General features: G+C 27.4%; 5 protein-coding genes and 1 long non-coding RNA gene across 9 annotated transcripts; 4 read left to right on the top strand and 2 right to left on the bottom strand.

Moving 5' to 3' along the window:
* The first annotated feature begins 4,351 nt into the window (after positions 1 to 4,351).
* Positions 4,352 to 13,886, top strand: Crc (bZIP transcription factor crc). 2 transcript variants are annotated; one of them, XM_074247809.1, is made up of 3 exons: positions 4,352 to 4,505; positions 7,320 to 7,634; positions 12,113 to 13,886. In XM_074247809.1, exons 2-3 carry the CDS (start codon positions 7,421 to 7,423, stop codon positions 13,081 to 13,083), a joined length of 1,185 nt encoding a protein of 394 aa, XP_074103910.1. In that variant the 5' UTR covers positions 4,352 to 4,505; positions 7,320 to 7,420; the 3' UTR covers positions 13,084 to 13,886. The 2 variants fall into 2 exon arrangements, with proteins under 2 accessions (XP_074103910.1, XP_074103911.1); XM_074247810.1 differs by lacking the exons at positions 4,352 to 4,505; positions 7,320 to 7,634 and adding an exon at positions 9,529 to 10,531.
* Positions 13,887 to 18,024: 4,138 nt separating this feature from the next.
* LOC141530838 (uncharacterized) lies at positions 18,025 to 23,114 on the top strand. Of its 2 annotated transcripts, none has more exons than XM_074248194.1 (5): positions 18,025 to 18,166; positions 21,461 to 21,748; positions 21,971 to 22,293; positions 22,396 to 22,671; positions 22,756 to 23,114. In XM_074248194.1, exons 2-5 carry the CDS (start codon positions 21,593 to 21,595, stop codon positions 23,015 to 23,017), a joined length of 1,017 nt encoding a protein of 338 aa, XP_074104295.1. In that variant the 5' UTR covers positions 18,025 to 18,166; positions 21,461 to 21,592; the 3' UTR covers positions 23,018 to 23,114. The 2 variants fall into 2 exon arrangements, with proteins under 2 accessions (XP_074104295.1, XP_074104294.1); XM_074248193.1 differs by lacking the exon at positions 18,025 to 18,166 and adding an exon at positions 18,842 to 19,577.
* Positions 23,115 to 23,252: 138 nt separating this feature from the next.
* Positions 23,253 to 26,909, bottom strand: LOC141530837 (uncharacterized). Its single transcript, XM_074248192.1, has 6 exons — positions 26,651 to 26,909; positions 25,679 to 26,362; positions 25,437 to 25,558; positions 25,067 to 25,357; positions 24,407 to 24,777; positions 23,253 to 23,907 (listed from the first exon to the last, which is right to left on the bottom strand). The coding sequence occupies exons 1-6, from the start codon at positions 26,738 to 26,740 to the stop codon at positions 23,552 to 23,554; spliced, it is 1,914 nt and encodes a 637-aa protein (XP_074104293.1). The 5' UTR covers positions 26,741 to 26,909; the 3' UTR covers positions 23,253 to 23,551.
* A 798-nt stretch (positions 26,910 to 27,707) lies between these two features.
* Positions 27,708 to 34,985, top strand: Ndc80 (kinetochore protein Ndc80). Its single transcript, XM_074247534.1, is given in 6 exon segments — positions 27,708 to 28,087; positions 28,162 to 28,548; positions 28,551 to 30,388; positions 30,460 to 30,776; positions 30,849 to 30,990; positions 33,701 to 34,985. Coding segments are annotated over 3 exon segments (1,929 nt in total). The 5' UTR covers positions 27,708 to 27,861; the 3' UTR covers positions 29,867 to 30,388; positions 30,460 to 30,776; positions 30,849 to 30,990; positions 33,701 to 34,985.
* Fwd (phosphatidylinositol 4-kinase beta fwd) lies at positions 33,992 to 44,633 on the bottom strand. Of its 2 annotated transcripts, XM_074247532.1 has the most exons (11): positions 43,912 to 44,633; positions 41,548 to 41,804; positions 39,144 to 40,048; positions 38,882 to 38,999; positions 38,551 to 38,685; positions 38,146 to 38,324; positions 37,758 to 37,888; positions 37,383 to 37,613; positions 36,909 to 37,202; positions 35,966 to 36,815; positions 33,992 to 35,897 (listed from the first exon to the last, which is right to left on the bottom strand). In XM_074247532.1, the coding sequence occupies exons 2-11, from the start codon at positions 41,736 to 41,738 to the stop codon at positions 35,710 to 35,712; spliced, it is 3,222 nt and encodes a 1,073-aa protein (XP_074103633.1). In that variant the 5' UTR covers positions 41,739 to 41,804; positions 43,912 to 44,633; the 3' UTR covers positions 33,992 to 35,709. The 2 variants fall into 2 exon arrangements, with proteins under 2 accessions (XP_074103633.1, XP_074103634.1); XM_074247533.1 differs by lacking the exon at positions 41,548 to 41,804.
* A 33-nt stretch (positions 44,634 to 44,666) lies between these two features.
* LOC141530441 (uncharacterized) lies at positions 44,667 to 45,883 on the top strand. The gene is made up of 2 exons (XR_012479758.1): positions 44,667 to 44,798; positions 45,283 to 45,883. It is a non-coding gene; the product is annotated as an uncharacterized LOC141530441 (long non-coding RNA).
* The last annotated feature ends 12,893 nt before the right edge of the window (positions 45,884 to 58,776 follow it).

Genomic DNA, 58,776 nt, shown 5'->3' with positions numbered 1-58,776 from the left:
ATTGACATTCATTAAAATTATTATTTAAACCTGATAATATATTTTTTATTATCCATTTTAATTTGCTAAACGATTAATTATTTGCATAATGTAATGCAAACATATTTATATTCATATAGTTTTCTTTATTAATGAATTATATATGACTAGGTTATTTGAATGGTCAATATTGAGTAATTAACCACATGGTAGACTTGTGTGTTTGTTATGTCCAGAGTTAAGAGCAAGAAATAAATTAAATTTTTAGTGATATAAATGGCAATGAAATAAAATACGGCTGTTGAGCCACGGCGAATAAAAAATCAATTATGATTAATAATCAATTGGCATTTTTTAACTCTTTCAATATTTTTTTTTTTTGCTTATATATTCAGTAAAAATTAAAAAATCAAAATTTTATTCTATCATTTTCATCTATCATTTTTACATCTACAAATCATAAATATTAATAGTAATATGTTTTAGTTTATTTTCTGTAAAATTAATTTTCCGAAGCTGAGACGCTTCTCTATTGAACTGTGATATTTGCGTTACTGCATAGTGCATAAAACATAAATAATACTGTGCTCACAGATTATTTTTAATAATTATTGTTGCAGATAGTCATAAAATCAACGTACAACGTTGAGTCAGTCTAATTTACAATACGCTTCAAGAATTCACTAAAAACATACATAAGCCAATTCGTTTGAGAAGTCATTAATTACTCATATTTACGTATTTAACAATAACGTAAAATTTATTTTAAATAATTATTAAAAATAATAATACTAATACTTTTATTTAAGAATTATTTCATTCATTTTTTTAAAAAAATATTTTCATAAGGTTTATTTTTAGATACTTCTTTACTTTAAGCGAAAGTTTATCATGTCAGTAGCATTGTAGTCTCAGGGTTTCATATAAATGAACGAACAAATAAGTAAATAAATTTATAAATGAATAAACAAATAAATAACAACTATTAAATGTATAAGTATATATACTAATAAATAGTTACTAACTATGAAAATCGAATATGTTTGTATGAATTGATAAATAGATATAAATATTAAAAATAAATTGTACATTCTTTCATTAATCTTTTATTTTTGAAACAAAAAATCGTATTTATTTCATTCAACTACGTAATGTTATTAATTATTATATTTATGCAATTGCCACTACGTGTTCGATTTAGTTATTCTTCTATGACATTATTTTTACTTTATTTCTTCACAAACTACAGATAAAATTTTTATTTACTTTCATAATTATTTAAAAACGCTGATGATTACAAAAACTGTTTATTGAAATGAACTTCGTTAGTAGGCTAATTGAGACGTTAATTTTCAAAAAAAATTTTATTTGTAAAAAAAATAATTATATATTATTATAATAATAAAAGTCAGTTTTGTCTGCTTTTTGCCACTGTCTTGAAGTGTTCTTCGAATTATTTTCAGAAAATCTAAAAAATTTTACCCGTGATAATACAAGATCAAATTTATAGTGAAGTTGATAAAAAATTCTACAATAATTCTATATAATGAAAAACAAAAAAAAAACATAATCATAAGTCTCACTTCGGAAATAATAGTAGCGATTATTGAAATAAATAAATAATTATTGTTACAAAAAAATAAAGTAAAAAGGGTTAATGAATGATAAAGTAGTTGTACTATAATTATATTATAGGAATCGATGAGTAATTTTTATATACCCAGATTATAAAATGAAATGACAAACTAATATTTAAAAACAAGGAAAGGAACATGCAATTGATTCCAATGATTTACTTTAAGTAAAAATAAGTGAGAAAGAGGTGCATAATATATAATGATTGTACAGAAAAATTAAAATTTTGAATGTTCATTTGCACATTCTATGTACAATCATAATCAACGATATTTATTGCGCAAATGTCTTTAGAAAAAAAATTTGAGCAAATCATTAATGTGAGAAATAATAAAAAAAATACAAAATCAATGTTTATTGTTTTATTGACACTAATCATTTATTAATTACCAATTAATATTAATCATCAATTATCATAATGGTTGTAATGTTTTATTTGGACTATCTTATCTATTCTAATTGTTTTTATCACCAAAAAAGAAAAGGTACAAAACACATTTGTTATAATTTAAATCTAAAATCTTTCTAAAAAGTTCAAATTTATTTAAAAAAAAGCAGCATGTGGAAAAGTATGATTTAATTTCCCTTTCAATATAGAAAAACTTAATTTAAAAATGTCGTAACTGATAAAATTGGGAACATTAATTTTTCCACTGGACAGATTCATTATCTCACTTACATTTAAGTTTAGTCTTATTCAAACTTAAAAAAAAATTGTTTTATAAGAATTTTATGAATTCAAAGTATTTTTGAAATTGCTTTGTTAAATTTCATCATTATTAATTTTTATTATTTCTAGCATATTAATTTTTGTAAATACTGTTGTTACGACAAAATAAAGATTTTAATCAGATATGTATTCTTTCATCAATTTTAGGTAATGAAAAAAATTTTTTTCTAATCTATATACATATAGGAAACTTTCTATAGATATAGTCACTCATCACGATATCTCTGGAACTATAAGACCTAGAGACTTGAAATTTGGCAGGAATATTCCTCTCGCCGAATAGAGGTCAGCTAAGAACGGATTTTACAAAATTCCACCGACAAGGGGGGTTGCGGGGGCGTTAACTATGACAAATTCCCGTTTTTAAACTATAATTCTCATCGACTCGAAATTCAGTAGGAATCTTTTGAAAGAGATGTAGAAATAATTTATAAACGAATTTTGCGATATCTCACCCCACCGAGGGTTGCGGGGGTGGGTATTAACAATCAAAATTCTTAATTTTCAAGCCATAGCTCCTACAGACTCCAAATTTTGTAAGAATTTTCTGTAAGTGATGAAAAAATAATTTATGAACGAATTTTACGATATTTTACTCCAAAGAGGATTGCGGGGGCGTTAATAATAAAAAATTCCCGTTTTTGAACTATAGCTCCTATCAACTCTAAATTTGATAAGAATCTTCTGTAAAAGATGTAGAAAAAGTCTATGGGCAAATTTTACGATAGCTCATCCCACTGGGGTTTGCCAAGGTGGGTTTTAACATTACAAATTTTTAATTTTCAAGTTATAGCTCCTATAGACTCTAAATTCTCATTTCAAATTTTTTTCTTTGTGTCAATTATTATTCATTTTTGAAAAAGAGCCACGCAAACATTATAATGATTGCACATTGAAAGTTACAATGAATATTAGCTGGAATAATTACATGGACGAAAGGTATATGCTAATTCGATAAAATTTGGAATTTGTGAACGTCAAAACAATACTCTAATTAAATTTCAAGTTTAGATCTAAAAATACAATTCTATAAAATGCCCAGCGAAGCGGGCGGGTAACAGCTAGTATTCTATAAGCATACTATTAAAATGCAACAGGGAAAATTGAACAATTTATTTTATCCATACAAGCCAAAAACCAGTAAGATGATTTTTATAAAAAATTACTTTTAGAGTGGAATAGAAAAAAACTGTAGGTGAAAAATTTTCATGAATTTTTATGACTCTGAAATTAGCAGATGTCCGAAAATTTTTTATTTTTTTTATTAATAAAATTACAACTAAAAAGATATTTTTAAAAAATTACACTTATAGTTTTTCAAGTTTTTTACAGGTGAATTTTTTTTTAATTATTTAATTGAAATTTTTTTCAATAAAAAATTTCTAAAAAGTTTGAAATGTCGGCTAACTTCATTTTCATGAATTTTTAATTGCTTTTTTTAAATATTAAAAACTTTTCATAAGAGTGTCATAGTAGAAATATATAATACTGAAGTTAGCGGTCAGCTGTCAATTTTAAAAATTTTTTTAACAAATTAATTACAATAAAAAAATGCATCTAAAAATTTTCACTTGTAATTTTTATTAATATTCACATGTAAAATTTTTTAATTATTTAATTGCTATAAAATTCCAAAAAAATGTTTAATGTCTGTCAACTTCAGTGCTATAGAAATATTGCTAATTTCTAGAATCGAATTTTCCAAGTTAATGTATAATTTAAAATTTCTCGGTCAATCTTATGCTATATTCTCGTAGTCTCGTGTATATACTTACTTTATTTATTTTCATTAATTCTTTATTTTTCTAAAAGATAATTTAAATTTAATGATTACTAAATCAATATTATTAAAATAGAAAATATTTACATTAATTTAGAAAGTTTGAAATGTTTGATAATAGTACAAAAGTAATAAAAAAATTTGATGAGTAAGGATAAATTACGATATTTCAGAGTTTCGGAGAATGTCACGTGGCCCAGACATGCGTATTCACCGTCGAAGAACTCAAGTTCATTATTCTTTCTTATTCATCCTCCATGATCATTCGAAATCAGACGTATTTAAAAATTTTTCCTCGTTCTAAAGACTGTGAAGATGAATAACTAGTCGGATTCCGGCTTGCACGCGCAAGTGTGCCTTTTCAACAAAAGTAATCATGGTGTAAGTACAGTAATAATACATTAATTAACAAAAACTAACAAAATTTGTTACTGAAAATTCTTGTGCTCGGGTTTAAAGTTCGATCATGTGTCCGCCATTTTGTGTTCGTGAATCATCGCCTCGTGTTAAAATAAACGAAATACATGCATTGAATACATATGTAATTAATAATACATATATTTATTGAGCCACTGTTTTAGCTTATCAGTAATCACTTGTCATTACTACACTGATAAGTCATTTGATGGAAATATGCATTAAATACGATTTTTTTAAAACTAAATGTTTGGAAAACCTGTGCCATTTAATGATTGCATCATTTTTTACAACATTTTTAAATATAAATAAACACATGTACATGATACGTGTAAATAAATTTGAGGGATGTTAAAATATAAATAAAAACTTATGATTGTTTTTATTATTCAAAGTATGTACTTTTACAAATTAGAAAGTTGTGTCGCGATATGTCGACACACTTGCTGCGCAACGATTGAAGTAATGACCTGCAGCTTTAAAAAAAAAAAAAAAAAATCATATAATATTTACGCTACAGACATTTGGAATTTTTAGATTTTTAAAAACAAGTTAAAAAAATTTTTTTAGAACATGCGCTTAGTTTTATTTTTTTATAATGAAAATTGTTTTATACACTGAGAAACAAAAATACTTTTACTCAATTAACAATTTTTTGGTTCAAGAATCTCGATGAGGATCAAATATTCTATTGTTATTAATTATTAATTTCTGAAGAGAAGAGCATCAATATTTATCTTTGGATAATAGATAGACAAGAGAATAACTCTATTTAAATTAAGTAAAAATTATTTCAATCAATTTAACGAGTTTTCGAGCTAAGAAAATATATTCTTAAAAATTTTCAAGAACATAAATTCTTATATTAAGAAAATTTTTTTAATATTTTTTTTTTTTTTTCAGTGTAAAAATTAAAATTTTAGAAAAAAATTCTCACATATATGTATCAGATCTTTTTTATTTTCAATGGCAAGAATAGTATATTGTGCCACGAGGGACGAAAGTACTACATTCTGTCCCGCGTGTGTGATTGGCAAATACGCCGGTGAGGATGTAGTACTTTCGTCCCGTGTCACACATACTATTTTTTCTCCTGCCAAGCCGAAAATTCGCGAATCTTTTAATGCAATAGCATCGTAGGTAATCATGGAAGGGGTCCAGGGGCGAAGCCCCGGCGGGGGGTTGGGGGGTGGGTCCCCCCAGTCAAGAAAAAATACAATTTAAAATCATTATTTAAGTAAAGATATTAAAAAAAATAATTAGTGTTATGAATATAACAGAATAATTTTTATTATAACTTTAAATAATCATTGATAAATATTAATAGTAATTATAAGCATTCATTTAATAATAATTATGGATAATCTTAATGATAATATTAGATGATAATTTTAATATAAGAATAATTCTAGTGACTTGGTGATTTAACATATTTTATGTAAATCAACCTTTTTTTGGTACAATATGATAATTTTTGAAATTTTCAAACTATAGCATTATCATATCACAGTTATAGCATTATATTACTCTTATAACATACTATTATCACTCTAATATTATTTAGTGTAATTTATTGGTTATGTTTTAGGCTTCTCCCTCGATATCTCTACCAGCCTCGTCGTTAGTGTCACTTGAGTAGGGACTATCTGTAGAACTCATGTTTTACGACGAATTTTTTTTATTTAAAATCAAATCACTAAATTACATTATTTTTATTATAATTATAATGCACTAATATATTGCACTAATGACGCAACATCAAGTGCTGACGGAGAAATTATGTGTTAGAGAGAGAACGTACAATGCGTGAGAGCCGATGTAGGCACTATTGCGCGTGCGCGTTCATTTATTCCGAGGATAGAAACTGCTGCTTTATTCCGGCTGCAAGCGGAAGGAATTTGAATTTTCGGCTTAGGCAGGAGAAAAAAAAATTTTTCTTTTGTTTCTTCTTCATTTAACGATTAAAATAATATTTTTTAGGTTTGTTATTTTAAAAACTATTTTCATTAATAAATTAGAGTACTCCGAAATTTCTTCAATGTTTATTTTAGATGAAATAAAAAAAAAAACATTAGATAAAAGACAAAAACAAACAAGAATATGTGTTTATGATGGATGTGTGTTTATAGAATAACCAGTTTGAGAGAAAAAAATTTGAGCAAAAGAATTAAAAATTTTTGGTAAATAATATTTGTTCCATATTTTAATTTTATATAATTAACAATTTATGATGCTGAAATTAGCAGACATCGGATCATTTTTGAGTTTTTTTTACAAAATAAATTAGTCCTGAAAAAAATGTTTTAAAAAAATTGCAATTATAGTTATCTACAATTTTTACCAGTGGTTTTTTCTTTTAAAATGATCAATTATTAAATTAAAATATAAAATATCAATAGATGGCTGTTAATTTCAACCTTTTAACAAATTATATTTTACTTCCATTGAATTATCAATAGTAAAAAATCTATCAAATTTCAAATGAAATGATGAGATAAAAGTTTAAAAAATATTTTTAAAATGTCTTATGAAGTAATCAGGACAGACGTCAAACGATTGATAAGCCGTGTTGAAATTGATTTTAATTGTCAAAACTATTAAATATCTATTATAACTTATAATGTAACTAAAAAATACCTAATTAAACTTTATAATACATGATCCATAAACTGATTAACAATACACAGAAATATTCACCATCTCGTAATAATAATTATTAATAATAATAGTAGAAATTTTTGTCAATAAATTAACTGTATAAATTTAAATCTTTTACAGAGCCACAATGGCGTTTTTTTCGAGTTACGTCCTCGCGACGCGACAAATTTATTTTTCTCAATTATCGATACATATAGAAGAGACTTGCAATCATACCCGCAATGTCATTACACGAGAACTGGATATGGAAGGCGGAGCCGGATTCCCCTAGTGGGGCTTCAATAGGTGAAGCCGAAGACGATTGGATCTATATCGACGATCAATCCTCAATATTAGTAAACGATGTCCTTGAACCTGAATTATACGACGAAAATCCAACGCGTGCACAAGTTGCTAGCAAACTTTTAGAGCAATTGGATGAATTAGTTAAAGAAGGTAAAAATTTAATTAACCTACCTTATGCTTTCTCAAAATATTTATTTATTTTATTTTATATTTTTTTTTTTTCTTTTTTATAAATAAATTTTATCAAAATTTTTCATTACATTATGTACATATCTTATCAAGCATTGAGTAATCTTGTCACTGTTCAAAAATTTTCAACGTTATTAAAAATTTTTAGTTCATGATTTTTTTAATTACTTTATACGTTGAACTGTCATTAATCATACAAATGAATTTTTTTTTTATGTAATTATTATTTTAAAGTAAACTTGAATATTTTTTTCTATCAATGAAAATAATGAACAATATTATTTAAACTTTATCAATATGCTATATTACTTAAGAAGTATACAAAAATATTCTTTACAAAATAATCTTTCAATTTATTTCAAAATAGCGCTGAAGTTGCCCTAAAAAAATGGACCTTGGTTTAGTTTTGACTCTTTCACTCATATATAAAAAAAATCCGAAAGAAATTTTTAATGATTATGAGTATAGTTATCTGTGGAACTAAAATAAAATTTTTAAAAATGTCAAAATGGCGCGTTGCCGAAATTTACATTCTGAAAATTTACGTTTTTTAAATTATTTTTTGTATTTAAAAGTAGGAAATATTCAACGTAAAAACTTCTTTCTAGTTCCACAAATAGACCATGTTATTACACTGAATAACATTGAGTAAAATTCAACACGAATCAGCCGAACAGTTTTTTTTTGCTCGACGGGCAGAAAGCGTCAATTTTCGGCCCGCTGCGCTAAACGAAGTTGCCACTTTCTGCCTTTGTCGAGCAAAAAAATAGCATACACTCCTCGGGAAGTAAATAAGAAAGCCTCAGATCACATGTTTGTTAACCTCGGCTTCGCCTCGGCTAACAATTACATGTGATCTGAGACATTTCTTACTTTACTTCCCTCGGTGTGTAATATACTATTTTTTTACCTCAGACCACGCAAGAAAAAAGTAGTTTCGAAATAAATGAGTTTAAAGTTTCAAATAATTATACTTATCCTTGTATCTGCTTCAGCGCTGACCTGCTAAATAAGCTGTAAAACTTGAATATCGTCAATATCATTACAAAATTTCAACATTATATTTTTACTAAACCATACTTTCGAAATATTAAAAAAAAAATCGAGTTTTTGAAAATTCAAGACTATTAGATCCCTTTAGCAACTGAATTAGATTTTTAAAATTAAATTTAAAAAACCCAATGACAATAAAGCTTAAAAAAAAATCGAGCAAAAAAAGAAATACAATTTTAAATAATCGAAAAACTACTGGTAAACAAAGTCAAATATATACAATCAATTTAAAGAGACTTAATACGTTGAGCCAATTTAAATGCTAACAGTGTTTATAAATAGTTAAACTACTTGTAGCTTTATTACAGTGATTTTAAAATTCATAAGATATTGAAGAGTGGGACAAACTGGTTAGCCTTTAGGGAACAAGTTAAGTTCCAAGGTATCGCATCGTATCGAGCGGTAATGGGAAATATATATGATTACAAGTTGGGAGAAATCGGTATAACAAAGTTAAAACGGAACGGAATATACGAGCCAATCCAAACTGAAGTTATGGAATAAAATCTTTTAATAATCTTTTGCGTATGTATTTGTATATGAGACACAAGTGTGAAGGGAAAGTCCAACGATAAGTAGGAGTCAGCGACGGTAGTCTGTTAACGTTCGGGTCAACTACACACAGTCTTCTGATGATTGCAGTATACTTATTTATTTCATTCGTTCTCTTTTTATGATTCCCCTACTACTATACTTAACTTAATCACTTCGACAGCTCGTTGTCACCAAGTCAGTTATTTTAAGTCGTCATTGCTACTCACATACCTCGAGAATATTTTCTGCCTATAAAACATCAATTATTATTATTATTATTATTATTATTATTGTCGTCATTATAATAAAAATAAAACAAAATAACCATAATAATAATAGTTATTATAGTAATATTAATAATACCAACAATAAAATAAATATACATACATATTTAATAATAGTAACTTAACACTTAAACAACTAGTTGTCACGTGTCATCAGTTGCCTTTCCGCAATACATGCCTTCAAGTTTCTGCGTAAAAGACCAATCGTTTTATCAGTGTGTTCTATTTATTTGACGCTGCCTACCTAGTGTGCTGCTAGATTAATAACTCGAGTGTTTACACATTATTACCTGCGTCAATTATTTATCCAACTTAAATTTTAATTACACTTGGATGGAATAATACACATCAATTTATTTTGAATAAATATATTTTTATCTTTAACAAAGAAAAAAAAATTTTAAAAAACAGTGTTATAATTTCGTCGGTGTAATCTTTAAAAAATAAAAAAAAAAATTTAATTAACTCACTTATAAGTACTCATAATTTCTGGTTCATATGTACGACTATCAATAGTTAATCTGGTGATACTGGCATCTTCAAAAGTGATACGTGTATTTAATAAACCATCTAAATGTTGCAGTGTATTTATGTTAAACATTAGCATGCAGTTCGCGTATCTATACACGTGGAACCGGGAAATAATTGTAAATTCTCAAAAATTAGTGAAAAGACGTTGATAATATCAATATTTTCATTATTACTTTTCCAAGTTGACAAATTTTCTCGTATCACTGCCTTATTGTTATTATTATTATTATTGTTTATACTATTATTGTTATTACTATTAAAATTAGTTTTATTTTTAATCTTGGATAACTTATTGAAAACTCAACAAACGTTTGACATAAAATTACTGAAACTACTGCTGCCGCTGCTACTGCTGTTGCTAATTAATTTTTCGAACTCTTTAATATTTACACAAATTCTATTCGAAAAACTACAAAAAAAAATTAGCAAATATGATGGCTACTATGTGTTATAGTGGTATGTCTTATTCTTTTATTTTATATAATGTAATATAATATACTGTTTTTATTTTCATAATGCAAAGATAAATCGAAAGTTGTATTTATAACTCATTCCAATTCAGAAGAATCTTTAATCGCAAAATGAAGAATTTCGTACATCACTTTCTCTCCTTTAGTCAAATTTCACTTAAAATACTCAGTAGGTTATCGATTTACAACACTTAAAATTTCAAATTTAATATAAAAATACTATTTATTATTTGACGTAAAAGCACCTTAAAAAACAATATTTTTTCTACTTATTAATGAAACAATACTATTCCAACTTACCAAAATACTAAACAGCTCTGAGCTATTGTGAATTGACATTAATTTTACAGTTTAAAAACTAGAAGACTAATTTTTAATCATGTAGATTAAATGTTGCAATATAATCTATTCAATGATTATTAAAATAAAAACCTGACTCATAAATTATCACAAACGTTAATTAATATACTTGAAAAAATAAATCGAATCATTAATAAAATTAGACATTCGATATTTTTTTTTTTTTTTTTTTTTTTTTAAATTACATAACAGTAAAATATGCATTTTTTTACCTTATTTTTATAAACATTGAATTAAAGCTTATTTGTTACTTTTAAATAGAGCCTAAAAGTTTTGACATAATTAACTAGGTTAAAAGTGATAGATATTAATTGCGTGATTATTATTGCACAAGGGGTTGCGATCTTAGTTGATAATTAGATCGATGATACATAAATATAAACAAAAACAATAAATATTAAAACTACTATTTAATCGATATTTAATAATTATAATAACAGTCATTGGCCTAGATTTTATTTTATTGTTTATTCACAAATGATAATATGATAATTATTCACTAACCCTTGCAGACAATAAAGAAATAAGTAAAATTTTCCATTATAATAATATAGTAAATTAAAAATAAAGTTTTAATATCTGTATTAGCATATATTGATAAATTATTATACAGCTTTTTATATTTTTATTGTTACTAATGCGAGAACATTTTAACATTTATTTAACTTCTTGTAACCTTGGTACACATAGCTTTTTTTTTTTGATTAACTAGTTAATCACAACTACAATATAATTGATGTCTGTACCTTACTTTATCTATTAATTTTAGTAAGCTAGATAAACAGAATCTCTGTCAGTTTTGAATTTCACAGCTTTAGCACAAATATAATAAAAAAAATAATGGCTCAAAGAAATATAAATTATTGATAATAGTGTTATCTAATTAATATAAGCTTGATATACTTGAAGTCTCATGGACGTTGATAGTTACTTTTATTTGAATTTTTTTTTTTTAATTTTCTCGTTTTCCTCGATTTAAAACTAGACGTATTAATAACAACATTATTTACTTTTATGTTAATTTTATAGTAGCCATGCCACTCCCACTAATTGTCTAAGTAATAATTTTTATGATCTATCACATTTTTTACTAACACTCAAGAATATAAATTACTTTACTACAAATTATTTAATTAATAAAAAGTTAATAAATATTTATATTATTCTTGGTAATAATTGATTTCATTATTTTATTATTATTTTACAGAGCCCTTACCTGGTTGGTTTGAAGATCGACCAGAATCATTGTTTGATGAATTATCAACATCAGAATGTATTCAAAACAAGCCAGTGGTTTATTCTCAACCACAAGCGCCAGTACCAGAATCATTTTTACAAGAATGGGAAACTGTTTTTGGGGGTGTAGAATCATCATGCCAAATGATTTACCCCTCAAGCAGTTCAGCTTTGACTCCGCCGCAGTCACCACCGTACATACATTCTGACTCATTGTCATTTGATTCTCAGCAGATTCTTGTTAATTTAGATCCAACAGCTTTGTCTAATATTCAATTTATATATCCATCTATTGCTCATAATGCTGTAATTCCCCCTTCGATTAATCTAATTAATCAACAAGAACAACATCACCAACAGCAGCAGCAACAGCAAGTGATTGAAGAAGAATCTGTTGATAAAAGTGATACCTCATATCTTGGTCAAATATCTGGCGAATGGAATGCTGAAAATGTGTCATTGTTACCACTAGCAGGTGATGTGGCAAGTGAATTAGCAGTTGTTGATGAATATGTTAGATCATGTGTCGAATCAATGTCACCAACAAGTCCGATAAATAGCACCGTCAGCAGCTATTTGTCCTCCGAAGATTCAGTTGATGATCCTGATTGGACTCTAGATTCATCTACCAGCAGTAGCAAGGCTAGCAGTAGGAACAACAATTATGGCAAACGTAATCAGAAAACAACCCGAACTCGCAATAAGCCCTATGCACGTTCGATCGATGATAAAAAGAATCGTAAGAAGGAACAAAATAAGAATGCAGCCACGCGTTATCGTATGAAAAAGAAGCTTGAAGTTAAAGAGATCGTTAGCGAACAAGATGAGTTAGAAGAAATCAATGGTAAACTCAAGGATCAAGTTTGTGAGTTGAAGCGAGAGATCGGATACTTGAAAGGGCTTATGCGCGATTTATTTAAGGCTAAGGGTTTAATCAATTAATTCAATTGTATAATATATTTTATTTTTATTTTTTTTAATCTTTAATTTTAAAACCATGTCATCTCTTGTTTACGTTGCTGAATGTCTTTGGATGTTGAAATAATAATACCTTGGTTAACATCTTGAGCTGGAAAAGCTTCTTGATTTAATTGATAATACAGTACATTGATAAGAGATTGATGCGATAATATATACTAAATTTTAAATTTGGTAATAAATATATATTTTTAATCTTTGAGTGCATGAAAAATAATTAGTTTCACAAATCTTCAAAATCTACTTTCATTTATAGAAATGTTCAAATTAACATTATTAACATGAAATGAAAAAAATTAAATTGTAATTCACAATAACAGCAAATAATGTAGTGTATTCAAAGATTTAGATTGTAGAAAATTAATAATTGTAATCAACTTGCACGCATTCGTGTTTTCGTCGTACCTTAAAGGAGAATGTTGAGACTGTCGTCGAGTATAATGTTAATCGCAACAAGCACGATTTAATATTCGAATTGAATTGGAAAAAAAAAAAAAATAAAATAATAAATAAATAAAAAAATTAAAAAATAAAGAAACAATCTCTTCGGCTTAACCCACATATTGTGTTCATCAGTATCAAACGTTTTGACTACTCACCGTGATGAACGTTGATACTTTCTGCAATATAATCATCCCGCCTCGATTACGAGTCTCTTCATTCCAAATTATGATTTTTATTCTTTTCAAAATAATTTTTTTCTCTCTTTTTTTCTAATTATATTATTGTATTACAAAACAATAAAGCAATGAGTTGTTAATGTAAAATTATTCATTTTTTTTATTTCTACACTTATTATTACTTCACATTAAGTTTTAAAAATCTAGTTGTATGGGAGAAATAAATTTTATCAGGTACAATCAACTATATGAGTACGGGTGAGTCATAAACCAAATGGATAAAAAAATAGATTATACTTATTAACATTAAGAATAAAAAATTACTGACTAAAGAAATCATTTGAGTTAATTTATCTCGAAATAAATTTTTTTTTTTTATAATCTCAAGGTGACAATATCCGTTTTGTTTTTTTACATTTATTTCAAAAATATAAATCACTGTTGGGTGATTATTTATTTGTTAAAAAAGAAATTAAATTAATTATTTTACATACTGTTTAAATAATTTCTGCAAATTGTAAAAATGATAAGATATATTTTATAATTGAAAGTTTTTGACGTAGAAAAAAAATTTTTTATTTAAATATTTGATACAGCTGATAGTTATTCATAAAATATCTTTTAAATGAATTGTTTTTATCCATTTAACTTGATTTGAATATTAAAATTGAAAGTTTTGGCTATGAGTATTAATAAGTTACATTTTATCGGTAGTTTTCTAAATTATTCAAAGATAATAAATGTATTTTCGTTGTAAAAACTTTTAATGATATGGAGTTGAATCTCTGAAATTTTCCGCTTTATTTGATTTCAAAACGCTCGAGAATTTTCGTATAAAGGAATCATTCCGGTTTGTAACTTTTGAAAAAATTAATTTTCTTTTTTAAAATTTTCTGAAAGTACATATATCTGCAAGTATTGTGTTAAAATTGGCAAGCGATCGGACCACTGTAATTATATTATTTTACGAGGTTTATGAGGATTTTCGAGTGAAAGAAAATCAAATTTTTAAACAGCTTGAAGGGATTTTGTACACTGAGAAAAAAGAGTACTACTCTTAAGTAAATTTTCTTGTCACAAGAATATATATTCTTGATAATTTTCAAGACTGTATTTTCTTGTCTCAAGAATTGATCAAATTAATTGAATTATTTTTTGTTTAATTCAAGTGAACCTATTCATTTGTTAATTTATCAAAATTAATGCCAATGTTTTATTATCATGATAGATATAGATATTCTTTTATCAAAAAATCAAAATTTATTTTAAACGATTTTTGAGCCAAACATTGTTTTCTGGACAAAAAAAATTTTTTTTTCTCAGTGTATGGTGCCGACATCGGTGATTGACTTTAGGTAAGATTTTTTTTATTGAACAAACTTTAAACGCGTCAATCTCAGAACTATGCTTTTCTGGTTTACGTATTTGATATTACGTATCTCAAAAACCATTAACCCAATCTCAATGAAATTTAAACCACGTGTTCTACATAGTAGCTATGGCCCGAACTACAACCAAATCAAAATTATGATTTTTACTATTTTTTCAGGACTAAAAACTGAGAAAAAATAGCTTCTTTTTTCTGTTTTTTTTTTTTTTTTTTTTTTTTTTTTAATCTCAATAGTTATTTTGTTATTTATCAATAAATATCAATTTTCGTAATTCCTGCCATAACTACTTGTATATTGAAGGTAAATAATTTTGGTTTTTGTGTTTTAGGTAAGACGTTATTAAGTTAACAGTTACGTCAACGACATACAAACTTTTGGAGAAGCTCCGTTCATCCGTTGTTTATTTATATAAAAAAATACAAAAATAAATAGGAAAACGGTTAACCCTGGAGTGGAGGCCATCCCTGCAATTTCCCGATACATCCATACCTAGGCACTTAAAATTGCACTGATGATGTTTTTGAGCTCTTCAAGCTCTAAAATACAATTTATGTGTTATTTTGAGCTCTCCGAGCTCAAAGAAATAGCTTTTTTATGCTTTTGAGCTCTTTGATCAAAGTTTCATAAAACACTATTTTTGGAATTTTCAAATCGCAATAACTCTTGAATGAATCAACCGATTTTCACGTGGTTGGCGGCATTCGACGCAGTTTTTTCAGTCTCATAGTAAATCTTTGAATTTGAATTGATCAAACTAGGAATTTCAGAGTAACTCCGAAAAAACAATTTTTTCAGTTTTCTTTTGTTCACAATATCTCTTGTACAAATCGACCGATTTTGACTGGCTTGGCGACGATCGACGTGGTTTTTTTATGTTAAAAGCTGATTAGTTTTTGGAATTGATCGGTACAGCCGTTTAAAAGTTATTCCAAAAAATGTCTCAGTTATGTTAAAAGAACACTTGTTTCCAAATATTTCGTCGACGATATCGCGAACCAATCAATCGATTTTCACGTTATTGGCAGCGATCGACGCGGATTTTTAAGCTCTAATGATTATTCTATTTCATGAAAAACGATCCGAAAAAAAATGTCGAAGTTATGTAAGAAAAACACTTTTTTCGGTTTTCCTTCGTTCACGATGTCTCCCGAGCGAATCAACTGATTTTGACCGGATATCTGATGAAAATTCAATTTTTGCAAAACGAGCTGAAAACAATAACTTCCCGATTTTTGAAAATTTTTGATTTTTTTAAAAAACATAACTAATATTTGCTTTTTTCGAGTACCGGAACCAGAATGATCAGAAAAATCCCTTAATTAATTTCTAAAGAGCTCAAAAATCTGAGAACTGATTCAGATAACTTTTTTTAGTTTACAAATAGCAATATCTTTTGAATACGCTCAGTTTATAATTGCTTAACGGCATTCGATGCAGTTTTTTAAACACATAAATGTTTAGAAGACTTAGCGTCGATTAGCCAAAGAATTTTTCATATAATTAAGAAAAACTAAAGAAATTTTTTTATTATTTGAATATTTTGGTAATGACTTGACTGATTGACTTCAAAATCTAACTTAATCTAAGTCTCAATGAACTCTTTAGAACGCTACATCGCTCATCTCAATTAATTGATTCGTTTTAAAAATGTCGTGCGACAAAATTTTATCCATACTTATACACACACTCACGGCCGAACGTCCAGCCCGAAATAATTGGAACGGTTTCCTAGGACCTCAAAACGATGAGATATGATGAAAACTCGCATTCTCAAAATCAGACCGAAATCAGTAACTTATTATTTTTGAAAAGTTTTAATTTTCAAAGCGGGATGTTAATAATTAATGGTCTGTCACTAACTGAAGAAAAACCATATACAAGTATATATAATCACAAAATAATTTCACTTATAAAGACTATAATTTTTTCAAACAATATTTTCTCTTTTTAAAATAAAGATTTATTTATACTAACGTAGATCTGCTTCAAAACTAACGGACAGGTAGAAGAAGTATAATGAATAGAATATCAATGAGTATTACCGATGATGTTAATACTCAACTTTGAAATTTTATGTAAATAAAAAAAATAAAAAAGTACAGCTCCATCAAACAGTATAATTTTATTTTATCGTTCTACCTGTCGGTTTTATACTGGGAATGATGTATACTACTGCCAAAAAAGGAAAATGAAAAAGTTGTTTCTGTATACTAGACAGTGGATTTATCGACCCACTGTAGACAATTTTTTATAGGCTTTGTACTTTTCAAAATTCGGTATAGACCAGATCTGAGGTATACACCTAAGAGTATTTAGTAAATATGTATTCGTTATTTTCAAAAGATCTTTCAGGCAGTGAGAGGAATGATCTCTTAATTAACCAATTACTTATTTTTTATAAATAAAGTAGGTCAGTTTCTTCTCTTTGATTGACTATTAACATTGAAGTACGAGTTAACTTCATTTATACTTATATGCTGATCGTTAGATTTTTTTAAAAAATACAATCTACCTTGTTATAATGTTCACTAGCATGTAATTCTACTTGGATTTTAAGGAAATTCAAAATAATTGGTCTATGTTCAAATCTTCGACGAGATTAAAATATGATACAAGACTGTCAATTAGTTTGAGAGTTGTAATTATTAGGAAATCGCTTAAATATGATTGATATAAAAATTTGCTGTCTTGAACGTAAATAATTTCATAGTTATAAACAGTAATTTTGATAAATATTCAAATTTGTGCCAGCAGTATATTTTAATTTATCTTCTTTTTATGACTTTTTTTTTTCTTGTGTTCTAATTTTGAAAATCCAGATAAATAAACTTATCCCTTATTCCATACAGTAGAACTTTTTAAATTTACAACAAAACTTTTATGATGATTTTTTTAAATGACATTTTAGAAAATACTCAGAACTTAACTTGACTAATTGATTTAAACCGACTCATTGTATTAAAATGAAGAATTTACTTTTCCATTTCAGGTGAGGCCGGATGGTCCTTTTTTACAACGTAAAGAAAGTAGTAAAAAGTGAGTTGATACTTACAATTCGATTGTCTAGTATTATTTTGTTTTCGAATTTTTTATAATTAAATTTCTCTAATAATACAAATATTTTAAATAATTGTCCAAATTCTTTAATTAATTGACACATTTAAAATTTTTCATGGGTTTAGTTTTAAAAAAAATTAGAAGAAAACATGCTTTCAAATTTCGTTAATTAGATCTATACCAACCAATGCAATGAAAACAAAAAATAATATATGACATTAAAGTTAGCTGTCACTTGACAATTTAAAAAAAATTTTTTAACAAATAAATTTGCTCCAAAAAATTATTTTAAAAAAATTGCATTTGTAGCTTTTTAAAATTTCTAAATGTCAATTTTTTTTGCCATAATTTATTTGTTACAAAAATTCTTAAAATTATCAATTATCTGCTAAGTTAATTTTCATAAATAATATTTATAATTTAATTTCTTTTAGAATAAATTTTAAAAAATAATACTAAAGTTAGCGGTCAGCTGTCAATTAAAAAATTTTTTTTAACAAATCAATTACAATAAAAAAATGCCTCTAAAGATTTTCACTTGTAATTTTTATTAATTTTCACATGTGAAACTTTTTAATAAAATTTTTTTTTAATAATTTAATTGCTACAAAATTCTAAAAAAATTTTTAATGTCTGTCAACTTCAGTGTTATTTTAAAAAACCTTAAGAGAATTTTTTTTTTATCCTAAGAATTGAAATTCCTTTTTCACTCGAACAATATTTATAAAATAAAAAACGATATTTACAAAGAAATTCAAACAATTAATTTTTTATGAAAATTGTCATAAATATCAATAATTAATCAGATAAAAATAATAGTGACAACAAAATGGCTGCTTGAAAAACTTGTGGGTTAAATCACAGCTTATTTAGCACCAAATACTATCAACATCAACAAGTATAGAGATCGAAGTGCGAATTAAGACTCCCCCACTTTAATGAGCTCTTGTATCGCATAGAAGGTTTGGCCGCGGTACAGGTTGTAGCGAGGAGGTAAGGCCGTAAGGTGGAAGAGGCATAAATATAGTAGTGTCTCATGGGCACCTTTCCCCGCAATGAGAATGAGAATGCTTTAATGCTACACTAGTTGCTGCTCGCTGCTGCTAGTATGCCAGTATTCCGCGACGGTTACACTCACTCGCGTTATTTATTATTTTTACTATATTTATTCATGACAAACAAATGTCTCTGTGTCTATATTAGTATTTAAAATAAAAAAAAAACCTGTTAATATTTTATTTTTCGGTGGGTACTTTTGATGAATCTTGTTTTTCACCAACTGGACCATGATTTTCATCAACATCATGAATATCCATTTCATACAACTGGATCGCCGACGTCACTGACTTAAATCACACTTACATTCTACAGTTCAAAAATATCAAGCGCTGTGAGTGTTTCAATCTTTAATATCATTTATTATTAATTTATTTAAGTTATTAATATAAATAACGAGTTACCTTTCTGTGTGATGAATTTAAAGTTACCAAATATTTATAAATATATATTCTTTCAGCGTGTCACTTTGATTTAATGGTATTCAGCCTATTGTTTTGTTTTCTTCGCGCGCTAATACATAAATCATTTGGTACCACCCGACTCCTTCTCTTCTTCTTCTTCTTCTTCTTCTTCTTCTTCTCCTTTGTTATCATTCTCTTCTTCTACTTCAACCTCTATATACTTCTTTGGTATCAGATGATTAACACCAACAATATGATGTGTATTTATACAATCAATAAAACATAAATCCAAGAATACTTGAGACATGTAAAAAAAATTTTTAAATTAATATTTAAATAAAAGAAATCGAAATTACTTAACAGTGGATACTTACATACATATACATATTTAAAAATAATGAATTTAATTATATGTGTGATTATATAACGGAAAAAACAACGCAGTAATCGGGGAAACGAAAAAGAGAAATTTTTATTCGGTATAATTTAAGCAACAAACTTACAAACCCGATAAAATAATTAAAATTGTTGTGTGAATATTGAATAATAGCTAAATTAAATAGTTTAATGATAAAATAGTAATTGGAAAGGCAAATAATTCTGTATGGTGACAACAGACGTTCCATTAGTTGATACAACACAAGCAGTCATAATACTATTTTTGGAGCATTACGTAGTTGTGTATTTAAAATAAAAAATAATCTAAAAAATTAAAATCTGGTTAGAGCACACACAAGGTGAAAACGAAGAAAAAGAATAAAGATAAAAAATAAAGTACGCTGGGTAGGTAGCGATTTATCCATTTCCGGTTCTGAAGCGTGCAATAGTCCAAGCATCGAGCTCTCCGATTTGCAATACAGCCAGAGTCTAGAGATGCCGACTGCACATCCACTTCTAAATCCCATTTATTTTCACGTCCTTGACCTGAAATAAAAATGCGTTCACTCCATAAAAAATTAAATACTTGTTAAAAAACAATAACAACAATAATCTTCATTATCACTGTATATCTCTCAACCAGTGATTGATTATATTAGTAATGGTAATGAGTAATAAATAATAAGTTATGATGAATTATATTATGGGAAATAATATAGACGGTAACGATTAAGAAAAAAAAAAAAAAAATAAAAAATAAAAGTGTTGATATTTATGTCATAATAGCAAGTGTGTTTATACAACGCTCTTCTATTATTGTTGGTCAATTACATACTTAACGTATGGATTGTTCCGGCGACGAGCTGTGAACGCATTTTAACTTTCGAGGATGACTCAACCTGAGTATACCAACTAGAACTAGAGAGAAAGTATCTGGAGGAAATATACTTATACAGGCTAAAACAAAAAAAGAGCAATAAGTTGTAGAAGTTATTATTATTATTATTTTTGTTGTTATTGATTTTATTGCAAGACGAGTTTGTGTGGGCAGATATGCTAGCTAATGGTAGTATCTGGTGAATGTACCACAAAATTACCTGATTTAATAGAAAATCTTAAATCATCATGACGAGATTAAAAATTGTAGCTATAAAAATAATATTATTATAAAAAATAAAAAAAAAAAAAGATGCTTATGATAAAAAAATAATAATACGGATTAAAAATCTGAACAAGAAGAGCAGCAGTGCAATTTATGCTCAAGTGGATTTTAACTTGATTTGGTTTTATTGGGAATCGGTTGGGATCGAGAACAAGGCTCCTCGCAGGCGTGTCTCTCTTGACCTTGCGCCCACACTTGTCCCCTTACCTCTCTTAAATAAACAAAAGATTGTACTTAATATTTATCTGTATTAACATTGGTTTATGCCTACAGATTACCAAGTGTGGCATCGGCAACGGCAACGCTGACGGTGATCAATCTGCCCTGCCGTGTAAGTTGAAAACCTCAGTTGGAAGCCTGAAAGCATTGAAAATACAGTAAAAGCTTAAAAGAGCTTTTATAATAATGCGACACGGTAATAGCAATAACAGCAACGGGTACCTGGTGCACAATGGCGGTGATGCACAACATAGTTACTCAACTGATGGTGAGGAGAGTCATCATGCTACCTCCGTAAGAACTTCATCAGAATATGCTATCGCCCACAAGCCCAGCTCTGTGGTAATAATTCTTATTATTATTATATATATATATATATATACATTATTATTTCAGATTTTTTTTTCTTACCTTTATTTCTATCTCACGCGTCACACATCAGTAAGATAAACCTCGCCTTTCTCGGTCAACAACTGGTTTTCGTCCAGAAAATAACTCTGTTTCACTGAAAATACTTCCTGCATTTATTATTATATTATTTATAATAATTTATTTTCATTACAGATTAAAATCGTGGTACCTTCTCAACAGAAAAGTCGCCGGTCGACTAATGAAAGGGATAACGATAAACGTGTACATGTATCACGGAATGGACGTACTGGTTCTGATTTATCAAGAGACTCTCCGCCAAATAATAATAATAATAATAATAATAATAATAATAATAATAATAATAATAATAATAATAATAATAATAATAATAATAATTTTAGCAATAATAATGATAATATTCACAACAATCGGCATAATCAGTCAAACAATGGTTCAGAAACAAATATACCAATTTTTATTACCAACAGTAATTACCGAACAACATCAGATATTAGGTAAATGCAGCTCCGTTGTAGTAATAAATAATAATTTTTATGGTAATAGCTATAAAGCATTTGTAAAGATGATATCAATGAAACATTATTGTTGATTTATAGCCGCGGATCACGTCACAGTCCGGTGCCCAGTTCAAGAATAGATGACAGGGCGCCCAGTCATTATAGCTGTGGATCTGCGAGATCTGGTGGATCGACCGTAAAGACTAAAACCTCCCGGCATGGCGGTATCATTATTGAAACAATGTCCACTCCCAATCCTTTTTGTCCGAACACCAAGGGAATGTGTTGTCTCATGTTGCTATTAAACCTCAGTCTTATCCTTGTCACACTTGGCTTCGTCATAGTTACTCAAATATTCCAGCCGGTTATTGTCTGGTAAATAATTTTTACAATTATAATAATATTGACTATTATTTTGATTTTTTTATACTTATTATTTTATTTTGTTTTGTTTATTAGGATCTTAGGCATTGTCTTTGTCATTTTTGGATTCTTAACACTCTTGGGCAGTATGGTATATTGTATACATGTATGCAAAAATTCCAAAAATCCTGGTGAAATAGATCCAGAAGACTTTTATTGGACGCGTTATTGGCAAGGTCATGTTGGCTCAGCCCCAGAAATTCATTACAAGGCTGAAGGAAAGTATCAAGATGACGGAGGAAGTGACCGAAGTAAATATTCGGTTAATTATTCAGAACGTCGCAGTCAACGATATTAAATTTAAATCAATTTTTATTTATTAAATAAAACATTTTATTACAAAGACAAGAAACTTTCCTATTAAAAAAAAAAAAAAAACAGAAACAAAAACTTTTGTTATAAATATATATTTTAAATTAAACACACCAAATCGGATACTCGACTTTTTATGTCTGGTATCTAGTTTTTATTTTTTATAAACGCAAGTCAAATTATTTTTTTCACAATGGCTTGGTATAACAAATAGACTGGTATAATGTGCCGTAACAAATAGTTTTTATTTTTTTTAACAAATATTGAATTGTTTTACAGTAAATCAACTTCTTTTATTTTTAATAACTCATCAATTATTTATTTATTTTTTTTTTAATTGAATTAATATTCATTCAATAGTTTTTATTTACAAATTGTTACCAACATCTTTTTAAAAGCTAATAAATTAAAAAATGCGATTAAAAAACTATTTAATTTAAATTTAATTTGTTAACATAGTAATAAAAGAATTATTGAGTTTAATAAATTAAAACATGACTTTTTATTTTATTTTTTATTTTTAAGCAGAGGTCGACTCTGATATACTCATAGTAGGCAATGTACTGTCACTCCAATCAGGATTAGGAAAATTACGCGGTGGGCTTGGTACGTTGACAGGAATGCGGGTTTTTTGTCTCATATTTTCAAACATCATTTGAATTTCTTTTTTCATATCTTTGTCTATAAAATTTTTGGAAGACATATTACTATGACGATAACCGATATTATTTTCTGTTTGAATTTGTATACTATTACTGCGTGCTTTAGATTTATTTTTACTTCTTGTGTTATTCGACTTTGAATTCATTTTTTTCTGTTTATCAGGTGATTTATCTTGGTTTTTACTTGTATCAACTTCATCAATACTTTTTAAATCTATAAAACAATTAAATAATATTATTGTAATAATAAAAAATTTCAAATGAGATATAATATGTAATAAGGATTAGGTGAAAAGACCATCAATAAATTCTATCACAATTCGTTATACGACGTTTCGTCGGTTTTATTCCGACATCCTCAGGTATCTCGAATATTCTGTCAAAACATAGTCATACCAATAATCATTATAAAAAAATTCTGAAGTACTACAATACATATGTACAAAATTCTCAACGTCAACTAGTTTATAAATAAATAATAGTAAATAATACAGCTCCAAATGTTTACAATTTATAATACTATCAATAATTTAAAGGTTATTGACATAAATAAATAATCTAAAACATTCTGTAGTCACAAATAATTCTCAACTGAGAATTCTCGTATAACGAATAATTGTATTAGAATTTATTGATGGTCTTTTCACCTGATCCTTATTACATATTATTGTAATAGTTAATATTTTTTGTTTTTCTAAAAATATCGTGATTACCTTCTGATAATGATGATGATGATAATGACGACGATGAATCTAAACATTCTTCGCCAGCGAGGCTTATAAATTCCAAATGAGATTTTTCTTGAAATTTATCGTTGTTAGTATCATTATTTGTATTGGATAAAGGTATTTGTTGGTGAGCAGCAGGTGCATTTGAATCTAATGCATCGATTGTAGAGTCTGATAAGTCAGATGCATTTCGCCATGCTTGTGGTTCAGGTAATTTGTGTAACGTTGGTGATGGAGTTGAACCAATAACTTTACCGGGAATCATTGTGGAATGATGTTCCGGAAACATCACTCCGTTATCCATTGGGAATTCCCTCAGATCTACCAACTGATCAGCAATATTATTTTGTAACTCTCTGTAATAATTCGAATTCAATTATTTAATGATTTAAGAGCATATCTTATAAATTCACCTGCTATTTTAGGCATAAAAATATTTAAAAAGTAATATAAAACTGATTCTATATCTCAATTGCAGAATATTTTTTTCTACAACAAAAAAATTTTAATAATTATAATAGTAAATTAATAATATTGTTTAACAATTCTAATTCTAGGAAGAAATTCAATTTTTAATAAATTTTTCTGTTGATTAAAAATAAAAAAAAAAAAGTAACTAATGTACAAAATTAAAAATAAACATACTTGATAGCATTACGAAGTTTTATAAATTCAGCATCTTTGTAAGAAGACATAATTGTTAGTTTTTCTTTTTCTAGTTTTAAATAATGCGTCAACTCCGTTTCTTCTTTTAATTCTTTTTTGAGCACATCAATTTGTCTATTTTCTTCTCGTAATTCATTAATAAGTTTTCGATTCGCTAGGTCATTTTTTAATGCTTCATTTAAATCAGTACGTAATCGTCTCATTTCACATTCTAATTCACACTCTTGTTGTTTCGTTTGTTTCAGTAATCCTGATAGTTCTTGAATACGCCTGAATAAAAAAAAATATACTTGTAATATTAATAAATAAATAAGATTGCAAATAAAATTTGATTCTAAACAAATGTTACTGTTGAAGTATGTTGTTCTCTTTCCGAACAGATTTGTATCCCTCCTCCATTGACTTACAAGTTGATTCTAATTTAGCTATATTTGCTTCTAATTTAGCTTTGGCAGCTATCGTTTCTAAGTCCTGTTATTTTAACAAAATTGTAATAAATCAATGTGAATAATTGAATATGAAGTAACTAAATAATAAAAGTTTATTACTAAAAAATATGTGTTTATAAAATAAATAATAAAAGTAATTTACCATATGAGATGGTTGTCCCGATTCAACAGGAATTCGTAAAAGAGCTTCTTCCATTTCAGTTAAAATTTCACCAGCTCTGCCACCACCGATAATACTCTCCAGTTCTTTCATCAAAAATGCTAAAGTTCTAACAGGATTTAATTTACGAAAATTTTCATTAGTACCATCATAAATTCCACCACATTGGACACCTCGATCAACGACTAAAACTGATTCGGTATTGTTAATTGTTGACTGGGACGGCATACCTCCACCATAAAAAAATTTGTTATCATGAGTCATTTTTTTGGGTGTCATTTGTTTTGATGAATTATCATCTATTAACATATCATAATTATTATTATGCCTTAATTTATTTTGATTATACAATTTTTTAGCTTCTCTCTCTGAAATATTTTCAGATGATCGCTCCCTAGGTGTCGAGTGAAATTCGTGCTGAGATTTAATTGAATTTGGGCGATAATTTTGTTTAAGTGTTGATACATTTTGCTCGCGTAATATTCTACCCCAACGATAATTATCAAACACGCAAGATTGTTTTTTATCGCTGTTTAATTTATCATTGCTTATTCCAGCTTTATCAACATTTGAACTCTTCTTTGATTTTTTCTTGACAGTTACTTCAACAGTAGTAGTTTCATTATCGAGAACAACTATACCACTGGAACTCGATTTTGGCAAATTCTGGAAAAAACAAAAAAATTGATGACACTGAAGTTGACAGAAATAAATATTTTTTTAGATATTTATAGCAATTAAATTATTATAAAAAAAATTAAATTAAAAAGTTTCACATGTAAAAATTAATAAAAATTACAAGTGAAAATTTTTAGAAGCATTTTTTTATTATAATTGTTTTATTAAAAAAATTTTTAAAATTAACAGCTTACTGCTAATTTCAGTATTATAAAAATTCGATTATTATTCATGATAAAAAAAAAGTCAAAGAACTAATTATTAAAAAAAACTTACGGCTGTACTTTTGGCTTTGATAACCTCATTCGCACATCTTACATTTTTTACTGGTGGTACTTTATTTGAATCATTAGTCCTACGATTCATTTTCAAAAAACAAACTAACAATCACTTTAAATATACATTAATAAATAAATAACTTCATAGATTTTATAATTTTTATATTTAAACGCGGCTAATGTAAATATTTGGGTGCTAGTTCAACAGTTTTTTTTTAAGCTGAACTGAACAAGTTGTCTGTCGTTGCTTGTCGCTTAATAGAAGCACGTCATACTGTCAATGACAATAATGATAATAATCGGTCATGCAAATGAAAATTAACTTAGCAGATAGTTGGTAATCTTAGGAATTTTTGTAACAAATAAATTATGGCAAAAAAAAAATTTACAAAAAAAAATTGACATCTAGAAATTTAAAAAAACTACAAATGCAATTTTTTAAAAATATTTTTTTGGAGCAAATTGATTTGTTAAAAAAAATAAAAAAATTGTCAAGTGACAGCTAACTTTAATGCCATGTCATGCAATCGTATGTACATTTTTATATATTTGAATTGCACGTTTTTTAAAACTGTAAAATTTACGAGAAATTCAAAACTTGCCCAAAATTGTTACAGGAAGTATTAATAATAATTTATTAGTTCATAATGACATTAAATTTAATTGTCACTTCATAATTGTTTTAATTTTTTTTTTACGAATAAATTATAGCAAAAAAAATTATTAAAAAAATAGACTTGTAGAAATTTTAATAAATTAAAAATGCAATTTTTTTAAAATAATTTTTTAGAACAAATTTTTTTGTTAAAGAAAATTAAAAAATTGTCGAGTGACAGCTAACTTTAATGTCATTAGTTAATAAGATTACTGCAAATTAGTTATGCATCCTTCATATTTGTAATACGCGCCACTAGATACTTACATCAGCGACCTCTTTTAATAATTCTTTGAGGAAAAAGCGCCATCTAAAGTATTATATTATTAATTAATTTTAAATTTACAATTGAAGTTTATCTCTCATGATAAATTGTTTGGCATTTGATTATTTACCGTTGAAAGTTTGAATTATTTTGAATGTTTACAAGTGGTTAGAACTACAACAACAAACGTTTTCAATACTTTGTAAATAAATAGTGTTGAAATAAAAAAGTTAGTGTTGAGATTTATAAAATTATTCTTTAGTTAATAGTTCTTAAACTATAAATAATCATGAGGAAAACTTCGAATGGTCGTAAATCTTCTCTGAATCCTGTCAGAGTATCGATGCTGGATCGAGATGATAAAGTTAGATCTGAGCCCAGGGTATCAAATATTGGTAAATCAAAAGCACTCTCAGGTACTGATAACTCTCAAATACCTAGACCTCGGATCCGGAGTGCTTCATCTGATCGAGGGAGTATCAGGCGTTCCAATTTAAAACCACCGACTGTTTTAGGTTAATAAAATTTTATTAAATATTTATTGCTTATAAATTATTCGGATTTATTAATTTAGTAAAATTATTCATAGGTAAAGCATCTCTTGGTTCGCATAATCAGTTGACTACTCCAATAACACCACGAGTAAGTTCGAATAAACCATTTCTGGACTTACCAACAGGACCTAGAGGAAGATCGCCATCAGCTGAACGTGCCAGTGGGTTAAATAGCAATAATTCATCAAAAAAAGATACAAGACCTCTTAATGACAAGAATTTTCAATCGCAAATGCTTAATAGAATTGATACTTTCTTCAATGACGCCCACCAGTCATCAATGCTCAATGCAAATGGTAGTTTAAGACCGGTGTCTTTAAAAATTTTTGTATCAGCATCAGATTATTTATTGAAACTTCTTCATGTTAAACAAGAGCTTAATTCAAATAATTATATGGAAGAATTACCAAAAATTGCTAAAAAATTCATTATCCTGGTACGATGGCCAAGTCTTGGTTGAAAACAGCAAACACAATGCACTCTTGGCCGCATGTACTCGGTTGGTTATCATGGCTTGTCGAAATTTGCGAAGCTAAAGTTGTGGCTTTCGAAAAATTTCAATTACACAGTATACCATTTGTTGACGATGAAGAAGGTGAAATAATAAATCGTAATAAATTTACAAAGTTATTGGAGCTTTACATCGCTTGGAATGATGGACAGTTTGAGGAAGAGGAAAATTTAATTAAAAAATATGCACAAAATATTGCTGATAATCTCGGTTGTACTGATGAAAATAAACTTCGTGTCGAAGAAGAAGTTTTAGAAACTCAAAAAAAGTATGATGAACTTGATAAACAGTATGAACAAATGATAAATAAATTTCACGAGTCGAAAGACCAAATGAGATTGTTAGAAGAGGATGAAATGAAACAAGAAACTTATGAAAATGCTCAAATACAAACGTCAAAAGATGAACAACTTAGAATTCAAAAGTTAGAAAATGATACTGATAATTTAAACAAAGAAAAAGAAAGATTATTGAAGAAAAACAATGAACTTAATGAGTGTATAAAGACCCAGTCGATGACTGTTGAAGAGCGCGATGAAATACTGAAAAAGTGTGCCGAATTAAGTAAATATTCTAAAACATTCGATGATCATTTAGAAGAATTGAGGAGAGAAGTTTGGACTCTTGATATGAGATATTCAAGTATGCTTGATAAATTGAATTCCGCTGTCTTAGCCTACAATAAAGATATTGTTATTAATATTACGGAAAATTCGGATCTATACACTTTACCATGTAGTTCGTTGAATGATTTTAAGATAATGAATGATCTCAAACCTAGGGTTGATGCTATTAAGCACTTAAATGACAACATGAAAAAGCAATATAATAATTTTATATCAATTATTAATTCGCATATGAATCAGCTGGAGTCTTTGCAAGATAAAAAAAAGTTAATGGAACAAGAAAAAGATGAAAGGTTGTCGAAAAATGATGAAAAAAAACTTTTGATTAAAAATATTAAATTGCGCGCTAAACAGGATGAAACCAAACTGCGTGATTTAAATAAAAAGTTAGAAGATGAAATTAAAAGTCTTAGAGAATCACTTCCAGATATCCAAGTAGAAGTTAATGAATTACTTGAAGCTCAGGAAAAATTAGATGCAGTAGAAAGGCGTAGAATATATTTAGAAAATTCTGCTGAAAAATTTTTCCACAGGTTTTATGAATTGTTAACTAATGAAAAAATAGAATTTTCAAAAAACTTTGATAAAATACTGGAGATTTGAGCTGTGTAATTACTGTCATAATTAATTCTAATTTTTTAATTATTGGGCATGATTTTTTTTTTACTTTTATATTATAGAAATAGAGTATGTTTTAAATAAAATTAAATTCTGCATAGTGAACGCCATCTTATTTTTTACCGGCTCACTTAAAAATTGCGACTTGATTTGTATAGTTATTTGACTAATATTAAATTCATTATTATTTATTATTTTGATAAAAATTTATTAACTTTGATATTATTTAATTGTTCATATTAAATTAATTAATATTGATCAGTTATTAAAAATGGGTTCTTGGGTTTTAATAAATGTTCAAAAGAGATTTAGGGGTTAACTTTCGAATTATTTAACCTTTGAAACTGTAAAAAAAAATAATAAAATTATATAAACAATAAAAATTAGATTAAAAATGTCACAAATTTTGATTAAATTATTTTTACAAACAAAATTACCTTTATATATTAATAATGTTAAACATAATATTAAATATTTTCAAACATTACAGACCACTTACAAATTGAGGTATTTATATTTTTATAAACAACAATCAAAAAGTTATGTTAATTATTTACGTTCATATTGTTTCTTTTCAGGAACACTGAATTGCTGTATAAATATAGAATATTGAAACCCAGAGCAACGATAAATATTTTTCAAATAAGGAATAATTTAGGCAGTATATTAGAAGTTGATACACATGTCCTAAACAATGTGATGCTTTATAAATATGAAAAACCTAATTATTTCAAATACATGACAGTGTTTTCAGTTATGCAATTTTGCTTATTTACTGTTATAACTTACTTTTTAATTGAGTGGCTGCCAGAGTTCAAAGCTGATGAATCTTTATTTACTTATCTGAAAAAAAACATTTTATATCTTTCTACATTTCTACTGCCATTTATTGGAGGTGATGAAAACTGATTATAAGTAACTAATTATAATTCAATTTATCTTTATTAATAGAAATAAAATTTTGCAGGACTTGGATCATCAGCTGTAATCTGGTTGTTTACAATACGTTCAGTAAAATATATAATTTTGCTTAAAGGTGGCAAAAAGTAACCATTGTCACTTATCATCCATGGAAAAAAAATTTTCAATTCACTGTTCCTGTTGAAAAGGTATTGCTCACATTCATTAGAATTAAATTATATCATGTTACAGATGCCATAAGGGCGTATAAAAATTATACCCAGAAACCACAAGGGCGTATAATAAAAATTCTGTTCTTTTTCTAAGTCCAAAAAAATTTTTAGTTTGAAAAAAAAAATTTTTTTTGCATTTATGCACGTTTCATACAAAAATAAGTAATTCCCGAAAAAAAATTTTTTTTTTTACGCCTTTATGGAGGAACACCACTGTGACGATAAAAAAAAAAAGAGGTAATTTTCGGGAATTTTTTTGACCGGGAAAATAAAAGAATTTGGGGATCGGATTTTTTTTTATTTTATTAAAGGTACATTAAAGATTATTATCCTAAATTTTTATTTAAAAAAATGTAATTATTACAAAGTTATCAACAGTCTCGTAGAGCACTATAAAAAATTTCCCTCTCCATGGTCGGTTCGATCACTCAAAAACGGATCATCTGAAAATAAAAACCCAAATTGCTTTTTAATCAGTCAAGATGTTGATTTAATCAGTCAAGGGGAAATTTTGAAAATTTTCATTTTTAAAAAATGACGACTGATTTAAAATTTTCTCACTATTTTTACTGTTTTTAGTAGATTTCATAGAAATCTAACTATTGCATTGGTCCTCATGACGGAACTTTTGAAAAATTGTGCTATATTTCGACTATACTCGTCGAGCTGAGTCGGAAAATGCATCTGGTTCAAAAGTTTATATATGTAAGGTTGTATATATATATATATATATATATATATATATATATATATATATATATATATATATATATATAATCAGATATAATGCGGCTTGTCACGACGATAGCGTCGCCAATTTACGTCGGATCTTTACCAAACTCAACATAATTATTCTACAGATAGATACCGAAGTCAAGTTCGTAGATGAGCTTAATCGGTCAAGTAATTTAGAAATGCCAGGATTTTGAAATTTTCAAAATCATAAAAATTTATATTTCTTCACTTTCTTGCTCGAATAACTCTTGAATGGAATAACTTGTCGAAATTCTGTTAATTGCATCTGAAAGCTTTTCAAATAAGTTTTAATTTGAGTACCATTTCATATGTGTAGACTTGAAATTATTCAGAAATGCTAGGATTATAGGATTATAAAATTTTCAAAATTATAAAAATTTATGATATATCCTTCGCAAAAAACTGAGAATTTTGAGAGACAATTAAAAAATATAAGCAAAAAAATAGTGTTAATAAATATATTCAAGAAAATAATTCAAATATATGTCATGTATAATTTATAAATACTGGAAATATAACAATAATAATTTTAAAATTATATGAAAATAAATTATTTTTCCCTGATTAATAAAAAGAATTAAAAAGTATTGAAAATCAAGAAATTTAAATTCTTTTGAATACTTCTGAATACTCTTAATACTTTTGAATTTTCTACTCTTATAGAGATTTAATGTTGTCAATTCTTTTGATAATCTTTTTTAACCAGGGTGAAATGATGGCGGCTGTTAATAAAAGTTTTTAAAAAATTAAATAAGTATTGTTATTCTGATTATACTTTAAAATCTCTATGTATTTATATTTGTTAGCTTAAAATCAAGATAAAAAATTCGTATACACAGCTCTGAAATATATGTATGTCGTTTTTTTTTTTTATTATTTATTTTCTTGTAGATATCTTCTCTAGTACCAAGACAATATAGTTAAAATTCAATTAATTAATTAATTAACTAACGCTTAATTAATATTATTTTTCATTGAATACTTTAAATTTCTAAGTATGCTGGTACACAAAAAAAGACTTATGATCCTAAGGTGGAAATTGAACAATAAAGCTCATCTTAGAACATGACCTTCGTATTTATCTGTAGAATAAGTACGTTAAGTTTAAAAATGATCCATAATGAGTTAGAAATGATAATTTCGTATTCAATCCAAGTAATTTTTAGATTTTTACATTCATTTTCATGAAATCAACTTCCATTTCGGCTGCCGAATGGCCTTTTTTTTTTGTTTTAACCCGGCTAAAAAAATCTTTAAAATAAAAATTTTTTAAATTCCATACATGCGACGATAACTACATCCTTACTCATTAAAAAGCGATTTGGGTTATTATGTTCAGATAATCCGTTTTTGAGTTATGGAACCGATCATGGAAAGGGGAAATTTTTTCTAGTGCTCTACGAGATTGTTAATAACTTTGTAATAATTAAATATTTTTTAACAAAAATTTAGGGTAATAATCTTTAATTTGCCCTTAATAAAATAAAAAAAAATCCGATCCCTAAATTCCTTTATTTTCCGTGTCAAAAAAATTCCCGAAAATCACCTCTTTTTTTCGATCATCATAGTGGTGTTCCTCCGTAAGGGCGTAAAAATAAAAATTTTTTTTTTTGGGAACCGACGTATTTTTGTATGAAACGTGTAGAAATGCAAAAAAAAATTTCTTCAAACTAAAAATTTTTTTGGACTTAAAAAAAAAACAGAATTTTTATTATACGCCCTTATGGCATCTGGAACGCGATAGATAGTCAATCAGGTCTTTATTATTTTGATTAACACAAATGAAGATTTAATATTAATTTCAAATTATTAATTAATAAAAACTTAAAAATACAACGAGTAATTTATTAGAATTAAACCGTAATCATTTTAATTAACATTTTTACCATCAGCTATTATAATATTTAATAGTTTATTATTTAAATTTCAGATATATGTTAAAAAACACCGACAAGAATTAAATAGGATCATGACACTAGGAATCAAAGATAAACCGTTTTACTTTATGCTTAATAATGATGGAACATTTGTTAACCCAGATCTCTATGATCATGCAATTGGATATTACAAAAAGGAAAAATAAAAAATTTTGCTATATTTATTCATAGTCTTTTTACTTTGTTATCGGAATTATCGAATTAAATACGTTATAATAATTTAAAAAAGTTTTTTTTATTTAATTAGGTATATAACAAGGTAAGGATTGAATTGAAATATACAATTTTTTAAGGACAAAAATGCATGTTTATTATTTAATATACTTTTTTCAATAAGCTCGGAAAATAACGATATTTATTTTTAGATAGAGCAGCCACACACTTCAATAAAATTATTATAAAATGTAGATTAGATGTAAAAAAATAATTATTTTATTTATGTCAATACATATTTAATAAGTAAAAAATAAATGATAATAAATTGCATATTTACGTAACTACCAAAGTCAGCTAATCATTTAAATAAAATAAATAAATAGTTATTAATGATGAGAGTGAAAAATTAAAACTATTTATATCAATAATAATAATTAACAAATAAAAATGAATAATGTGTATCTGCTTATCCGCATGAAATTTGATTTACTTCATACATATAATTATTTCTTAAACAATATTAAAATTTTGTCAATGCTTTAGTTTATATACATACAATATTTTTCTTATTATTATAATTTAATAGCTTAAATAAAGATATAACGGTGAAATTTAATTTTTTATTAAATAATTTGTTTGATCATTTTTTAAGATATTTTTTCTTTGCATTATAACGAAGAAACGATGCAATAATAAGAACATGTAAAAACTTTCAATTGTGATTCTTTTTAAGATAAACTATTTTTAATCAATATGTTTATCTATAATTATTTATTCATTTATCTAGACTTATTTAATTGTTTAATTAATTGTAAATAATATTTATATAAAGTAAGAAATTTTCATTTTTTTTTTTTTTTTTTTTTAATAGTTTGAGTATTTGTCTTTCACCCAAAGATAACTATGTTCACAGACATCTAAAAGTTTTTTTTTTTTTTTTTCCATTTATCCATTAAATTATTAATAATTCATATTTTCTTTATTTTTAATTTTCATATTTTATTTCTCTAGATCACATAAAAACTAAACATTCAGCATGTCATTCTCTAGTGATACATTAATTAGTATTTAATTGTTTGTTTTAGCCAATAAAAATTGTCGATTATTAGAAAAAAAAAAAAACGACAATTCAATCAATGTGTTTGTTTATTTACAGCGTTTACAGATTAATCATTGCTTGCAACATTCATGTGTGTTCGATACAACGATACAACATTCATGCTTAGAATTAGCATCATTTGGCTGTATCATTACCTACAAATAAGGCACCATCGACAAATTATTCAGTTACTTATTAATTTAATTTAAGCTAAAAATGATCTAGCAACTTATAATTAGTTATTTTTTAATCTTCAGTCAATCACCATATTAGTCTGCACCGATGATACGTTAATATGTAATAGTTATCCGAAGCGTAATTATGATATTTACTCATGTACATTTATCAATTGAAAATAAAATTGTTAAAAAAAAAAAAAAAATGAACAATTATTAACGAAATCCGTAAAAAATTGTATTTTTTTTTTTTTTTAATTTGAATGATTACCTTAAAAATCTACTGATTAAATTATTGAATTGTTTTTGTAAATTTAATATTAGCAAATTTCTAACGCATTTATATTAGAATTGAGTCAATGTGAAATAAAAAATTGTTTAAAATCGAAATTACAAATTGGAAATTAGAAAAAAAAAAAAAGGAAGCTTTGTATTAAATTATTTCACTTTCATTCTCGTTCAAATTTAATTTTTGATGTTTTTTTTTTTTTTTATGAAGAAAATTGAAATTAATTTTGGGAAGCAAACTTTAAATAAAATGCAATAAACAAATTAATTTTACCGACAATAATTATAGTGTACCGTTGGCAAAGTACTGATATCGATCATATAATTTGGTTGACCACGAATGAATGCTGCCTTCAACGAGGTCCTCAACATGCTGTCGTAGTTGATCCTCTGTTAACGTTAAGTGAAATCGATTTTTGAGTCCTTGAACAGTTGCTGCACCGCCAGTGCGAAAGCACGGTAGTTGTGAGCCTGTAAAATAAAATAATATGTAAGTTGAATAAATTTAAAAAAAATAAGAAAATCAAAATAAAACAAACCTGACAGCATTATTTCTACAAGATTAACAACTTTCTCCATGTGTTTTCGTGCTGCAACAAGTCCTTGTAAAATAAGATTTTTAAAATGGTGGAACATTTTAGATTGACTACCACCCATAACTTCAACAAATTCAGGTGTTAGTTTAAACGGGCTCGTTTCAAATCCTAAATTTCTTGGTGATGTTGATAATATAAAACCAAAATCAATATGAATAATGTGTCCATCACTATGCAATAATATATTTCCATTATGTCTATCTTTAACTTGAATAAGATAACTAACAAGACAATAAGCCGCACAACTTTGGACGAAATTATTTTGAGCTTGAGCAAATTCCTCGGAATCAGTAGGACCAAATTCACGCTCAAAATATTGTAACAATGTTAATTGACAGTGTTTTTTAATTTGATGCAATGATACGGTATTTAAAATTGGTTCAATCAATCCACTGTCATTAGATAAACATAAAATTTTGTATGGTCTTACCCACAGAGGTAAACCTTCATCTTGCCATATTTTTTGTAACATTGACAATAATTGTGAAGCAAGTAATTCTTGCCGTAAATCATCACCACATTTAACAATAACAGCTAATAATCGCCATGAAGCTAAATGACCATATGGACTAGATGATCTTATACGACGCTGTTTCAATTCCCAAGGTTCTTTCAGTACGGCTGCCGATGGATCCTCTGGATCGTGATTAAATGTCGCATTAGGGGTCGCGGCAAGTTCACTCAATCTTCTTTTAATATCACCAGGTACAAAGACTGGTTCACGGCTATCTGAACTATCTTGACTCAGTTGTGATATCGTATCTCTGTCTCGAGGCTTCCGAAGTTGTAAATACTGCGTAATAAATTAAAAAAAAAATAATCCATACAAATGTTTAACTGCGGTTATTTTTAATATTTAAGTAGAATAATACATCAATAAACAAACCTGTTGTGTAATTTCATCATCCTCTTGGCTCCAACAATCTGCAGGGTCATCATCAAGATAATTAAATGCACCATCTCCGTTTTTATTAACTATACTTTTATTCGGAGTTTGTCGAATTGATTGTTGCTGTGCTGCTCCATTTGAATTATTCGTTGAATCTGAAGATTGCTCATTACCCGTTAAATTTTCTTCAGACTTAGTATGTCTTAATGAGCTTCCCATTACTTTGGTGGGAACTGGTGAGGTATATAAATCCTCTACTTCTAGAACTTCCACGTAAATAATATATGGAGCCTATTAATTAATAAAAATATATATTAATTTATCAGTAATAATAATATATCAATTATAAATTGCTAATGATTCTCTCCTTCTCTCTCATTTTTATTTCGAAAGTTATGAAAGTTTATATATGTTTATAACAGACACATATGTATCATGTTAAAAAGAGAAATCATGAACAAAATTACTTACCTTATCTTTACTATTGAGGACTGCAGCATATTGCGGTGGTACTCTTACGATATGATGTGGAATTGTACTATGTAACGGAAGCCACACTCTTGCTGGTAAATTTAAGTTGAGTGTATTCAACTCAGCTACTAGTTGAACGGTTTTACTCTCTTTTGTAGGAATAGTTCCAAGCAATTTACCAATTGATATCAGTGCCTGAATAAACTCAAGCTCTGGAGCAAGCCGCGGGGCCTAAAAAATTACAATAAAAATAGTTTTTCATTAGTATTATTGTCTATCTAATAATCGTCAATGATGATGAATGTGATGAATTGATAAAATTATTTAGTGTATTTAGTATTAATTATTGAAACTAGAAGTTTTTTTTTTCCTTACATTACAGAAGCAATCAGTCTTCTGACCTCGTAAATCATTAACGACACCTTGGCAGGAATCAAAACAGGTACATCCATTGTCGAATGCTCGACCAGAACTCAAGTCCCCAAGACTTACTTTGTTTACTACACCTAAATAATTATTATAATTATAAATTTATTTAAGGAAAAGTATTTATGATAATTAATGTTATTTATTAAGTTATCAAATAGTCATTAAAATTAATTAAATCAATCAATTGAGTGAAAACGATTAAATGAATTAAAAAATATAAAGTTGAAAGTATTATTTTCATTAAACGTAATCAAGTAAACTCAAGCAATATGATTGCTATTGAATTATTTTCAGATTACATACTTGAATGGTAAAATAAAATTTAATATTTTACCGGAATGGCTTCGACGTAATGATTGAAAAAGACCCGTAGCATCAGACTGTGATCTTTGGTGGGTTTTTTTATTGGGCGATGCCACCATTTGAGCAGTAGGCAAGGGTGGTGGCGCGTGTACTTGTATTCCGCTAAGTTTTTGTTTCCTCGTTATTTCACTTCCCTTTGGCCTGTTTTTTCTATTCAAAGAAAAGATATTTTAATTAGTTAAAAAAGAAAAAAATATGTCTAGTATGATTTCCCAAAAAATAAATAATTATTTAAGTTCTAAATCAGTGTCTATTTAAAAAAAATTTTACTGTCACTAATATTTCTAGTTAATTCGGTCCCTTGTATGTCGAATCATAAAATAATTGTAATTAAATAAAAAAAAAAAAAAAAAAAATATAAATAAATAAGACGTACCTCAATTCGTCAGATAAAATAAGATTTTTGAGCTTGGTCCCGTGAGACTTCTTTTTAGATGGTAAATGAGCATCTGAGCTGTACGCATCTAACAGCCAAGCGCACTTTAACGAGAAGTCTGCGGCTTGCCTACATCTGTAATATGTATAAAGATAATTACCAACTTGATACTCATTAGAAAGTTTTCATAAACATATACATTTGAAACAAATTTTATAATAAATTTATTTAGTTCGTTTTTTTATTTTTGTTTCTAAAACACTTGTCTTAAAAAAAAAAGAAAAAAAAAATGCAATTAATGAAGTAAATCAAATTAAATAATACTTCTTACCTATGAACGAGATACGGATAAAGAACCTCTGTGACGTCATGTAATTGTATGTACATCAAGATCAATTGCGGTAAATAAAAGTCCACATCGTTATCTGAGAAGCTAAATAACTTGTTGCCTACAAAAAATCATAATTAAATTAAAAATACAAAAAACAAATTTAAAGTATTGCAACAGAGATTAACTGTTATACTTTTTATGATATCATAAGGTTATAAGAATTAATAAAATCAACAACAAAAGAAACATTGTTTCAACTGACCGAGATAACTCTGAACGCCAGGTTCTTTAGAATTGAAGAGATAAGAAATAGCCATAGACATATCGAAAATTTGGCTTTCAAATAACCTAAGGAGACAACTCTCAGTAGGTTTTGGTTGAGCTGTTTCTTGTCTTCGTATCTCAAGTGGTTTTTTAGAGGTATCATCATCCGGTTGTGTAGCACCACAACACAAAGTCATCGCAGCACCAGCCAATTCACTTTGCATTGTAACTTCAAGTGTATTGTGATAACCATTATTACCACAGCTTGGTTTTTCATCGCGTAATTCATTCGTGTAATCACTGTTTACATTAATCTTCTGAGGTTCTCGCATCGAAGTTCGTTCGCTATTTACGAATGTCTGTTTTTCATTAGCAACAATATACTGATATTGATGCTGTTGCTGTTTTTGTTGCTGTTCTACACTATCAAGGCATTTTTCTGGTATATTAATACACTGTTGAATATCCTTTGATTGAGATTCCATAACGTCCAGTGACACTGAGCCGGTATCATCACCATCAACAGCATCAACACAATCCATGTCACCGGCCTGTGATAACGACGAGTCTAAGCTTTCACGACTGTGTAAATGGTCAACACTAGATTCTCGAGTTGTTGCAGTAGCAGCATCACTGGAACCACTATCTGACCCGCAGAGTATACCCGAATCATCCGAACCAAGACTCGCCAAGTCTTCACGTTCACGGCTACGTGATTTTATAATTGATGATGGACTCGATACTTTTATTACTGAATCTGGTGCTGTTTCACATTCTGGACTTGGTGTTACATCTACTTCTGGAATACGTTGTAGCGCTGAATCAAGACTTCGATTTCTGTGATGCAGCGTCAGTATTGTAACAGTTGCTTGCGGTACCGGAGGAAGTAGGATACCCATCGACCTGAAACATTAACATTATACAACTATTGTTTTTTTTTTTCTTCAATTTATCGTTACTGTTTCATCTTGTTATATTATTACTTAAATGCTGGCTTTTAACTTGGTGTATTTTTTTATGCAATACTTAAAATTTGTTAGATATTAATCATGTATTAGATAAACTTTTCATGTACGATTAATGTCATAAGAAATAATGTGTTCTACAGCTTGTCGTAATACACTGCAGTGATTTAATTTAATTAATTACAATCTCACAAGGGATGTATCATTATATGAAGCTTTGCGATATCAGATAAATTTTTTTAAGTGGAATTCGCTCAATTTTGGTAATAAAATATAAAAAAAAAACATTTAAAAATTTTTTTTTCTTCAAACTATTTTATTTTATAATACCTACCACGAAAATGTTCAAAAATATATTATTCAATGTTTCCGTATTCTACACGTAAAAACAAATAATTTAAAAATGGTTTCCATTTTTTTTCGCTTCTTAGACTTGCCGAGGGAAACCGTACTATCTTTGTCGCATTTACAACAGCAAAGCTATTGCTTATTAATGAATTTTCCTTAAAAAAATAGAAAAAGATTTCGATAACTTTTTTGCCTTCAAAAATTGGAAAAATTTTTGGCTCTCATGTTTTTGGATAAAATTTCTACTCTATTTTTTTTTTTTTAAAGTACATAAAAAACAAACAATTAAATTAAAAAAAGAAAGTTGAGTATCACAGTTTTAACAAATTTTCTAAAAAATTAATAAATTTTTTCGAAAATTGTGATATCCAATATTTTTTTTTTAATTGTTCGTTATTTTATGTACTTGTCAAAAAAAATATATCAATAAAATCAAATAGAAATTTCGTTCAAAAAAATGAAAATTAAAATGGGGACTCCCTTGTAAATATTTACCATTTTTATTAGTTTAGGACAAATTTATGAATCTGTAACATCTGGGAACGCCTCTTTAAAAAAAATTCCAAAAATGTCAATTTTTCAAATGATTTATTCAACAATTTTTTGAAGCGAAAAATTTTCATCTTTGAATTTTTTTTCATATTATTCTATTTTTGATGAAATTTTAGGAAAGCATTATTTTTGGAAGTTGAAATATTGTAAATCGTAGTTCCAAATACCTAATGTTGAAACCCGAAACAAGATTTTTAAACTCACAAATAGTATTTTAAAGAAATTGATAAAAATAAGTTTTTTTTTTAAAAACTAGCTTAAGACATTTATTCAGTAACTGATAAGCTTCCTCGAAATTGAAATATAAAAATACAAGCTGCTTAGGGAAGCACTGTCCATGAATTACGGCCGAGATTTCATAAGCTGTACACAACTAAACATCTAAATGAGTTAAATAAAACAAAAGAGATGTTACTTGTAAGTTAGAATCAAAATAAATAATAATGAATAACAATGCGTAGATAAAAAAATTAGTGAAAAAAGTAAAAGAAAAAAATAAAAATAAAAATAAATAAAATAAGATGATGATGCGGGTACCTAAAGTCCAAGCTATGGTTTCGTTGATGAGTGGTCAGTCTGTTGCGTACGTTGATTGGTGGGTTTGACCTGCCATGGACAAGAGGAACATTGCAACCAGATGATGATTTGTGACGTTTGATATGTGTCACACATTCCTGGCGATTTTGTCCACCAGTAGGCACCACTGCCACGGCTACGACTTCGCTCATATTAAAGTTGAACGAGCAATGGCTCGGCTAATGAATAGTCATCTGCTGCTCATGACGCCAATCTACCTACAATTCGCCCAATATTATCAGCCTTTTAAATTTTGCTTACATCCTTTACTTGCTATTGTATAATAAAAATATAGATATATTTATTTATTTATTTATTTATGAGCAAGCTAATTTGAATTGAAGCTTTGCGTGATGCTATTTATGCATTTATTTTTTACCACTGCTATTAACGCTCAATTTTATAAATTATTAATTAATTTAAATACCTTAATCAAGCAAAAGCGATATTTCAATTTGAAACAAACAAAAAAAATTAAGCGCAAACATACTGTACTTTATTAATTATTTTACGAGTATGTTCTTTTAATTTTTTTTTCTTTTGATAACAACGTACATACACAATTAAGTTAATTTATTTTAGGCACATATAGATAATATTTTTATAGCTTTTTCATATCTTCGACACATTTTTGTATTTAAAAAAAAAAAAAAAAAATAGCAGGAAACAAAACAAAGGAAAAATTGTAAAAAAAAAAATATTTAGCTATTCATTTGATAAGAGAAGCAAAAAATATGTATATAACTATTTAATAACTCGCGGCATTGAATTGATAGGATTGATATCTTGTGAAGAGAATAGGTTGTAATTGACGTCTCGTATCAAAATATGAATAAAAAATAAATAAAAGAATAACAGATATTGAAAAAAATATATAATTGCGGGAGTCATTGGTACTAATAGCTTTCGTACGCATAAATATGTCTTCATATTTGTAGTGAATATCTATACATATGATACAAAAGTAATGTATTTTTCGCAGTTTCCAATGCTTTCAATTGACAGTAGTAAAATCAGTGCAATATTTCCGTTCACATGATATCACAAAATCAACGCGTTTAGATCTAATTCAAGCAATAATACATCCATGTGATTATATTCAATTGTTCAATATAAATGAAATATTTAAGCTATTTATTATTCAGTATGTAACGATAAATAAAATTTTAAATTCCGCTCCAATTTAAAATACAAATATACAAAGTATATAATTATGTTTTGTATAATACAAAATAAAATAAATGTATGGGTATTTTTAAAATTAACAAAAATAAATCTATTCATGACATATGCACAAAAGAGACTTTCACATTATCAGAGAGCGCAGTTTAAAATAAACCAACTTGGCTTTCGTTTTTTTATCATTATTTGCACAAAACTCTATACATATAATATTTGGTTTTTAATGTTTGTTGGTTATTGTTTATTATCTGTATTATTGAGAATTGAAAAGATAAATAAAGACAAATTAAAGCAATTAATATTATACAATATGAAAGATGAAGAGCGTGAAAGCCGTGAAGTGATATGAATAAGGCTAGCAGATAGGACATTAGTGGAATCTAGGCTACGGCATTCCGCTTATTCAGCTTTGCGCTCTAATGATAATATTTTCTTGCTTAAATTATTAAATATTCTCGTAATATATTATAATTTTTCTTCTTTATCAAATATTTATCGATTTTTTCATTTTTTAGTAGGAGACTGCAGTCTTCTATGCATGTACGTATGATAGATATATAATTTTATTATATATTACGTAGTATTAGACATTATATGACATAGGTGGAAACATTATATATCATATATGATATGTATAAAAGGAAGTCGATCCCGGCGTCTTCCGACACGATGGGTGTGCCGGGCACGAACGAGTAGAGACAAGAGTATAGTAGATGGTAGGAAATGATGAGAGAATGAGCAAGAGAAATAATGGCAAATGCACACACTCACACTCACACACACACACACACACACACATATATATATATATATATATATATATATATATATATATATATATATATATATATATATATATATATATATATCAGGAAAAAAACACCGTCTATGTTGACAATCAGATTGTCACGACCCGTCTCTACTCTGTAAAGCCAAAACTCAGCATATAGCTATAAATATGCAGAATCGATCATGGATCTTCTTCTCTTTTCTTCATTCATATATTTTTTCTTCCATTTTATTTCGCTCTCCCGTACACGGAATTGCATAAATTACCAAACCAAATCAAAGCTTTGCTTATCTTCCATAAAAATAATCTAAAAAAAAAAAAAAATAAAAGATTAATTAGAGAAATTCACTCACCAGGTATGTTATTTTACAATTCGGTGGCTTATCACAATATCATACTAAACAGGATAAAAACCACCTAAAATAACAAACTGTCAAACTGTTAACAAAACTAAACAAAAAATATTATCAATTATCACTTTTATAATTGGCACAACTTGATCAGACTTTCAACAGACAAGTTGATATAAAAACACACCACAGACACTTTTAACAGATCCATATACATATAAAATTATTAATGCACTCTTTCTCTCTTTTTTTCTGTGCTGTACAACTATATGACTTCGAGGGCGATGATACAAATGATGCCAATGAAATTACATACGATTTTATTCACTTATTATGCTTTTGCTTTAAATTGCTCCGTATGTACTCAGTTATAAAATTCACAGCTTACAGTTAGTTGGTAAATACTAACGAGATATTGTTCTCACTTGCTCTTTAAATTTATTCGTTAGCGTTTATCTTACTCTCCTTAGTGTAGAGATATGATGTGATGGAGAGAGAAAAAATATCACCTCGATTCGATCTCAATGTTCAAACTATTGTATATACTGAACCCGGGCTACTCCCTCTGATATTTATTTTATATTGTGTTAAATATTACTCAACTTTAATTAATAAACTGTTGTATTTTCACGTGGGTTATTATCAAGTCACAACTTTCAAACTTCAGTGTTAAGAGTATTTTTTTATTTGTGAGTAAAAAAACGACGCGTTCAATGTCTGTCTTTACGTAGTAATTTTTTTTTTTTTTTTTTTACTTTAACGCCAACGTAACACACAACGACCCTGGTGACTGGTTGTGTCTCGAGTCCCAACTGTTTGTTGCGCACACCGCGAGCTACTCCGCGAAAGAACACTATTGCCAACTCGGAGAAATCAAAGTCCGCTTTCAGGTACGTATAAGTTGGCTCTGGTACCCGGAGCTAATCATAAACATAAATAAATTTTATCATTGAAAATAACATATTTTGTAGTTTTTTTTTATATATTAAAAAATAATGACATTAAATTTAGTCACTTCACCAAAAACGGACTTGTAGGAATTTTAATAAATTAAAAATGCAATTTTTTACCACAAATTTGTTTCTTGAAGAAAATCAAAAATTGTCAAGTGACAGCTAAGTTTAATGTCATTAAAAAATACTTCATTGTATTAGAAAATAACTCATTACGCAGATTTAATTTTCTCATTTAAAATACAAATATCTTTTTGAATATATCATCAAGTTTCATTTGTAATTTTTTTAAACTTTAATTTATAAAAAAAAATTTTTTCCTTTTTTTTTTAAAAAACGATTTTTCAACATTTAAAAAATAAAAATAAATTATTGAATTATCGAGAGATAATTTTTTTTAATAAAAAATTTTTTGTTTCAGAATAAGTATCGTTATTTTAGCAACAACAATAAGAGCCAGATGATAAACAAAAAAATAACAATAATTGAAAAAAATGAAGACAAGTTTAAAGAAAGATATGTGCAAATAGTGTTGGTAAGACTTGGCCGGGATAATGAGTGGGAGAAAGGTCGTGCAGCTGATGATACTAGTGCGGCTGCACCTAAACTCGCCTTGTGCCGGGGAGAATTACAGTAGATGGAGATGGATATAACGTAAAACATACAACAGACTGAGAGAATGGGGAGAGACGGGACAGAGAAAAAATAGATATTTGACATTACTGGATGACTAGACAAGACTAACTAATGAAAATTTTACATCTATAATATTTTTTATTATGTACAATCATTTTGCTCCATTCTATTCAATGCCTACATCCACTTTATCTGTACAGCTTCCTCTGCAATCTATTGACTCTACATTCATTCAACTACAAAGTTATTTTTCTCTCTAAAAGCCACTTGTACCTTTTACCTGATTTATTGGTGACCCATGGCTTTTCAATGACTCAATAATTTACGGCATAAAATTTTCAAACTTACGATATTTTCGATATCCATTTATTCAGTTTAAATTTTTATGTTTAGTTGTTTTTTATTGTAAATACTTAAATCATAAATAATAGATTTTTTTTAAATGTTACTTGTCACATAAAAGTAAATTATTTAAAAGAATTAATTTAGTAGATATTTATTAATTTTTAGAATTTTTTAACACATAAATTATGACAAAAATAAATGAGAAAATAAAATTGACATTTAGAAATTTTGAAAAATTATAAATGCAATTTTTTAAAAATAGTTTTTCAGAAAAGATTTAAATTAAAAAATTATCAAGTGGCTGCTAACTTGAAAGTCATAAATTATTTAATTGCGGACTTTTATTAGAATCATTCAAATAAATAGAGATTGGCAGTATAATATTTTAGTTTACAGTAAACTATATAATATCCCGTGTAGAATATAATGATAATAATGATGATTATTATTATAAAGCGCAACACATACACAGACAATATGACTTGTGCTATCTATCGACGATTCAAGTGATAGAATAATGTTTTTATAAACTATTTTTCAATCTCATTTGTTCTATTGTACTATGAATTGCGTGATAGTTATAAAATGCCATGTATGTTTATTATTTTATATTATCAACTTTGATGTTAGCTGTGAAAGTACTCAACAATTTTTTTTTCTTTATGCTGATATCAATCATGTCATTATTTATTTTTTTTTGTACAATGTTTACCAATGTAATATAAAGCTTGCGCGCAATTCTCTGAGTCTTCCATCATATAAACTTTGTATCAACTCGAACTCGATGCTTCCTGTAATTTTATACGCTTTCTACCTGTTTGTTAAAAACCAAGAAATGTCGTCAAGTTTCCTGCATATTTTAATTTAATATTAAATTAACAAAACTCATAATAACAGAGTCCAATTTTTTAATTCAATTCCAGTTTTTATTGACCTTAACTTTGATGATAAAAAATCTTCACATTAATATTAAACAGTGGAAAAAATATTTGATAAAATGATTGATCAATAAAATACTTTGATAAGTATGAAACTCATACATTACATGTACAAGGTATGTGCCAAAATATTACATCAAGTTAATTTCCTGATGCGCTTATCGGTGCATTACGTATATTAAACTTGATCAGACTTCCTTATCAATTATCAGCAATTACAAAACATAAATCACATCAGAAATAAAAAATGATAACATTTAACTTAAAAATAAATTAGTATACATAACTACAAACAGTGCATATAATACTACGATGTACAAATATTTAATAAGGTTGTAAATATGTATGATGTACATACATAATATATAGCTCGATTATTCCGCGTGAATCAATCAATAATTGATAATTTAACCACCGAGTTGAATCTATCGTTATATAATGCTAAAAAAAAAAACAAAGTATTTCATTGACATGAATTTATTTTTAAATTCAATCAATAAATAAATAAAAAAATACAAATGAAATATTTGCTGTTACACTTAAAAGATTTATCAATAAATAAAAAAATAAATACAACATTTACACTTGAAAAATGATTGTTTTTATTGTAAATGAATATATTTTTTGCACTTGAATCAATAAAATTAGCATAGTTAACATGAATTTGCATAAAATAGATAGATATTGTTGGTAACATAAACTTAATTCTAAGGCTATTATTTGGAAGTATGGACCATAACATTCGATTCTTAATAATTATTTTTGAATACAAAATTTTTTTTCTTAAGTTTTGTCAGAAACAGATTAGCTAAAAAAATTTTTTAGGAAAAAAACATTAAAAAAAAAAAAATATAAACATTGACATATAAAAATTTTTTTGTCAAATTTGTTCTTTTTATACATAAAATATGAAAAAAAAATTAGGAAAACAGTTGACCTTGAGGGCCATCCCTGCAACTTCTCACTACTTTCGTAATTAAGCGTTCAAAATTGCGATTACTACGTTGTTGAACTCGAAAAGCTCAAAAATATAATTTTCATATAATTTTGAGCTCTCCGAGCTCAAAAGTCTGATAGAAGTTTAATAAAACACTATTTTTTGAATTTTTAAACCGCAATAACTTTTGGATGAATGAACCAATTTCACGCGGTTGGCGGTATTTGACGCAGTTTTTCAAATTCGATGATACATTTTTAAACACAAATTGATAAGACCGGAAGTTTCGGTGTAATTCGAAAAAAACGCTTTTATTCGATTTCTTTCGTCAACGATAACTCACGAACGAATCAACCTATTTTGACCGGCTTGGTGGCGATCAACGTGGTTTTTCGATGTTAAGAGCTGATTAGTTTTTTGAATTGATCGATCGAACCGTTTAAAAGTTATTCAAAAAAAACTTGATTTGAAAAAATTTTGTTTCGTAGTTTTTTTAAGATTCCTCAAAATCTACCGGTCGGAATCGGTCTAAATTGTATTCAAAATCTAAGTTTGATCAAGCCCTTTCAAATGACACCAACCGCGATCAAATCGGCCAAGCCGTTCAAAAGTTATGAGAGGTTTACACACACACACACACACACACACACACACACACACACACACACACACCATCGCGGGAATAGTCAGGGAAGCTTCCTAGGACCTCAAAACGTCAAGATATGATGAAAACTCGATTTTCAGAAAACGGGGTAAAAACAACAATTTCCCGATTTTTGAAAATTTTCAATTTTCTTAGTGGGAAGTTAAAAATATAAACATTGACATTTAAAAATTTTTTTGTCCAATTTTTCTTCTATACATGAAATATGGAAAAAAAAAAGAAAAAAAACACTTAAAAATGTTTAATTTTATATATTTTATTGCTCAAAATAGCGCGAACCTCACTTCTAAATAAACACCGATTATAATTAGTACGATAAAATGATGAGCACGTTTATAAAATTATAATTATTTCTGAGAGAATTCGCAAATACTCGATTCGTAGTTTGAAACGATCGATAATTCACAGATTTACTTGACGGATGTAAATATACATTATCATTATCAGATGAGACAAAATTATTTATACATACCAGTAATTGGTTTTAACATCTGCGGGTTTTAGCGATAATCATTACTGGCATACTAATTTATTCTTTGTTTATATGAGTATTCGTAAACATAAAATACTATTCCAGAATTATATTATACAGGCAGGATGTAATACTTTGAACGGTAAGGCTTTACTTCAATGTGATTACATAGCCCTGAAATTCCAATCAGAGAGATAAAAATGCTACGCGCTTCGAACTTAAACGGTTACAAACGTCATAATAGTATTATGCATACGTATGTATACAATTCGCCAATACACTGTTATCAAGTGGTAACGGCACAAACAAGTGAGGTATGAAAAAAGACAAAAGAAGAAACTGAAGAGAAACTAGTCGATTGAATTTGTCGTCATCGTTGTTGTTGTTCTTGTTCGTGTTAAGATGCCTTTGGTGTGGTATAAGAGTTGCCGATGTGTAGAGTGCGACTGACATTCTTTGCGACCTACTCCAAGAGAAATTTACCGATGAGACAAGACTTAACTTTTGACACTTTTATCGAAATACAGAAATGTTAATTAATAATAATGTAATAAAAATAACAAACAATAAATAATAGCAAGTTTAATAATGACAGAAAGAGATGAAGAATGAGGACGATGAACTTAACTGCCATGGAATGCATCGTCATTGACCCTGGCCTTAAAAAATATTTTAGATTATTTTATATTTTATAAATATAAATATAATTTGTGCTTAGATTAAATTAATATATTGTATATACAAAAGTATGAACATATGAACACAATAATACTTACACTTTATTATGTATGTTGAAATATAAATATAATTTATCCAGTTAATGTTTTGGAATAGTATGCAAATAAAAAATGTTTATTGCAGGCTATAGTATTTATACATTTATACTGGTATATTAATCGGGAGAGGCTTTAATCTTTGCTCCGTTATAATTAATTAACTATACTTTCTATTAAAATGAAAAATTTATAACATGTATATAGAAACTCAAACTCAAATGATAGACTAACTTTTAGGAATTTTGAATTATAATATCTAGATACAAACAAAATACTAATGAGTAAATTAAAGAAAAATTTTAAAGAGAAAAAAGTCGATATGGTATATATTTATATACATAAAATATTTAAAAATGTTATTGGTTACTAATAGAATTTTTCAATTGATTTGCAAAAAAAAAAAATTAGGAAAACGGTTGACCCTGAAAGCCATCCCGGCAACTTTCCGCTAATTCCATACCTAAGCGCTTAGAATTGCACTAATGATGTTTTTGAGCTCTTCGAAGTTTCATAGAAAATTATTTTTTGAATTTTCAAATCGTGATAACTTTTGAATGAATCAACCGATTTTCACGTGGTTGGTAGCATTTGAGGCAGTTTTTGCATTCTCGTGACGAATTTTTGAGTTTGAATTGATCAAACGAGCGCTTGAGTATGGAATTTGCGGGAAGTTACAGGGATGGCTTTCAGGGTCAACCGTTTTCCTAATTTTTTTTTTTTTGCAAGTCAATTGAAAAATTCTATTAGTAATCAATAACGTTTTTAAATATTTTATGTATATAAATATATACCATATCGACTTTTTTCTCTTTAAAATTTCTTTTTAATTTACTCATTAGTATTTTGTTTATATCTAGATATGATAATTCAAAATTTCTAACCGTTTTCCAGATTTTTTCTTATTTTTTTTGAGTCAAATTCACAGGACAATTGTACGTATAATTTTTAATTTATTTTCTTAAGGAATGTGTGCGCAAAATAAACTCATTCTAAATTTCTCAGTTAAAAGTTAATCACGAATAAAGTCACGGAAATTGCGATTTTCATCGAAAGATTATATTTAAAATTATTAAAACTTGGCTGCAACCACTGAAGCGCTTTCCCCAACCGCTTAAAAAAATTTGTGGTCGAACCTCGCTATAAGAACAACCGAAGATTCCAAAGAATTCGATACTACAAAGTACGTTATTGAAACTCTCTTTGGCATCGCTTTATATTATAATGTAACTCGAGCAATTCGACCGGAATACAAAGGTCTTTTTTACAATTAAGCAAAAACACCAAGAGTCTCTCTATGTAGCAAAGTTTGGACGGTCAATGTTATCAAGTATACAATAGTGGGGTAACTAGAATTTCAGGAATTTCCCCCTACAGCTCTGACTTAGTCTTATAAAGAGGTCAGACTGTACTTATAAATTAATTTGCTGGGGTACACGAATTGATAAAGACAATTAAAGATTGACATGAGCATCCGGACACGGTCCGACCGAAAAGGCTAGACACACCGGAAGAACATTAACGATATGTACTTTTACCGATATATACATACATACGCACTCATGTGTGCGTAATACTTATATATTAATGCAATATTCTAATACAGTATCACGTAATGAATGTCGAGTCTACGCGGTCTTTATTGCATCAAGCTAACGGTTGCAGGTGTGCATTATCTTGAGCGTAACGGTCGTTGTATTTTTCTCAATAGTTATGTATTTATTACGGTTACGCAAAAAATTGACTATTTTTATTTTTTGTATCCCGGATGAAAATAAAGTAGTTTAATATGTTTTACAAATAAGCTCGATTTATTATTTTTTAGGCAAATTGCCATGTCTACTTAAAACTTTTCTATTACTGACCACCTCTACTTAAAAATAATGAAGCCGATCAAGGTCTACTTAAAAATTTTTAACTTCCCGTTAAGATTTTTAAAAATCGGGAATATATTGATTTTACCCCGTTTTGCAAACATCAAATTCTCATCACATCTCGACATTCTAAGATCACAGGAAGCTTACCTGACTACCTCCGCGAGGGTGTCACTATGTATGTATGTATGTATGTATGTATATATGTATTTATTTATTTATTTATTTATTTATTTATACGTGTGTATGTGTGTGTTTTTGAGAAATCAAAAAAAGAAACAAGAAAAAAATTCTTTTCAAAAGTGGTTTTTTTTGGAATAACTTTTAAACGGCTCTATCGATCAATTTCAAAAACTAATCCTCTCTTAAGCTTGAAAAGCCACGTCGATCATCGCTAATTCAGTCAAAATCGGTCGATTCGTTCGGGAGATATCGTGAACGAAAGAAAACCGAAAAAATTGTTTTTTCAGAGTTACGCTAAAATTCCTCGTTTGATCAATTCAAACTCAAAAATTTGTTATGAAATTGCAAAAACTGCCTCGAATGCTACCAACCGCGTGAAAATCGGTCGATTCATTCAAAATTTATCGCGGTTTGTGAATCCTCTGTCAGACTTTTGAGCTCGAAGAGCTCAAAAACATAGAAAAGCTATCTCCTAGAGCTCAAAATAACACATAAATTGTATTTTAGAGCTTGAAGAGCTCAAAAACATCACCAGTGCAATTTTAAGCGCCTAGGTATGGATTTAGCGGGAAGTTGCAGGGAAAGCCTTTAGGGTTAACCGTTTTCCTAATTTTTTTATTTTATACTAATTACTGTACTCCAATTTAATTTTACTCTGCAATTTCTTAACTTTTATAGAGATTAAAATTTTTGTTCTTAATAAATTTTTAGTCAGGATGTCTTAGGATGAAAATTAATTGAAATACAATTTGTTATAGAGTAGAGAAGTTTTTGAGAAGAAGTGATCAGTGATAAAAAAGATTTTTGGTCTTAGACATAGCATTCTCCGAATTTTCAAAAGCTATCTACGAATTTGAAAAGTAAGAAGGATCTAATCTTTCTTAGTGGATAAAAATTTTTTATCAACAACATGAAACCATAATTTCAAAAGTCTGAATCAAATGTTTCAAATTTTAGAGTTAATTTAAATTGGTTTACTTATTTAAAATGATTAATAATGACTTGGAAGTAAGTAGGGTCTACAATATTCCAACCGATAAAAATGACATACAGTTTTTCTCAAACAATCATATTTTCTTTTAAGGTCATCAAAAATAGAATGACAAGAAACATTTTTCGATTAAAAATAGAAAAATTACCACTAGAGATAAATCGATTTAGAGTATAGAACGATCTATAAATTATTTATAACTAAATTAGAATTGTTAACATGTGTATATAAAAAATACAATGCATAGAAGATAATTTAAGCAATGTTGTTCAGAGTGATTATCTCTTAATAAGTGAATAAACTGTCAAGTTTTTTGAATCCACTAGTAGAATGATTATATATTTAGTATTGCTGGAAAATTTTAATTGACAAAGCTTTATTGGTCTTAGTTTTATCTTACTGCGTGTTAAAGTTATATAATATAAATAGAAGTTAGCAAAATTATTTAATGCAATAATAGTAATAATAGTCATACAATAAGAAAAAATATATTTAAGTGAATAAAATATTGACAACTCCAGAGTGCAAATGTTTAAGGGGGCAGGTAAAATAGGCATAAAATGTAATAGATAAAACGTCACTCTTCATACATCCTGTCACAGAGCGCAAAACGTCTATGTAAATTGTGTGCGAAATAACTAAAAAGCTATCCCACGAGAGCATACGAGAATTGACGCTCTAGATATTATAACATATTCTCATGTGCATACTATTGCGGATAGGATTCAATGTCCCTTGACAAACGATTGGTTTTTTCCCCGTCGTTCTCATATGTACAAATATACGTCATACAACTCGTACACCAGAATACATGGAGAATATACGCGTAATATTGATGTACAGATACACAGCTTATAATGCTATTTTTGGACTAGTGGGAGAATGAAAAGCAAAAAGCCACGCCAGAAATTTAGGGGCACGTCAAGAGCATGCGAGTTAAATTAAGTTATTATAGGAATAACACAAGGAATACCAGGATTTATAGGTCTATATAAATGAAATGTGAACACCGCCCAGAAAGCATATGTGCTGGTCTACGCTAAAACTCGCGGGAAACTAAATAGTGAGGAATCGTGACTTTGGACTAATGTCTAGCCGAACAGTTTTAGCTTTCTCTTAACTTAAAGCTTCATAACATTTTTATATGTGTAATGCACGAATGTATATAAGTTAAGGTTAAATTTATTCACTCTTGTTAAACAGTTAAATATAATTGATGCTATGGGCATAGCTTAGCTATATAGTTATACATACCGACAAAATAGTCTTTGAGCAATGAAACTCAATGGGAGAGTGAGAATTGAATTAATAAATTAGAACACGATCATGAGGGTAGATCAAAAGACTCTGGCTTATAATAAATGACCATATTAATTACTGCATTAAGAAATAATTATTATTAATGTATAATCAACATTAGATAAATTTCAATAGTCATCTTTGAATATGATGGATTTTTTTAAATGAATATTCTTAATTGTTATAAGTTTTTATTTCGTTTAAGCTAATTTTGTTACTCTTAATAATTTTTTTGTTAATTATCTGGAAATACGGTTTCGAAGATATTTCGTAGATGTTCGAGCCTAAAGCATTAGAAATGTATAATAGTTACATTGTTGAGCTCAAAAAGCTCCAAATTTTTTGTAATATTTTTATTTATTTATTTAAATGCCAAGGCTAAAAGCCGAATAGCAAATGGTAGAAATTACATAATGAAAAGGGTACACGTAAGTAACATTATGAAACAATTTTACATCTTTATATAATAGTGAGAACATAGTGTAAATATAAATAAAATATAGAGAAAAAGAGAAAAAGAAATACAAAAGAAAAAATTTTTGAAAATTAAAAGATCCTGAAATATTGTTTATATAATAACAATTTGTATAAAACATTAAGATTACAGATAATTTTAATTTAAAATCAGTTTCCAAATCAGTTTGGTAATGAAACTTATTTTAGTATCAGTGAAAATTATCATTTATAAATCAATAATTTTTTAGCACATTGAATTTTCTAACTCCAGATGTTGAAAGAATTCAATAGCTTTAATTTTGAAAGTCTCAAGACTCAGTGCGTTTATGACGTCAACTGCAGTTGACTAGAAATTTTGTGAGGCATTGCCGAACAATGAATTCAGGGCAAATTTCTCAAAAATTACCAATTTTTTTTTCTTTTTTGTAAAATAAATATTTTAAATTCTCGAAACGTTTATTGGTGCAAAAACATTTACTTCATCCAAAATAATTTTGGTGCTTTTATAAAACCTGTTTTTTATTCATTATTTGTATTTTAATTTTTTAAAGTCTTTATTTTTTAACATACCATTAAATCAAAATAAAATAATTTACTATGAAATTGATTATGTAATTTTAAACTGAAACATGATTGAGATAATCAAAATAAAAAGTAATGAGGTGAAAAGATTTAGGCGGTTGGATGATGATGAATTTATATATAGGTAAAATTGAATAGGGATACATAATACATAATTGAATAACCAGGCGCCCACAATCCTGCCTACGGAGTACAGTAGACGCCAGACGTCCCGACGGTTACGGTGACCCCGCGAGCGACAAGCTGACGAACACTATAGTTAACAAAGAGTACGATGACTAAGAAATTATGTTACAAAAACTCGTGAACGATCGATCGTAGAAAATTTTATAGAAAAAAAAAAAAATTTAACGCTGTGTATAATAATTCGATGCATCAGCACACTTTTAACTGTTTTCACCTTATCTCATTCAATTTGGCTAATGCTATTATCGCTATTACTGCTAATTAATTTCAAAGACAATAATACAATGAACATAGGGGATAGAAAAATAATAATCTTGGGCACGACGTTATATTATGGGACAAACAACTTTCGTTCTCGTTTACGTTATTTATATACTTTGTTATTCTACTTTTTACTAGATTAGTTATTTTATCACCAACAAGAATAGATTTTGAAAATACTCCTACGTACTTGAGATCCATAAGAGACATATTATCATGTATTATTGGCGAGGGTATTGATATTTATCGTTAGAATTTGAGAACTATTCTATCTATAATTCAAGGTGAAATACTCGGGTAAGTGTGGGTATTACTGCGGTTTTTTTCGGTAGGTCTTACTTCAAAAGCATTATTATTAAATTTTTATTAAATCAAAAATAACAATAATTTTTTTTTTTTTAACCAAAGCTTGACTCATTATTGACTCAAAAAAAAAATCAAGAGTGCGGTAAACTAATATTTTCTTTAAATAATAAGCATTTAAAAAAAAATTCATATGCATGTATTACTGCGGGCATAAAAGAAGCTTGTCTCTATTACTGCGTGGCAATTACTACGGATGAAATTCAATAATAAACAACTTCGGGATCATATAAAAAATAAATAAAATTCGTTTGAAAGATAATTATTTGTTTAATAAAATGACTGGATTAAAACGTATTCCTGAAGTAATTTGAATTCATATCAATTAATAATAATCACCGAAATAGTGATGTATAACATAACAAACAGAGTTTTTATAGTAATTAAAAAAATTAGCTTTATCAAAGAAACACAAATCTTGATTTAAAAAAATCATTTTGAATTTTTTTAAATCAATCAGAAAAAATTTTGAATAAAGTTACATTCACTTAATTTAATGAAAATTTCTGGGTTTTAAAGTTTTTCTGCTTAATTTAACACAACAAATTCTATATTATAATGACCGCTTGTATTTTTTATCAACTTTGATTTATTTTTCATTAACTTCTGTTTGTGATGTATTTTCTTTTTGGATTAGAATATATGCATTTTACACCTGCTGTAATTGGTACAAATGCATACAAATAGAGGTGCTTCTATTACTGCGGATTATTGAAAATATTCGCAGTAATACAAGCATATTCATTTTTTTGGTACCAATTACTGCGTTCTTAAATAAATAATATTAATTGATCAAAATTCAATTTTTAATGCATTACTGATATTAAAGAAGGGTTATCTTACTTTTATATGCAAAAAAATTTTAATTTGAACCATTTCATGTAAGGAAAAGATCTTTTAGTAGTACCTCTTTTTGTACAGAAACTCACAAAAAAGGTATAGCTTATTACCTGTTAATTTTAATTTATTAATAACAAATTGAATAATTGTTGTACGTGTAAAACTACTATGCAAATATTTTCTTGAAGATTTCAATTACAAGCAACAATTTTTTTTAATTCAAAAAGCTCAAGTACGATTTATTTATAATTGAAACAAAAAAATCTTCAGTAATACCCACACTTACTCTATAGCGTGAAGAAAAAAAAAAAGAAAATGTAAGGAAGTAAAATAATAAAATTTAAAACTAAATTAATTAACTTTAATGATTACAGTGAACTATTTAGTGAATCTGATTTTCTGCACGCACTAAACATTCATTCAACTTAAAGTTTTAAATCTCCCATAATTCCTTCTAGTTTATTTCTATTTTTAAATAGATTTTTTAAAAATATATCCAAAGTTTTTGAGTGAAAAAATTGAAGAAAAAAAGTTTAATACGAAAATGTTAAAATGTTTTCAGTTGACTTTGCTTCAACACGCACTATTTTTTACTATTGTCTCGCTTTCGATCATGAGTAACAAAATAAGGGGTGCTCTTCTATGTTTGAATATATATTGCATGGACGTCGTGATAAGATCTCACTCGAAATTACAATGTTTGATAGTAGAAGTAAAAAAGGTGTGTGAGAAAAAAATTATCTAGTTTTTATAATGTATGGCTTACATACACATTAATACAAATTTATGACCGATGATGTTCTCTCGGTTAATGACCTCATTTTCATATAGTAACAATATATAAACGGAGCGAAAAAACGTCGTGAATAAATAAAAGAAAAAAAAAATGTTTATTTTTATATTATCTATATCACACGTTTGATTAATGTTCAATAAAAATGATTGTAAATACTTTATACTTGTACAAAAACACAATAATGATTACAGTGACAAATTTCATAAGAGTAGGCCTAAACTTGTTTACGTTATCGTGATTTTTAACATAATATTTATTAAATGCTTTTTATTATTGTATGCATACAAGTATACAATAAATTGAATAGTAAATAGACTATTATCCGACGTCTAAACATAACATCAGAAGTCACAGCAAGGAGATAAAGAGAAGTCTAGTGTCTAGACAAGAATTATTGTCATTATAACTAAACTCGTAAAATGAAATATAGAAGTGTGGAATTTTATAATCTAAAATATCTTTTTTATACTTATGCGTCGATTAAAATATATATATTAAGTTCATATAGTATAAATGTAAACATCAGCAATGACATAAAATTATTACGCAATTGTTAAAAACGTATCGAATTTCTTTAGTAGTCTGTATTATCATGAAATATAAAACCTGTTATATAGAATCACTCTACCATAAGTTGATATAATTTAGAAGAATAATTAATTAATAAAATTATTATTTGTTATTTTGTAGATTTGGCTAATTTTTAGTAAATAATAGAAATAATTGATATGAGAAGTTTGTAAGATTAATTCGTAGAAGCACTTGTTGATTAAAGTTACACCTTTTTCGTCATTGTTTTTTTCATTTTTTGCAAGATAACAATGATTGCTACTCATTACATTCATTAAAGTTAATTATCTTGTAGATTTTCTTCTTAAATATTTACAAACTGTTTTCACAGAAAAAGGCATTCTTATAAAAATTGTTTTTGAATTACGTAATATTATTCTGAACGTTGAAATATAGAAAAAAAGAAATGATTATGTTCAAGATTTTTTGTTTGTACAAACAAAATTGGAGTTTCCCACGCTTATATGATAAATGATGACTCAATAATTTAAGAATAAAATATAGTACATTAGACTCAAAATTAATTTAAAAAAATTAACGTTTGTTGGTTATAATAAAAATCTTATCAAATTAAAAATTTGATTCATATGGCGCGTAATTTACAAAGAAAAAAAAAAAGTAAGAAAATTGTGCTAATATCGAAAAATACAGTCACTCTTAATAATTTCCTATAACATTCTAAAAAAATATAATTTATATCTGTTTATATGCTAAAACTTTCTCACGAGTCACTGAAAAAATATAAATAT

The sequence above is a fragment of the Cotesia typhae genome, unplaced genomic scaffold, assembly GCF_013202065.1.
Source record: "Cotesia typhae breed Kobodo isofemale line unplaced genomic scaffold, CoteBio_Ctyphae contig_5, whole genome shotgun sequence".
Classification (NCBI taxonomy): domain Eukaryota; kingdom Metazoa; phylum Arthropoda; class Insecta; order Hymenoptera; family Braconidae; genus Cotesia; species Cotesia typhae.
Note: the sequence above shows the minus strand (reverse complement) of the source record. Positions and strands in the feature narration are given on the sequence as shown.

Bases quoted from the DNA above. Each gene is read 5' to 3' on its own strand.
- Crc (XM_074247809.1), top strand. From the start codon at position 7,421: ATGTCATTACACGAGAACTGGATATGGAAGGCGGAGCCGGATTCCCCT. The intron at 7,635-12,112 runs GTAAAAATTTAA...ATTATTTTACAG, and splicing joins GGATGAATTAGTTAAAGAAG to AGCCCTTACCTGGTTGGTTT.
- LOC141530838 (XM_074248194.1), top strand. From the start codon at position 21,593: ATGCGACACGGTAATAGCAATAACAGCAACGGGTACCTGGTGCACAAT. The intron at 21,749-21,970 runs GTAATAATTCTT...TTTTCATTACAG, and splicing joins CCCACAAGCCCAGCTCTGTG to ATTAAAATCGTGGTACCTTC. The intron at 22,294-22,395 runs GTAAATGCAGCT...GTTGATTTATAG, and splicing joins CGAACAACATCAGATATTAG to CCGCGGATCACGTCACAGTC.
- LOC141530837 (XM_074248192.1), bottom strand. From the start codon at position 26,740: ATGAATCGTAGGACTAATGATTCAAATAAAGTACCACCAGTAAAAAAT. The intron at 26,363-26,650 runs GTAAGTTTTTTT...TGTTTTTTCCAG, and splicing joins TCAAAGCCAAAAGTACAGCC to AATTTGCCAAAATCGAGTTC. The intron at 25,358-25,436 runs GTAACATTTGTT...TTTTTTATTCAG, and splicing joins GAGAACAACATACTTCAACA to GCGTATTCAAGAACTATCAG.
- Fwd (XM_074247532.1), bottom strand. From the start codon at position 41,738: ATGAGCGAAGTCGTAGCCGTGGCAGTGGTGCCTACTGGTGGACAAAAT. The intron at 37,889-38,145 runs GTAAAATATTAA...ATAATTATTTAG, and splicing joins ATTACGTCGAAGCCATTCCG to GTGTAGTAAACAAAGTAAGT. The intron at 37,203-37,382 runs GTAAGTAATTTT...ATTAATTAATAG, and splicing joins TCCTCAATAGTAAAGATAAG to GCTCCATATATTATTTACGT.